This window comes from Molothrus aeneus, chromosome 10 (assembly GCF_037042795.1).
Source record: "Molothrus aeneus isolate 106 chromosome 10, BPBGC_Maene_1.0, whole genome shotgun sequence".
Taxonomy (NCBI): domain Eukaryota; kingdom Metazoa; phylum Chordata; class Aves; order Passeriformes; family Icteridae; genus Molothrus; species Molothrus aeneus.
Window position 1 is genome coordinate 18,568,623 of NC_089655.1, and position 72,089 is coordinate 18,640,711.

Consider the following 72,089-nt stretch of genomic DNA (forward strand, 5'->3'; position numbering starts at 1 on the left):
AGAAAAGTTGAAATCATTTCTATTATGGAACTTCCTCAAACTCCTCTCCCTATTAATTTTTGAACATACACATTTTTTTTACTTGTTTCTTTTGGTTTCATTATCTAATCAAGAGAACAGGTGGCTAACTGATTAAAGACCAGTTTTATCAATATCAAAAATATTTGAAAACTCATTACTCAGCTTCTCCATAATCATTCATTGTTTTATCTATAATTATTGCAAATAGCTACAAATACCTCAATTCTGTCTCTGATACTGAGATTTTTAGAGTGTATCTCCTTCATTTTTAGACTGTACCTCTTCCAGGGTTAGAGATTTACATTTATTTCTCTCCAGTTTTCAATGACATTTTCAATTATCATGGATCCCTGTGAATCCAGGAACATTCTTTGTCAGAAAGTATACATTGCAAAATTCGCGGTAAAATTGTAAAAATTAGCTAGCAGGGTATAATACTGTTTTTCACACACAGAAATGCTCATTGTAGGGTTGTATGCCTGGACAAATTGAAATGTGGTGTAGGAAGCATTACAGAACACTGCTGCTCACAGTATGTGACAGTTTCCTCTCCCTCCTGGCAATTCCATACCTGTGAATGACTTTGATAGAACTCACCCTGCACAGCCAAGGCCTGAGCTGCTCATGGAGAGGCCTCAATGGGGCACACAATGCAAAGATTTGAGACACACTGGTACAAAGCATGTGGGATGAGTGACTGGAGTTTATGGCTTATATTAGGGGTACACATAGGAATCCTGGTCAGGACCCCACTATGGTAGATGGCACACAGACAGAGAAAGAAAAGGTTGTTCTTCCTGTCAGAAATCTGCAACCCAAATAATTTAAGTTGTAGATGTATTCATGAGCATAATGCACTCTGCTACACAAATAGCTGGTGAGAAACCCATTCTCCTAAAACAATGACAGATGGCTTTGAACAATAATGACCAATTGCATTAAAAACATTTTAAAATTCTGTTTCCAAACTGCTCTTGAACACAATAAAGTACTCACTCTGTGTAACTTAGCCAGATGCAGCAGACAGCAATGAGTAAAAGCTCATCAAGAATTAAAAAATGTTTTGAACATAAAGTACACCAAAAACTATGACTTCTTTTTATACCCTCTCAAGTACAGAATGTCCTGTGAGCTAGTAGAGGACATCCTATACTATAAGTCTGTTGAAATGCTATAATTAAAGGTCTGTCAGAGTTTCCATTAAATCCCTGATTTTCAGGGTTTAATTAATAATAACAGTGAAAATTAATGTGAGTAGAATTAAAGCCACTGTCATAGCTCTGCTGCATATTAATTCCTGATTTTAAGTCTCTACAACATGTGGGACTGATCCGGCTTCCTCTCCTCAGTCAAAACTCCTATCACAATGTAAAATTCCTCACTGGAGACAGTGGGTATTTGTCTGAGCATAGAAAGTGTGCTCAGGCTCTGAAATACCTATGGCATTTATACAGTAAATTAAATGAACATTTCAGAAAGTCAAGAATTTCAAAATTGCATAAAGTTTTGGAATAAATGCCTTAAGTTCAGTTTAAGCTCATATACCTGAAAACCAATAAATATTCAAAATTTCTCAGAGAATTCCTTCCCAGCAATTGACTCAATGTAAGTTTATGCATCTATCTTTGGAATATTAATAACCATAATTACTTTTATTTTTTTCTAAGTAAGAATTAAGGCGTTAACTCCTTAATGGAAGATGGAGTAAATATTGGGGAATGGAACTGGAAATGGAACTTCCCTGGAACTGCAAGAGCAGATCAGATGTTCTATTACTGAAACAAAGGCTCCTGGCATTTTGGATTTGGGTGCAAATAATTTAGAACACAGAACATTCCATGAGATAATTCCCTGAAAATAAGCACTGGTATCTCACCATACAACGCAAGGAAATTTAATCTTTCACATAAAAGGATCAAATAAAACTACCTCAGTGTGGAAGTCTAGAGAGGGACCTGGCAGAATACTAGAGGATATTCAGTTCTCTTCAAAGTAAATAGTATTACAGCTAAAAAATGTGAAAGCATGAAATTTTCTCAACACTGCTGTGAGAAACAGACCCAGAAATCCCAGACGTATGTAAAACACTGTAGTGAAGGGTGGAGACAGTACATTCAGAAATTGCTAAAAATGTTAAGAACACCTTGTTTCACATAAAAGAACCTATTATAAAATACATTTTTTCCCAGATTCCAAAATAATAGGTGGCATTATTTCATCTTACATTAAAACCTATGTTGTAAGTCAATATCACATATTTCAGAGGTTAAAAATAAAGAGGATCAATGTTATTCACTGTTAGGACTGCCAAGTAGGTCAAGGAAGTTCACAAGTAAGAAACTTTCATGTAATAAAGAAAAGTGGGAATTTATATAGTTAATGAAATCCATGCTGTTGCACAAATGAAAAATAAAGCTGACTTAATTAAAAATTCACATTATATCGTATATAATGGTAAATATTAGGCTGGAAGCAAATGACAGAGAATGTAATCTGTTTTCAGTGAAGCTGGATATATTTGAAGCACAACACAAAAAGGGGAGGTAGAAGGTCAACAATCAAAAAGGCTCTGTGATGGTTTTGTACCTGCAATGTCTTGATATCTAAATGTGGGGATCCACTGTGGTTGTCACAGTGCAAGTCACTAAAAGACAGTCTTTGATCTGCAGAACTTAAAATCTAAAAAGAGAATTTGGTTAAAATGTTGGAAAAGGAAGAATTATCATTCAAAATGTTAGGAAAGAAAGAATTATTATACCTTTTCAATCTAGAATTGAGGCTGTAGTTCCAGAGCAAGCTAAACCAGAAGTGTAACTGCCAGGCTCTGCCTCTCAGCAAGGCTCAGCCTGGCTCCTCAGGCCATTGCTGAGCTGTCCTGGTTCACTATTCCAGCATAACAACATCCCTTCAAAACCAGGCACAGTAAGGTACTGTGATCAGTAAAGGAATTGGCAAATACCTGAGGCAGCAAGAGAAAAAAATGTGTGGCCAGGTGGGAGAGGATGAAGGGGAAAAAATTCCTGCTTTGGGATAAGTAAGTCATACATAGAAATTCAGTCATTTATCCAAATTCACTTAGAAAAAATTCTGTGGCATGCATCATGTAATTTTTCAATTATGAGAATAAGTGGCTATAAACAGACCCTGTATACGTTTAAAATGGATATTTCAAGACACTTTTTAATCTCTGAAGCACCCAAAATTTGCATCAGCCATACTCTGAGGTCAATAAGAGCAAAAATTGTAAAAAATATTTTAGATGGAGCTTTGCACTGTATGAGATGGTTGGCAAAGGTCATAAAGGGTTACAACTTGAAAACTCTTACTTGTTCTTTCAATTCTGTGCATTTTTAAATGCCTCAACTAATTCTTAACTAAGACAAGCTGAAAAATGTCCCTCAAGTACATTGTATTGGAGGCAGTTAAATCAAGTGACTGTTAGGAAAAAGATCCAAATCTAAATGGGAAACCCTTAGAGGTGGAGAATAATGCCCTTTATGATTTGCTAACATGACTAACCACTCTTCATAGAGACAAATTACCAACCAAGCCAGAGTAAACTGTACCATTAATCTGGAGTGTATCTTGCTCTGCTTCCACAGTCTTTCAGAACTTAAAGAATTGAAAAACCAAAGCAGAGCTTGGCATGAGAACATAGTTTGCTGTAATCAATATTAAAAGCAGGGAATTTCTCAAAAGATGGAAAAGGCCAATAACTGTTTGTGTATACCTATTGCTGAGCTATGAGCCCTTGTGCTGGATTTAGCTGAGTACCACAGCATCACATTCTCCTCTCTCGTGTTCCCAAAGTCACATGGCAAACATCTGGTGATCAAAGTGAAATTACGAACTGGATAATTTCTATTTGGATGTTACTTTTTGGCTCCTCTTATCCCTGCAGCTGGAGCATTTCCTTCCAGCAGCTCTATGCTGTTTTGTGAGCAACGCTGGAAAAATGCCACAAATTTATGAAAAACTTTGAAGGGGCTTAGCGTTAACGACTTCTGCTTTCCAATCAGGACAGCTTGAATCAATGGCACTGCTGCTCAATGTAAACAGGCATAATGGGAATTTTACAAAGCAAGACTATTTGTATGTAACATCAAAAACCAGCACAAAGTCCTTTCCATAAGAGTGCAAATCGCATTTAGAGTAAGACCAGAGAGAAAAGCAAGATTACTTTGTGATGATTTGCTGCAAAGTTCAGTACACTCTTTGCTTGATAATGAATTTCACTCATATTGTCATGTATTTCAGGTTTTATCAACAGAGTGCTCGACTGCCAAAATCCATGATTTTAGCACATCAGAACAAAGGTGAAAAAATGAAAAAGACTACACATTATTATTTGATTTTCTGCAAGTAATCATAAAAATATTATTATTTTACTACAAGTACTGCCTAACCACAAATTCCAAAAAAAAGAAAAGGAAGGGAGAAAAGATGGAGGATGCTGGTGGGAGGATGAACATGGATTCAGGTATGTGAAATATTGTCTTATTATTTGGTAAGATTTTGCTTCCATCAGAAATAATGAATGGGAAGTGATTGCTAAATGCATTTCCACTGCAAAGGGAAAAAAGCAGTTTCTAGTATGTTGCACTAACAACAATCTCAATTCAATCTCAATTTTTTTTGAGATTGCCATTATTTACAGTATCTGATGCACTTTAGGGATAAATACAAGACAAGCAGCATCTTTTGTTGCCTCTCAAGTCAAACTTCCTGGCTGCTCTATGTGTGCTTTCTAAGAGCTGTACACACTGAGAGCAGCTGGTGAGTGGGTCCAAGCAGCCTTCTCCTGCTCTTGGACATGAATAAAAGCATGGCCCAGTTGTAAATAATTGAAGGATTTACTGGTCAGGCCAGGCTCCAGAAGCTGTAGCACACACCAGGGAACAGCCAGGCTTGGTGCCTCAAGTTCCCATGTGATACAACAATTACAGAGGTACACAGACCTTGGTCCATTTCCCTCTGCTTACATTTAGCCTCTGGCTGCTTCTGCTCTTACAGCTGCTCCTCTCAAGCCCATGGATATGCTTTTGAGTTAGCAGGAGTCACTGGACAGGGAGGCAAAGAGCAGTTGCTTTTGTCAGAGCTTTTGTAAAGAACTTGCTGGGAGTCCTTCAAGAAATCAGTTCTCTGAATTGAAACTTTTCACTGGAGTTTATCCATTTCAGCAAAACTTTCAGAGAGGAAAGTATCTGAAGTCAGTATTTGTGACAAAGCAAAGAGATGCATGGCCAGCATACCGGGATAGAGGTACCAGCCTGGAATGTGAAAGACAAAGCATTCAAGTGAACCTGAGGCAGCATTTGTACAATTGTAAATCCAACACTGTGCTCACAGAACACCTGCATTTTCTATATTGTTGTCAGTACAGAAGTTGTTTGGGTGCCTGAGACTCCTGGCTGCTGACTCAGGTTATGTCCTGTACACCACTGAGCAATCCATCAGGAGCCATCTTTCCTGAGATGTGCGGTGCTGGGTGAGTGCCCAGCCTGCCCAGAACCCTCAGCCCCAGGGAAGATGTAAATAGGAGCTTGTAGTGTGTGTGTATTGAGGAGCAATGACTGGAAAGCTGCCTAAGGACTGTGAAAGTGCTCTCCCAACATCCATTTGATAATGAAGTTACTCCAATGGCTTCAGTGAAATTATCCTTACTTTACATAGGAGTCAGAGGAAAATGAAGCTGCCTCAAACTGTAAAACCTACCTTGTACATCTAATCATGCAAATTAAATTAAAACCCCCCATGGAAATAGTCCAAAGAACTTTCTCTGCATGTGGCTGTAAGTCACTTAAGCCATTCAGTGAGACAGGATAATGGCCATCACTTTTCACTTGGCCAGTTCATATTGTGGCATTGGGAGGAAGAGAGTCTGTCAAGTTTTTGTCTGCAGTGTCTGATTTTTCACCACACTGCTCCTGCCCTCCCTCCACTGTGTCAGGAGTGCATTAGTTGTTGGAAGGGCAACAAGAGGCTCAACCAGTGGGTGGGGAGGCTGGAGAAGGGGAATTGAATTGTAGGCAGCTGGCAGAGTCTGTTGGAAAGGCTGTGCTGGCTCCCTTTGTGGCTGATATGTATCTGTGTCCCTGTGCCACATTACATGGAAGGGCTTAGAAATAGGATTTCTGATATTTCAGCTGACATGACAGGAGTGATAATTTCATGCAACTATGTTGCAAGCTAAATTCAAATATTCCACCTTTTAAAGGGATTGTATATATTTTCATCTGTGCTCTTAGGCTCAGAACCTTTTCCTGAAATGACTGATACAGCAATAAAATGCACTTCAAAGAGGCTAATACATAGATAATGTCCTGTCTCTCTAAGTGTACCTTACTCACACCCTAATGACTTAAATGACTACAGGAAATGGCAATAAGTGTTAAAATAACCTCCAAAATCTCTGTGGATCACAGTTTGTAGAAGTTTGGGAGATCTTTTGAAAATCAAAAATCTAACAAAAATCTAAATGTTTTTGTTTAATTTTTGGGAGTGCTTTTCTTTTTTAACGAAGGCCAAGAAAATAAAGAAACAAAGTCATAAAAATATCTCAACTCTAAGTAGAAGGTATCAAGGTCACTGTCTATAAATATAAATAATGCTGCTTCATAAATCTTAAACAGCTTACTGCAACTACTAATATAACTTTAAAGTATTTACAAGATTAATCTTTTTAAAGTAAATTACAGGATCATAATATCAAACAAGATTATGCTATGTCCTATATAGCATTTTACTATGCACATAGCAGTAACATGACAGCAAATATGCACTTCAGAGGTATCAAGTAGCTGCTGCATGAAGGGGGTGACACTGCATGCCAAATACCAAGCACAGCAACAAGTCTTGGGGCCATCTGATCTCCCCATACAAAATACTCTGTGAAACCCTTGATAGCTTCATTGAATGTTTAATGGGCAATGCATAATTTTTCATGTCTCCAAAGAAATATGCATTGAGTATCCCAACATAATGTACAGGTGTAAGATTTTCTAACTGCTGGCTGAAGTAATTGAAGTAATACCAGGAATACTACAATGCAGACAGTATCTCTGGATCCTGTCCTTGGGACAGAATGATGGAACTTTATTCTGAACTCTAGAAATGCATAGAACATAGCTAGATTCTATGCATTTCTAGAGCTCTTGCAATGGCATTTTCTGTGTTGGAATCCTGCAGCTCACAGTGTGCACCAGGTAAATTTTAGCACAGGTCTGTTGGTTCAGGTGAGCCCTGAGCCTTATTCTAGCTAAGGATCTTGTTCACTGTAAGGTTTGGCCAGCATGAGAAGCAAATCTCCCAACAGAGGCAAGCAAGATCACCACAGGAATCCAGTTAGTAATTAGACCTATAGAAACCCTTCTAGAGCACTGAATAGTGATAAAATTTTTAAATAGAAAGTTTTGCTTGCTAAAAATTTTCGGTAGTAAAGAGAACCAAGCTCCCTTTCCCATCCAAAAGCCTAAACCCACTTGATTTATGCCACTATTTCAGTAGGGCCTTGCCCAGCAGAACAAACACACTGAAGAGAAGCTCAGAGTGTGCCTGTAATTCCAGACCAGAGTGCACATGAGGATGCTGCTCTCACAAGCTCCACCTCATTATGTTACTGTGAGTAACTTCTACTTTCCCCAAGCCACCCATAGATGGTGTTTGCAGTAAAGGACCACACGTGTTTCTGTGCCCTGCAACAAAAGCCCAAAGGATGCTCCTGTCTCTTTCTCTTCTGCAGCTCCCCAAGCAGAAGCTGTTGCCTTGACAACTCTGGGGTGTTCTCTGGCTCCACGGATGCTGGCAGGAGGAAGGCCAATTTCCTTCCATAAAATACAGACCTGCTAAAGAATAACCAACTAAAAGTGTTCTGATTCCTTCAGTAGTGACAAAACCAGAAAGCAAATGAAGAAACTTGTTACAGACACAGGATTTTATAAGCCAGAAGCAGCAGGATTCAAGCACTGAGAATTCACAAACACAAGTAGGGAACAGAAGAAATTGCAGTTTCTTGAGATTTCAGCAAAGAGCTGGGAATGGCTGTGGCTAAGGTCAGGCTAAGGCTCTTCTCTTTGATCTCCCTTCTCTAACTGGAAGACCTCTGGCCTTCCATGGCACCACCCTTGCTGTACCATTACACTCTTTGTAAAGAAGGTGATAAAAACAAGAATGAAAACAAAATTAAAACAACACTAAAAGAAATTTTAAAAGGTTTGCAGTTTTCACTGTTTTTGTGTATAACCTTTCATAATATTAAGTAGAACTAACTTCCTTTATTTCTAATTTTGAGCAGCATTTTTATTTTTTTACTTCAACTCGGCTTCAAATAAACATATTTTTGAAGCAAAAAAGAAGACACAAGAAAACTGATGGTCAGGAAAGAGATCACAGTAGCTGCACTCCACTAGAAAAGACAGCAGACAGAGTTGATGTATGTAACACAAAGGATACATGGTGCCTTGAAGCTCTGGTTTTGTGTGTCCTGTGACTGAGCTGAGGGCTACTCAGCTGTGTGGCCATTCTGTCACATCTCACTGCATCCATGAGGAACATCACATCCATTGAAGGACAGATATGCCGTTGTAATCTTTAAATTCCTCATTACCTTAAGCATATATAAGCACAAAAGCTTTTGGTTTTTCTCATTTATCAAACCTTCCCCTCCTTCAAGGGTTAGCCAAAGCACGAGCTGTGCTATGTCTACTGCCAGCAGATATCTAATGATAACAGATTATGTGCATCCTTTACCAGAAATAAATTATTTTTAAAAGTATCCATTAGTAATTAGAGCTGGATTTTCAGAGCCAATAAAAGCTAAAAGTACAGGAAAAGCTACTCACAACTTCATGATGCCAATAAAATCTGTAATAAAAAGCAATGCACTCTGTATTCCAAAAGGCTGCAGCATATCAATAGACACATCTGACAAAAGCATCTAACACCACTGAAGCTCCAGCATGTATTATTGTATTTTATTCAAGGAAAGCATAGACAAAAGCTGCTGGAGGAACATTTCTGCTAGCAGTTAAATTTAACATGTAACCAGGTAAGACCAGGCTTGATACACCAACCTGCTAGTCAAACTAATAGCACTTCTATTTTAAGCTAAATGAAAGGGGATTAGGGTAAGAAAACTCCCTCTATTGACCACTGACATTGTTTATTACATAAAAGGTAATTGCTTGGAGAAGATTCCATCTCTTTTTGCTGCAGAAAATGTCTTGGTTTGCTGTTAACCCTTCTCCCATTACAGTGCAGCCACACTCATGCCATTGCTCACAGAGGCATAGAGAGCCTTCTGCATGATTGAGGGCAAGAACTTTGTAATGCACTACCTTTATCTGTCATATTTTGGTCTACAGCAGTAAATTTTGTATGCTTCTACTGACTACTCCCTGGAAATATGGTAAAGATGTGGCCTTTTATACAAAGATAAGGTACACAGAAATGATATCCAGAGAAAATATGGTAATAGAAAAGAACAGGCTCAAACAACAATGAACAGCTCACAGTCAAATCCAAAAGCATTAGAAGATTTCAGGCTGTGTTGGTAGAGTACAAATCCATCTTGGATCAAATTATTCACCCATTTACTGTGGTCCCTCGCTTGGCCTGGCAATTAGTTCAACTGTGGAATGCTACTTAGGAGTACATTCACAATCCCTACATATTCTCTGCAGCACAAATGCACTTTGGGAAGGAAGAACTGGATCCAGGGCTGCCCATTGTAAACAAAACAGCCATTACTTCCCCAGAGGTGCTAAAGCTGTGCCTGGAAATAAAATAAATAAAAAATTAAAAATAATTACAAATAAAACATTTCTAATTTCCTACTTGGTATGCTGGGCAATATGAGTGAATGTACTTAACCTCGTCATGCCTCTGTTCTGTCATCTCTAAAACAAGGATCACACTACTGTCTTCACAGGACTCACTGCTACTTTTTGGCTCTGACAGGGCTGTGAATTTTTCTGATCTATGTAACATACATGTGGAGCTTGGAAACTCTGTGCATTTCTGTAAGACAATTCTCTCTTGTTAGGCCATAGACAAAGCTCATCTGTCAAGCAAAAAGTTTTGTTAGCAAAATTCATTCAGCAAAACAACATCAACAAATAAGGATCTTTAACACATTCTTGAGGAACTCACCTGCACAGACAGAAGGTAGAAATTAATGTCAGTGGATGGGCCTGATTTACAGAAAGAGATTTTTCCATTTTGTTTAAGAAACAAAGTGAAGGGAAAGGCTATTTTTAGAATTACAATTTGAAATGCCTGTTGGAAAAATTATGGAAAGCAAAAGTATATTTTGCCCTCTTTTTTCCTACCACTTCTGATTCATCATTGCATGACACAATTTTTGCAACAACTTACAGTAAAATATTGAAATTGCTTTAATCCCTTAGGGATGTAAGCTACTTTATACATGCGTAAATAAACTGCTTTATGCTAAGCACTGAGTCTCAGTCTCTTCCCTAAAACTGTTTAAAGTAATTTTGGATATAATTAGCAACCCCTGAGAACGCAATTAGTCTATGACTGGCAATTCTGCAGTAATGATTCCCCTCTTGTCAAATGGGTTTTAAATTGAAAGGTCATTTTGGATAATAATTTCTATGATTTTACCTCTCTTTCCGCTGAAAGTTCAAACTTGAGTTAACTCATGGTGTCTTAAGGGAAATGAACATGTTTTCTTGGAGTGTTTTCAAAAGGTATTATAACCTTGATCAACACAGAAATCTTTCAGAGCTGCAGTTTTGTTTCTCAGAGTAAGTCCTTAGCTTTACTCCAAAATTCCTCAGAAAGCTGCTACTCATAGCATCAAACAAAAGGGTGATTTTTAACAAGTTTTGTGCTTGAGTCTGTAGAATTTGCTCCCCTAATGCACAATGCTGCGTTTTCATTTGCATTTGTCTGCTTTCACTGAGTGTAAGCAGGCCCTCAGTTACCCTTCAGCTGACTGGTGTCAATGGTAATAACAATACATTTTTATTTTTCGACCACTCAAATCTAAAGGCAAGTCAGCTCTGAACATGTATGCACCCACACACAAATGTAAGTAATATGTGAGCATTTCCAAAGGACAACAAGTCCTTTTGGAATAGTAATGAATAGAGAAATCATCTTGTGCCCTGCATGAGATAGGTGCATTTCAAAATTTTCCTGTATAGCTTCCATGAAAATTGGCCCCTAAGCAAGGGTGTGAGTCATTGATGAATACAGCTCTGAGGCTTCACGCTGTGCAGCAAGAGCTGTAAAAGGCATTAGAGGAACAGAGGGGAGGAGGAGGAGAGAGAGAGAGGGTGAGGAGGTTATTAAATAAAACCTGGTAATGGTTTTACATGACCGTTTTCTGAGCAGTGTTTGGAGCAGGCACACCCCGCCCCGCCGGCAGAGCCTTTGCCGGGCGGGGCACGCAGGGGCTGCTCTGCCCTCCGCGAATCGCTCCCGCCTCGCCAAAGGCGCTGCTCCCACTGCCGCCCTCCCAGCGCTCGCTGAAACCCGGGACCTACGAGTAACACGAATTACCCTACGGCACATTGTCTTATAGTAACTTTTCAATTGAATATTGCAGCAAGACGGTGGGGGGTTTGTCCTCTTCACCCATCGCACAAAAGCCACTGCACTGTACCAGCAATATTGCAGCCTTTGCCAGCAGAACTATGCAAAAAGTGTAGAACAGGATAAAGAGAATAAATTTAGGCTTCCTCAAACTTCAAAAGTATTTGGTTTTAGCTCATATTTGTCCTTTTTTCCCCCCAATATCAATGTATTAAATTGCTGTTAATTTATATCATTCACTGGTTAGTGATAAGCATAACTGATAACACATCAGACCTGAATTATGAACAATTCTCCTTTTTCATGCAGTTGTGCTTCTCCTACCCAAGTCAGGAGGTCCAAGTTTCAATAAAGACATTGGGCTTTTGGTCAATACTTCAGTCATTATCATGCCACATCCTCCATCCTTCAGACTTCCTGCATGTCCTGATCTCACACTCACTTGTGGGGTCCCCTCAATCTCTCTTCCTATTTTCGCTTCTTCCATTTTGCAACAGCCTTAGTGCACCCATCTGAAAGAGAAGATACAGTGTGGGCCATTACATCCCATCATCAAACACCCTGCCACTTGCAGGTTCACATGGGAAATTGATTATCAACAATGATTAACTGACACCAACTGGCTACACTGGGCTAGTTATAAATAATCCAGCAAAACCTTAAATGAGTCTTTTTTCAGAAGATAGCTTAGATGTACAGTCAGGAAAAAATATTTCCCCATATTTTATATAGCAAAGATATCATGTATTAGGAAGAAATCCATAACTGAAATCTTTATTTTCACACAGATAACTGTTTAAGGAGATTTGGCATAAACAAAAATGATCATTTTAAACAGGTACAAGAGGAGCTTTAATTCTTTTGAAGGCCAGAAACAGTGGTATTAAATTTAAGTCTTTTGAACAAATGGGCACAGTGGTCTACATAAGTGAAAATTCAACCCAAAAGGAATATTAACAGAAAAACAGTTTCTCATGCTACAAGTACTCCTGTTCCTCTAATACCTTTAAGAGATATAATGTTAAAAATAAAACGAAACAAAACAACCTTCTGTGTATATGTATATATATATATATATATATATATATATATATATATATATATATAAGAACAGGAATGTTATATTCCCTTTTAACTGAAGAGTCGATAACTGACTGCTGGTATTTTAAAAAGAGACACCAACAAAACCCCCCTGAATCCACAGACACGCAGCACCATCTGGTGGATTAGCAGGTCTGGCAAACAGTTCTGCATTTCCTGCATTTACTGAACACATTTCCACAGGCAGGAGAAGAGAGAAACCAAAGAGATACAAACAAAAGCATCTCATGGAGATTTGTTTAGTCAGCATCAGGCAAGAGAAAGTGAGGAGGCTGGAATTTCCATGAAAATCGTGAAATAATACTCTTTACTCATATAACACTTTATACTTTTCAGACACTATGTATAAATCTGGACTCAAAAATATGTGAACAGTACACTTATGATGACAAAAATTCAAAAGTTTCGTATGCAATTTAACTAACTGCTTCAAGATTTATTTAATTTGATTTCCTTCATGCATGCATTAAGGCACATGTTTATAAAATACCATTTTTTTCACTGGAAGCCTTGCTTAGTGGACAGGACTGATTGCTCACCTAATAACAGTTTTCAAATAATTTGCTTTCTTCTTCTCAGGCACTATATGGTCTCATGTTCTTTCACACAAAAGCTCAGCTTGGAGAATACAAGATTATCAGGTGCTCATCACTGCAAAGCCACAATGAATTACAGGTGTCAGTTTAAAACCCCTGCAAGGCAAGTTGCATTTTTTCTTCTCATATAGTGAGTAAAAGGAGCTTCTCACTTAGGGTAGGAAAGGAAGGGGCCCTTATATGTACACAGGGATGTGCCATTGTAGTCTCTGCTGTCTCTCTAGTAGCTTGTAGTGTCTTTAGAATTCCACCTTCCCATTGAGCCAGGTCACTTCCCTGCACTCTGCAATAGGTGGCTCTTGGCACACAGCCCTTGAGGGGGTCAAAAGGTTCAGTCCTCTGCAGACACTCACCCAACACTGTCCAAGCAGCTGAGGCTCCCTCCTTGTCATCACACCCCTGCATCACCTCTGCACCGACCCCTCTGTGCTAATCCCCATTTCTGACACTGTGCTGCGAGCTGCTGGTCTTAAGATTTTGTTTTGAAAAGACACCTGGCTATACATGTCCAGCTTCTAGATGTCTGCTCCATGTATGCTAGAATCAGGAATATATATATATATCTCTTAAGTCTGAATTTTCTGCCTATAGAAGTTTCCCTTCTTCTTAATGGCCATATATCCCAGCTATCTTTCTGCACCATCTGCATCTTTGTCTTGCCCACATTGGTAATGAAGCTCTCATCATCCCATGTTCCTCAGGAAGACACTAACTGTACTCAGCACATCATTCTCACTGAGCTAAACATCATCACTGAGCTATGAAATGTACATACAGCAAGATCAAAACACAGGTCACTGGCCATCACAACTTCATACATCCCAGAGGGCAAGCAGGAAGGTGGCAGGGGGCTGCTTGCTGCCAATTACTGTCTCAAGACACTGTGTTACCCTTGATGCTTCAAAAATATTAATCAGCACTTCTTACAAACATCCACAGCCAACTATGCCAGGTAAGACAAGAGGCAAAAAAGATCTTCCTCACGACATCTATATTTTTTTCACAGGTAGCTGGAGGCACTGAACCCTGTACCATTTCTTTATTTTTAAGAAACTGTTGCCCTCATACATTGCTGTTCCTTTTTTTTTTTTTCAATACTTCAAGAATAATGCAGGACTGTTCTCAGGGGATGATCAGTGCAATAATCTGTACAATACTTCAAGTCATGCTTTTGGTGCATCCTCATCAGGCCTGACTTTCACCATCCTTCAGCAAACTTTTCTTCTCTAAAAATATCCCGTAATACATATATATAAAATATATAGATATGTAGCAAGACCAATGTCTTCTATGGTCTTTGTTAGTAGTCTGCCATAGGCCCACGTTTGTAAGAAATCTCACTGTAAACCCCTTTCTCCTCCAAACCACCTCCCAAACATTGTCAGTACTTATTGCTGTTTGGCTCAGTCACCTTTGAATCATGCTTTGAATGCTTCCTTTCATGTCTTTTCAGATGCTTTAGCCAGACAATTGTCACTGACAGAGGGTTTCTGCATCAAGGCTACCCTTCCTTTTTTTAGAGACTTTTTACAAGAGCATGTAAAACAGGACCAGGAGGAATGGGCCCAAACTAAAAGAGCATAGGTTTCAATCAGATATTAGGATGAAGTTCTTTTCTGTGAGGGTGGTGAGGCCCTGGCACATGTTGTCCAGAGCTACTGTGGCTGCCCCATCCCTGGAATCATTCAAGGCCGGGTTGGACAGGGCTTGGAGCAACCTGGGCTAGTGGAAGGTGTCCCTGCCCACGGCAGGGGCCAGGAGTGTTGCGTCTGTGGTCTGTGAATGGTGGAACTCAGGGGCACAGTGTAATTTACACCCCAGAAGCACAGATGGCTTCACAAGGTGACAGGCAAGTTCACAAGGACGGACATTAGTGTTTATGGTCACCCGAGCGCAGTGTGGCTCGGGAAACCCACCTGCTAGTTGTGGAGACAATGCCAAAGGCCTGCTCACAAACAGGACACGCGCAGGGAGCCCTCGCAGACGCCCGTCAGGCGGTGTCCCCAGGGCAGGTGCTGTCAGCCCCAGACCTCTTTGGTGTCCCCAGCGCCAGATGCGCCGCCCCTCTGCCGGCCCAGGCGCGGTGCAGCTGGCTCTGGCAGAGGAGCGGGGGGCTCTGAGGGGCGGCCGGCGGCTCTGGGGCTGACACCCTCCTCCGCAGCACGGCCCGTGCCTGGCTCGCTGACCCCCAACGAGCCCCGTCCATCCGCACCGGGCCCGGCTCGCCCCGGCCCGGCCCGCGGGCGCAGCGGGGGCGGCGCCGCCCGAGGCCCCTCCCGGCCGGAGCCGCCGTTGCCGCCGTTGCCGCCGTTGCCAAGCGCCCGGAGCCGCCTCAGCCCCGGCCCTGCCGCAGCCCCGGCCCTTGCGGGCCCCTCCGCGACCATGGAGAACCCCACCGCCGCCTTGGTGCTGGCCGATCTGCAGTGGGAGCCCGGCTATGCTGTGCCCGTGGCCAACGCCGAGAACAAGGCGCTGGAGGACGAAGTGAGCGCGGGAAGAGGAGCCCGGTCTTCCCCCGGGCCGGGGAGGGAGGGAGGGAGGGAGGGAGGGAGGGATGGATGGATGGATGGATGGATGGATGGATGGATGGATGGATGGATGGATGGATGGATGGATGGATGGAAGGAAACCTCACGGGTTCCGGGGAGCTGCCGGGGGATCGGGAGGGCGATGTCCGCATCCCCTGAGCCCCGCAGGAGCAGCGGTGCAAGTTGTGCCTTCCCTCAGCAAACTCCAGGTTTTCTCCTGAAATCCCTCATTTCACTGCTTTGGAGGGATGTAGCAGCTACTTCTTACATTATTTTTTCATTAATACTTGCAGTGACTGTATTTAGGTAATTGCAGGTAATAAGCAGGTATCCACAAACAGTAACTTGACGATTCTGACTCTTAAACAGCTGCACAAGTTGCAAAAGGAAAAAGAGGACCTGCAGAATGAGCTGACCAACTGTGAGGAGCGCATAGAGGCAATGACGTCTCATTTGAAAAACGTGAGACAAGAGATAAACTTTTCTCAGGTAAATCACCCACCCCCTCCAGCAGATCCGTTTAGTCAGACAGAGCTGTAACCTGAGTATCTCTCTGTGCCTGGTGTCCCTATCTATTTTGCCAGCTTTTTTAGAAATTTGTTAGGCCTTTATTCCAGGATTTCCACAGGAAACAAAAGTTAAACTACATACCTCAGTGATATTATTTGATGGTCATTAAGACCATCCAAATTCAAAGTACTGTACCTAGGAAAAAGCCAGAAAGGTGCATTTTAGAATTCTTCCTGAATGGGAACTTTTGTAGCTATTAATAAATAAAAAAATTGGTCAAGGAAAACACCAGTGTAAGGAAAAAAAGATTATAATCTTTATAATGGTGAAGAATTAGTTGTGAAATGCTGGTGAAGACTTAATTCACAGACATGAAAAATGAAGTGAGATGGTCAAGATCTAAGTCTTTACCTACACTCTGAATTAACTGACCAAAAGGGCTAGTTTAGATTTCTAAAGAGTCTTGAGACAAAGATTTACACCTTTCAAATAAAATATCCTGGTGAAAAAGTCTTAAGGAACTTCCCTGCAGCTGAAAAACTTCTTAATTTTTTTGGCCAGATTCAAGCATTAATTTGAATTAAAGGAAAGAAAAGTTAGGCAATATCCAGGTACTGCTGTAGGCCAGCAGGGGAGGTCTCTATCAGCACAGAACAATAAAATATTTTTTTGCTATGCCTCCTGGACCTGATCACCAGTAAAGTTACTGGTGATCAAAAGCATCAAGATTTTGATGTTGAAATGCTAAGTTTCTAAATCTTGGGTGAAAAATCTTAGAATTGAGTTTTTAGGGCTACAAAAGGTTGATTTGTGGATACTTGATACAATGTATACATATGTATATATAAGAATATGTGTATTTGAGATACTAAAATCAAACCAATAAATTTTTTCTGAAAATTCCTTCATTTACATGGTGAAACCACCTCTGACTTGGGATTCAATTATATATAAAAGAAAAGATTGCTGATGTATGCCATTTGTTTATTGTAAAATACTGAACTTTATTATTCTGCAGTCTCTTTACAAAGCCAAAGAGAATGAAATTGAAACTGAACATCACTTTAAAGCCCTTGCTGAGAGAGAATATGGACGTCTCAAAAACGACATTAAACGACTGAAAGATGAGATAGCTTCCTTGAGAGAAAAGAAAACCACTCAAGAAGTAAGGTTTGAAATTTTGGAAGGGAGCACCTATATTGCAGAATTTTATGGCTTGTCCTCAATTGCACATGGTAGTATAAGTAATGAATAGTTAATTATAATAAAGCTTATAAACTGTAGTAGATGATCTGGATGGGCTTTTCCCTGTGTAGGCAAGTAGAGTGACACTGAGAGTGTTACTGCATAGACTGGTCAAGACTTAGCAAATATTAATTAGATATTGAAAGAATTCTGTTTGTAATGCCAGATACACAGCCACACATCCATCTCACTGTATTTCTAATTCTCACAGGTATTTTCCAAATGGATTAAAAATCAAATGGTTGTTGGCAAGTCTTCTCTACATAAAATAAACTTGGAACATAATTTCAAGATCAAAGATTTGGTTTAAGTTACAAAGTAGTGTAATGCTACTCAATTACAGGTGGTCTTCTGGGTTTGGAACTGTCTCTTTTTCTTTCTATTCATTATTTAATTATATTTTTTAAAATTTGCTCTTTTTCTTCTTTAAGTCTGTTTGTAATTTCCAGTCTCTCAGAATGGGTAGCAGGATGAGTATATTCACACTGTTCATCTGGATCTAGATTCTCTCATTTTTGTGTCAGGATGTCTCTTCACAGTCATGTGAAGAGGTCCCATTTGAAAATTGATATGTCGGATAAGGGTCTAACAACTGGGCCTCAATGAGTGAGGGAGAAACTTTACCTTTGGATGCCTCAGATCAGTTTATTATATGAAACAAATATGGGTATATTTTGCCAGAGGTTGACTTTTCTGTTTAAAATTATTTGCATTTTAAATTTGTGGCAACCTACTGGCTTGTTTCTTCTTTAAGACCAGGATGTCCAATAGCATTCCTCAAGTATAATTAATAAAAAGGAAAACTATCAATTCTGTGGACAAGATGTGGGCAGACTTGTTAGCAGTAGCTTGAACTGGTTTCTTCAATTACTATTCAATGGGTATTAGACATTTGATATTGAACCTTTCATTTTCTCTTCTTTTATTAGAATACTATAAAAAAGAACACTAAGAAGCTGGAAAACTTAAAACAGCAGATGGACTGGGATGAGGAACTTCTGGAGAGCTGGCTAAAGGAATTAAACCGCACAGATAATGATGCCAGTGCAATCCAGAAGTATGCACTGCAAGATGAAGGGAAACTAGGAGTAAGTAGAAATGACAGCAATTTTCAGAAACCAAAGGAAGAACTATTTTATCACTTAAAGACCTTGTTATGTTATCAAGTCAGATAAAATGAAGACAAGATTTTGTGCAACACTGCTTTGAACCTGGTTTCCATTTGGCACAACAGTGCAATTCCATATTAGGCTCATTTTGAAGTTGAGAGAGCAGGTTTTACAATAATGAGAGACATAATTGTAGACATTAATTTACTTATTCATCTGCATAAGATTTAAATTTTTTGAGAGGGTGCACAAATAGATAATAAAGTCTAGAAAACAGGGCTACTGAATTAAGAGGAGTTAGTTCAAAAATTCATACCAAGTATGAGTGAATAGTGTAGGATTTCCCTTTAGAACTGAATTTATTGATATTGCTGAGAACAAATTACAGCTGCTTCAGTAAAGCTTCCTGGAATAGTGGAAGACATAAACATATATGTCTGTATAAAGAGGAAACCAGTCAAAAGTTCAGAGTTTATAAGGGTGAGTTCCCAAGTATATTATTAATATAGAGATAAGTAACCCTGGTTATTACTCTTTTTAAATATTCTATATTCTTTATTAATATTATTATTCTTAAGTATTATTTAAATACAGTAAGGAAAAATTTGATTTTTAGTCATTAAATACTTAACCCAAAAACCTTGGTTTACACAAACACTCTCACTGCTGTATGCCAAGGACACCACACACACATTTACACACATCACTTGAGGGTTACTTAGGCATTCCTGAAATTTGGTTCTTATGGCCACTTGTATTGACTGAAAATTTGGGAGGCTACACTGTCAATTTTTTGTTTTCTAAAACACAATGGAATTGATGCCTCAATAATTTAAGCCCTGATTGTAGCAGGGCTTTAAGAATTTATAAAATGTGATCTATTTATTTTCAAATACTTAATTTTCAAATATTTTCATATCCTTTCATTTTAGGCATTAAACCTTCAGATAGAAAAGTTGACCATGGAAGCAAACCAGAAGCGCAGAGCTCTGGATAATGAGCTTACAGAAACCATCACAGCCCAGGTTTGTGCTTAAGGTTCTCAAAGATCCCTTGTTTATATGTGGTATTTTTAACTTCTGAAATCATGGAGGTGCTTTCTTTTAAACAGATGGAGCTTGACAGAGCAGCTGAGGATTTTCGCAGGGTTCATCAAGAAAGGCAAGAAGTCATCAGGCAGTGGGAGAATGCAATTCATCAGATGCAGAAAAGAGATCAGGAGATAGATCAATGTGCTTTGGTAAAACTGCTGTAACTGAACCATTTCTGGGGTTTGGGTTTGACTTGGGGTGGTTTTTTGTTTCTTATTTAACATCAAAACTACAGTATCATTTTCTGGGTAGCTAATGTTTTACTTAACCTTTCAAAATGCGCAATTTTCACTGAGTAGCTATAAATCTGTCAGGTAAAGCAAGCATCATTAATGCTGGTAATTTTCCTGTTTAATTTCATCTGTTTCAAGTCTACCTGAAGTTCTGCTTAGCTTCTCTTTTCCCCAATTCAATCAATAAAGAATTATTTTATTTTCATAAGAGTTTACAGTGTCTTTTTGTTTTTAAATTATTGGAATATTTTGGAAGTTTCCTGTCCAAAACCACTGTAGTGTTTGGTGTGATGTATCCATGGAATAAAGTAATTTTAAGAATGATAACTGGGCTGTCTCAGGAAAATAGTTATCATAATAGGAATTGATCTTCTGGTTGTACCCTTTATTAATCTTTATTAATATTAAAACAACTAATGCAGGCAAATCTAAAAAGTTTTTATCCTGACAGCTAATTGCAGAGATAAAACAGGAGATCAGAAACAAAGAAATTTTGCTGAGAGAGAAGACTGCCTTTTTGGTGAATGAAACTGTTAATAACATGGAATATGAAAAGAAAATCCTCACTGCTGAGCGGGAAGCAAACAACCTCCGAAAGGAGTTCCAGGCTCAGGATACTCGAAGGACTCAGCTGCAGGATGAGGTAAGGAGTGACCAAACAGTTCAGGAAAACAGACTGAAACTAGAACTGAGCACCAGATGGAGGAAATACAGGAATAGCATCTCCTTTTCTCTGGTTTTATACTAGGTTCTTAATAATTCAGCAAAATGTTGCTTTTCTCAGCCAAGTCTTGTTTATTGGGATCTGAACCCTCAACTTAATCCTGTCATTGAGTGTGGTGAAAAGATTGGAATGTATCCTCTGTTGTGTGGGTGTAAAATGGATGAGTTCTCTCTTAAATGGTCTAACACTGTTAGATGCCTCAGGAGGCTTCTTTCCTTTAGCAGACATAGACTGCAGTATTGTATAAAGATGAGAGAAATCTCTTCCAGATTCCAAACAATTCCTGTCCTGTGCTCTCAGGGGTGTGAGTTGATGGCCTGGTAGTGAGGTTACAGTTCCTGGGGAAAACACCCACTGCTTTCACGTGGCTTTCTAATCAAGAGGCAGTGGGACAGGGCTGCCCCGTGAACAAGCCATGCTTGATGCTGTCCATACTGAATTTGCACTTAAACTTGGGAATGAGCTGCACTGCTTAATTACTTAAATGCCTGTAGAAGTATTTCTAAGAAGTAATCCAAGTTTCATGGCTCTGCTGAGAAGGTACACACTTGTATTACCTAAGTTTTTTCTTAACAAGGAAATGCTAACACTGGGGTACTCAGCAAGCTTAGTGATTTTTAAAAACGCTGCATCTGCTGTTGCCTTAACTTTGGGATAGCTTTTCTGTAGCAGGTGGTTTATAGACTGATTTCCTAATTAAACTGTAGGTAGCTCAAACAAGGTGTAGGCTATTAGATTACCCTATAATTCATGCAAGCTTGAGGGTTTGTAGAATTGCTCGGTTTTCATCTCAAGCTGTGAGATTCTTGCTTGAAGTTTTTCACAATTAATGCTCCATGATGGGATAATAGAACAGTCTCCCCTGATTAGAATATCCGTGGGATGCATGTGAGAAACAAGGAGGGAAGGAGACAGTTCAGCCAACAACTTGTGACCTCTAAGAAACCTGCTATACATGCTCCTGATCAGTTTTCTTCATCTGTGAAAGTGAAAACAATTAAACTTATGCTGCTAAGTGATACTGTGAAGATGAAAGAGCTACTGATTGTATTCCTATCCTATTTAATAAGTGAATGCTGTCATGTATTTTTTACCAAATTAAATGTCTGTGTATTTTTGTCACAGTGATATCTGAATCAAAATAATTTTATGCATCCAGCAAAGTTTGACATAGAAATGTTTATTAGATATATAAGGTTATCCATGTTCACAAAGAACCTCAGCCAAGTCAACTGTGCAATATAAAACCATGGTTCCACTTATAGAGATGCTGTTGGACAAGAATTGCATCCATAGCACCTCCATAATTCATGTTCTTAATTATTATATTTTTTCCTAGTACTCATACTGTGTAATTAGTCTATTGAATTTACTAGCTGGGCCAATTTAAAGTAGCTCAGAATTTGCAGCACTCCTCATTTGGAGAGCACTGGTTAAAAGCAATGGAATACTTTCCAATAAATAGGAAAATAAAATTTTAAGTATCTTACCATGTACCAAAGAAAGTAAGAGCTTTCTTGCTCAATTTTGTCATTTATTAGCTGCGGAATTTGAAATCTATTGTGAACAGAACTGCTTCTGATCTAGAGTCTTTGAGAACACAAATTACCAATCTGAAGAAAGAAATTCAGGGAAAACAAGCCAGGTAAGAAACAGACCTTTAAAGATAACATTTGTAAGGATTAATAATACAACCAAATCCTTGAGATAGAAAAGAACCTTAAATAATGTTGATGACTGAAACTTCCAACTTTCTGGTTATTTATGCATAGATTTGGCACTGGGTAATTTAGGCAAAATACTCTTGGTAATCCTTGTTTTTAAAGGGTGGGGGAAAAATAATCAGGGCCTTGCTTATCATAGATTGAAGTTTAGACTGAGGCTCAGTCAGATTTGCTGCTTCCTTTTGGCAGCATTGTCTAGGGAACCTACATTTAACCTCTGTTATTTTGTTTAGCTTAAAACTTCTTAATGAAAAAAATGCAAGTCTTTCTGATAAACTAAAGCTTGCAATTGAGGAGACACTCACAGCAGAAGAGAAAGCTTTGAGGTTGGAAGAAATATTGAAAGAAGAAGAAAAAAGTGTTGAGGTAAAATGTTTTTCATGCTTTCTAGAAATGAAGATTTGTTTGTATTTGCAAGCTTTATATTTTAAAATTATCTCTTTAATTTAAGAATTTTCTGTTAAAATGAAATTAAAGTATTGATAGGATGTGTAGCTATTTCATCAAATATTGAAGTGTGCATGTAGATATGTCTGTGCTGAGAAAACTCTTAAAGAAAATAAATGCTCCTAGTAATTCCAACTATATTAGTTCAGGATACTGATACCCATCAATAAGTTTTTTAAAGAGTGAGAATCTTGTCAGGATGACTTTTCAGTATCACTGCCACCAAAAACTTCTTGGCTCTAGTAAAACACCACCAAAATTTATAAACCTGCAAAGAGCTGCGATTTTGGCAAACAGTTTAAAAATATTTAGAAATCTTTTAATCAGATTTGGCTGGCCTGGTCTGCTCTTCGTTATTTTAATTCTACAACATGATACTCTGATACATCCAACTTGTGGACTGTTAAATAATTACTGGCTCACTTTAAATTCATTTTTGTGATTAAAGATTTGATCTGGGAAGTGGCATATACAAGCTATAATAAGGTGACTATTTTTTTAACATGCCTAATAATACTTTTAAAAAATTGAAAACCCAGTTCTTAGGTTGCAAATTAAGTAAAATTAAGTATAGGGAAAAAAAATTCATTATCATCTGCTTAGCTGTAAGGAGCTTTTGAATAAATGCAGTGATGTAATGCAATGTTCTCAACTTTCCTGCATTTCAGGAAATCCTTTTACTGTTTTGTCATTTTGCTACTAATTCTCTTAAAAGTATTTTCACTACTTAGCTTCTGACTGAACATGACAGAAATATTCTTTTGCATTTTGCTGGACAACTGAGCATTGGATAAGCTGAAGCTTTCATTGCTCCAGAATGACCAGGTTAAATTAATGTGACAGCGGGTGTCCCACACGACTGACAACAAAGCTGTACCTCTGCATGCTCTCTCATACCACTGTATGCTCTCTTTTTCTTCTCCATTTTGTGTTTCCTAGAGCATGCATGTGAAATGATGCCTTGCAGTAGAGTGAATATCATTTTTCAAACTTTTTAACTCCACAGGCATTAATCACACATTTTAAATACACTTTCAGAAACTAGAGATGGGATGTCTTTCCTTTATAGAGAGTTTCTTAAATTACACGCCTTGCTGTTTTGGCTTTTCAGATAATTTGAAAACAAGTAATGATGTAGCATTTCATCAAAATGAAAACCTTCTTTTCTTCCCCTTTAGACAGTTTCCAGGGTGGCAAAATCCTTAGCAGGGTTTCTTTACCCATGTCTGTGGCAGATAACCTAAGATGACATTGAGCTTGGCAGCTCCACAGCTGCAGGGGAATATTTTAGCTAGGATGAACTGTTCTTGAACAATGTCTGTAATGTATTAGTCAGAAGCCTCCCTTCCATCACCATTAGACACACATGGCTATTTGCTGCATCTGTTAATTTGCTGTGAAGAGATATTTACAGGAACAATGTGGATGAAATGTCACTGTTTTGTTCTCTAGTTCTGTGGTACTTCTCCCTGTTCAGTTTCTGGCAAAACACTGTTGAACAGTGAGGCTTATTGAATGTCTTATCTCTTTTAACAACCTCACTTCAAGGGAGAGCAACAATTTCTGTTCAAGAAATTAATTCAGATATGGAGTAAGGACCATGAAGTGAAGGTCAAATCATGATCCAGTGTCAGTGGATGAATTTATAATTGTTATTAGCATCAGAAATACAGCTCAGTATTTGGCACATGCTTAAAAATCAGTTTGCTTCCAGAAGAAAGTTCCTTTGTTCAAGCATGATGCAAAGCCTACTGACATGTCCTACAGTCCATAATAATTTCTTATTAAACTTACACTTGCCTTCCACATCTGGAGTTTTGAATTTGGAATTGCACTTACAGCAAGTTCAACTACAAAAAAAATCTGTTGGATAGAATGGGCAATGTGATTATTAACCCCTTAGAGAAGGCATTAAATTATCTTTCACCATTATTTAAGCTAGCAAGATGGTTAAGTACATATTAAATCCAGAATAAACACATTGTTACTCAGTGTAGAAAAGTGATTTCTCAGGTGTTTTGCCTATTAATTTAAATGTACATCTTCAAATTCTGTACCAGACTTGAGCTGAATGTGAGTCATTTGGAACAGGAAGGGGAAACCACATCCCTTGTTTTGGGATGGAAACTGGCATGCTCAATGGCCTGAGCTTTGGAAGGTCTTTGGCTACTTGTGTGGGAGAGGTGGAAGTAGGGAGGGAAAGAATAAAATTGTTTTTCTTATTAGGGTTATAAAAAGAAAATAATCTCAATTTTCATTGTTTTCAGTCCATTTCAGGTTACCTGAAATATTCAGCATTATTTTTTATCCTGCTAAAAGCTCATTTCCTGAACTGATTTAGGTGTTAATGGCAACTTACCTCTGAGAAAGAGGGAGTGATTTTAGAAAGTGTTATTTTTCAGAATTATTCCATCTTAGATAAACACACACGTACATATGTGTGCACACACAGAGTTACAACATTTAATAAACCATTGAAAAGCTTTGTATTATATTCCTCAAAGATTCACAGATGCTGGAGGCAGTAAGGAGATTTTTTTTGAAAAGAATGACAGGAATTTAGTTTTCTGAAAGGCTGAAAAGAAGAACACTCCTATAACTGGGAAAAAAAGTCATGTAATTGTAGGGTAGGATTAGATTTTTAAAAAATGAATAAAAAATATTACTTCAAGTCAAATAGTTTTTTTGCCAACCATTTTGAAGACTTACAAAATTCCATGTTCATATTAATGGATATTTTAATAATATTTTTCTATCTATGATTAATAAAAACAATTTCTCAGAAATGAATTGATGTGATGAATTACTTATTTCTTCTACTTAATGATCAATTTGTCACCAGGAAAAAGAAAATGAAATGAGACAGTTAAAGGACCTACTTTTCAAGAAGACCCAGGAGTTAAAAGCACAGAGTGATAAGGAGAAGATTATTCTGGCAGAAATTGAGGGAGGTCAAAAAACACTTAAAAGTCTCAAGAGTCGACTGTGCAAACTTGACACAGATCTGTTAAAACAACAAGAATTAATATATAACCAGGTAAAATAATAATGTCTTTTCATGCTATGATTGTTTCTTGAGTCTACTGATAGCACATTGCTTGAATTCTGTAATCTTGAGCAGTTTTCCATTTTGGAAATGTTATGCAGTGTCATTTGAAGTCTGCATTTATTTCTGTTTCTAGATGTACAGATAAAATTGAAATTACTGAAACTTGACAAAGTATATCACCTACATTTTGCACTTGTATGTTTCATTATTTTTTGGATCTGCTGCTTTTACAACTAATTCCTAAAATCCATTCTTTACTTTGATCCCTCTGAACCACAGACACCTCAGGGTATATTTTTAAAGCAATACAAGAGGTACATGCCAAAATCCTGTTATTTACTAATTGGATTATGTGCATATTTCCTATGCACTTTGAAAATTTGCTTTTATATCAGCATCCACTGGTAGCAACAAGATGGCAACTCCATTTTAAGCCTCCCTACAGCAGCCTGTGCTGAGTGTGCTTTGTTACTCTTCTAGAAGATTACCCCAAACCATCACTGCTCATCAGTCATCTGAGATATTTTGCTAATGAGGTCTAAAAGCCAGAAAACAATAGCTTAATTGGGTGACTGTCTTAAAGCCAACATTTAGATCCAAGTTTATTGCTTATCTCAGACTATTAATTCTCTTCAAATTTATTTTAACAGGATTTTTATATTCAGCAAATACAGAGACGGCTGTCACGGTTAGAAGGGGAGATTAATTCAGATGAAAAAGAAGTTTTGGAAGGAAAAGTTGCTGAACTGAAGAAAACTTTAGAAGAAAAGAAAAAGGCATATGATGTTCTACAGTCACTGTACAGGAAACTTCAGGTAACTTCCTTAGAACATATTTTGACTGTGTTTCATTTAGAACCCTCAGCAAATTAAGTAGATTGGGTCTTAGTAATTAAGAAGTTGGTAGTAGACTAAAGGGTATCAGAACTTTGTGTAACCCATGTGGAAAACTTCATAAATTCCCTGTAACTTCCAAAAAAATAGATTATTACTGCCCAGGTGAGACACCTTACCATGGAGACAAGCATTGAATGTTGGAAAGACAAACTGAGCTTTCATCAACATGTGACTGACTGCTTGCAAATGTCTGAGTTTATCATTAGGCCTCTGCAGAAATAGGAGAATTCTGTTTTGTAAAGCTATTACTTTTATAGTTTTCATAAATTTGTAAGTACAGTTGCATTTAAGGTTGTCCAAAGTCCCCGTGCAGCACTCGGCATGAGGTCATGCCATGCAGTTGGCAGAGCAATATATTGGGCACATCATGGTGATGGTTCCTGGTTCCAGGACTTAAATACTTCTCATCTCATTTAAAATTAACTGTAGCTTTTGCTGCAATTTACATTAACTGAAATAAACTCAATATAACTTATTTTGAAACAGAATGATGTCCAAATCACCAAGAGAACAATTGATAAGACAAGAGAAGAAACAAGTGGTTTGATAGAGAAGATAGAAGAACTAACTCTTTTCAATGAGAGATCACTTCAGGAGTTAAAAAAAGCAAAACACATTAAGCAGGTACAGTATTATTTTGCAACTTTACTAACACAGGACACTCTTAGTTTGGGGTGTCATCTGCCTTCCACAGTGCTACATCATTACAAACATTAATACACCTTCTGGAGTTTTCTAATTTACACTTCTTTCCCAGACTTTGTCGTCATCTTCATCACTATCATCTTACTAGGCAAACTGTTGCTTCTCCTCCCTCCACAGCAAGAAGTTTGATGAAATATCAGTTTAATCCCACATTAGTTATACTACAATATCCACTCCCTGGTGGATATTGTAGTATAACTAATGTGGGATTAAACTGATATTTAGTTGTTTTTTCCCGTGAGAACCAATAGCTTTAAAATAGAAAATATATTTACTGCTCAAGGATGTCTTTACATAACACTGAGTTTTTACTCTCAAGCTGTGATGTCTATTAATAAGTTTAGCACAGTATTGTTATTAAACTGTAAGCAGGTTTTTTCTAACAGATGATTTGAATCAGTTTGTATTCCAATTTAAGGAATTAGAAACAATGTGTAAATCCTTTCCTCACATTTTGATAAGCAGAAGAATACAGTTCTCACTCCTCCACTTACTGCACAATTTGTTTTTCTGCAGTAGCCTTCCTAAAGGAAGCACTGACATAGTAGCAAAAAGCAGAGTAAGTAGCAGGTGAAAGAGTTTTGCCTTTTACTTCACTGGTGCACTTCCTCATCAATGAAAGCTCTTTCCCTAAACATGGAACTTTTTTGAGTTTTACAGTTGGGTATATATTAAAGGTAAAATAATGAATAAATATTAACTTACTGAATTATAAATAATCTTAATTAAAACAATGATTTCTTATTTTGATACCATTTGGCACTGATTAGGAGATGATGGTGGAAGATAATCTCTTAAAACTAGAACTGAAGCGCCTTCGAAATACTCTGTGTAATAAAGCAGAGAAAGTCCTAACACTGGAAAAACAACAATTGGAGTTAAAGAAAGTCATAGCAGAAAGAACTGAGGAAATCAGGATCCATAAGGCAATGCTGGATTCCCAGATAAGGCTGCTGGATCAGGAACGGCATCACCTGAGGTAACTGTTCTTACAGAAATTCAACCTGTAACTTTGATCAAGTGCATTTTTTATGGGGACTTACTAAAAAGAGAAGCATTTTACCCAGCTTCACCATTAGAGAAATTGAAGATTAAATAAATCTTGCTCAAAGTTATCTACCACGACAGCTGAGGCCAGCAAGAGGTCCCATCTGTTGTGACCCCCCAGGCTGCAGCTTTGACCCTTTAGTGAACAGGAGGTCAGTGGCCTTGCTGTGTGTGAGTGAGGAGCAGAAGTGAGAGGAAGCCTCAGTCACAGACATATTTTTACAGTAAACACTATGTGTGTGACTCTGCCTTTTTCAAAATAATCTGGACATGTGAAACCATGTGTCTGGAGATATGCCAAAGTATATGAAACAGAAAAGTTGCTGTTAAAGAGGGCTTACTCCCAGCTGCTTGATAAAACTGTAATTTCTTTGATTCAAACAGTAAGACTGGTTTGGTTTGTGGTGTATTTCATTTGGTTGGGCTTTTTCTTCTTTTTAACTAATAAAGTTTCCATTATGTGTCCTATACAACAAATAAAATCTTATTAATTTCATATGCACCCTCTTATAAAGCAATGACATAGAAATAATGTTTCCCTCCTGTAATAATTAGTCCAAAGTATGTGGGATGGTTTTAGCCCTGAAATCCCAGTATCTAGATTCAGCCAAAAATGAACACTCAGCAGCTGAGCTTCCCTGCTGCCCACACCCCTCACAATGGGAATTAGAGTGATTTAGTGTGACTGAGAGCACAGCCTGTGGTCCTCTTCCTTTGGTGTCACCCAGCTCTTGGATACTCCCACAGAATCTGATCAGGGGCTGTTCCTGGCTGCTCTCACACTCATCCTGCAGTGGGAATATTAAGGTACCATCAGCTGGGGCAGCTCTGGGAGTGCATTGCCAAACCTGTAAATCTGGGCAAGGACTGTGGCACAGCCTCCTGGGATGCAGTGATCTGGGATGTGAAAACAGATTTGACTCAGTTTAGAACTAAAAAAGGGACATAGGTAACCAGAACAAGGGATGTTTGGGGCTGGAAGAGCACAGAAAACCACCAAGACCTGTAGCAGCACAATTCCTGGTACAGGCTGCTGGAATAACATCAGGAATTTAAACTGCTGCAGCAAGAACTGCCTACAAAACACTACCAGACAAACATTTTCTCAACCCATTTACTTTCTCCCCAAACAAATCAGTGCTGAATTTCAAGATCGCCTATGGAAAATTGATAAACTGAAACGCAAATATGAAATTTTTACTCTTTCCATGATGCCACCTGAAGGAGAGGAGATGAAAAGTCAGGCCTACTATGTAATTAAGGTATTTTATCAACATCATTCATTATAATTTAATTATTTAAGCTATAGATTTCCCCGGGCTCTTAGACAACCTCTTTGCCTATTGCCTACTTTGAGTCTAATTGTTTTGTTATCTGACACCACTGGTTATTTAAATGATACAGTAATTAAACAAGAATTTATGTGGAGCTTTAATTCTGAGCACTTTGAAAACTTCACTTCAGTGCTCACTTCTGTATTCTGCACTTCTGTATTCTGCACTTCTGTATTAATTTACAAATACAGAAGAATTAGTGGTCAAGTTATAATCCACTAAGAACTAGAAAGAACTTTATTGGAATCTCACAGGACCTTAAGTTCTTTCTACCTTTCATTTTACCATATGGGATTTATAGCTTGAAAAATGTCTCCTTTCCTCTTTCACTTACCAATCACCTATGTATACTTCAGCTTTTCCCTGGAAAAAAGAGAAAATCAGTCTTTATCCATAATGCAATACGCTGATTCTTGAATAAGAATCTATTTGTTTTGATCTCCACAAAATGTAGATGCTGCTGGCAGGACTAAGTGAGCTCAGGCAGAGAGGCAGGTATCCATAATGAAACACCTTGAAGAACTTCAATACTGTAAATAACTCCTCCTTCCAGTTCCCTAGGCACCCAAATCTCAGTTCAAGTGGTTTTAACCCCTATATATTGCTGTATAATAAATATTTTCTGTATAATTATCTTAATATTTTCAGTATGTCTGCAGTCACCTAAAATAGTGGGTTTGCTTTCAGGCTGCACAGGAAAAGGAAGCACTTCAGCAAGAAGGTGATGATTTGGATGCAAAGATCTGCAAAGCTGAAAAAGAAATCATGGCTATGGAAAACAGTTTGTGTGTACTTAAAAACTGGAACAGACACTACAAAAACTCTTTAAAGGCAGTCCCTGAGACAAGTATGTGAAATAGAAATTAGATAGAAAAGACAATTCTAAATAATACTTATTATTTAACTTTTGTGCCCTCTGCTGGCTCTGGAACCAGTAGCTCTAAAATCATTCTCCCTCATGAAGTCAGTTACTTTTTCACAGTGAGTTGGAATTAGTAGGAGAGTACTTAAAAACCCCTCAAACCCTGAGGCACTGAAATACTGCCAACACCAATATAGTAATATTCTGAGATGCAGTTATTTTCAAGTGAAAATTGAGTTGTATGCACAGCAATAATGCTGCTTCATTGTTTGGGATCACAGGTGAGGATCTTGAGGAAAAATTGAAACTAGAAAAGGACAAAAAGGATGCTGAGGAAAAATACAAATACAAAAAAAGAAAGATCAAGGAACTTCAAGAAAATATCCAGGTAAAATACAAGTAAGGTTCAGTCAGACAAGACTGCAGCATGTACCTAAATCCATGCAAGTCATCCTAGAGGAAGAATAGGAAATTGTGGAACAATTTTTTTTTTCTGCTCTTTTATTAAGATACGATTTTTAAAAAGGTTCTACATCCCATTTGAAAAAGTGATTATTTGAATTTTCTTGAATCACACCAGAACTTCAGGGGTTTAGTCACATTCAGCTAGAAGTTTCACAATCCCACACTGACAGCACTGACAGCTGCTGTTCTGGCAGCCACTAAAGCAGCCACGTGTGCAGCACACAGCACCATGGCACCATCCTGCCCAGCACCACAGAGAAAAATCTACAATTTGGGACTCTGGCATCTACACCCCAGGATTTTTTTGGAACAGATTCAATTTTATTAGCACTGAGGGTGCCTCAGTTAAACAGGATTAAATTAGCTGACTTGCAATTTAGCAGGCTGAGCACTGAATGCAGGCTAACAAGAGCATGTGGTCTCAGGCTCCATAGCAAGGAATCACTCATGGTTCCCCTGGTTATCAAAAAGTCACTTGGACCTTAGGAAAGAGCAACACTTAATTCTGGTGTGTGACATTTCAGTTATACTTTTATTAGGCAGAAAAAGCAAAGGCACATGGTCATACTCCACATGATTGTTCTAAGCCCTGAGTCACTGCCTACAGTCAATAATCATTCCCTTTGCTTATTCTACCACCACAGGACACAGCTCTTATTTCAGAGATGTTATTTCTTAAGGTAAAGAAAAGGGACACAGATCTTCATCAGGGACTAAGTCCTAGTATATAATGAGGTGTTACAGCAAACCCATTCCTGCCTTTTAATTTTTTAAAGTTGCTTTTATTTATTTATTAAAAAAACCCAGTTGCCCTTTTGGAACTGATTTTATTCATTCCAGTCAAAGGTATCCCTCTTCTCCTACAGGAAACAATGTTGGGGTTTTTTTCAGGATAGCTTGCACTGGTAAATTGATAGGGTGCCAAGTAAATAGTTTTTGGCCACTATGAGATATATCTGAAAAGACATACCTGTAACTTCATTACCAGTGAATTTAAAAGGGATGTCAATTACCTGGGAGTTTCTTTGTCCAGGTCTCTATCCACCAAACAGTTGGACTGGCAGAAAGTTTCAAATTAACATTAGCACTAATTGCTTGAACTACATTTAGAAAGAAGTAGTAATGACAACAGACTCTTCCACAAATACAAAAAGTGAAAAGATACCAAACTACTTTATAAAGTAATATTACTGTTCAAATGAATTTGCAGAGCATGCAACAACACTTTGATGTAATACAGACACAGCAAGCCCTCCTCAAAGAGCAAAAGAAGGAAAAACAAGCTCTTATTTTCCAGTTGAAGAAAGACATTGAAGAACAGAAGCCAAAACTAAACAGGGTTCTAAAACAGGTTTGTGTGTTTATTGATAAGAACTTTTAACTTTATAGACAGTAGTGTGGGTTAAGTTCTGTGGGTTAAACTGTGATTTTAACTTAGCAGGTTTCTGAAAAAGTGTTGTATTTTCATAAGAATAATGCTTTAAAAATATTTGTGTTAAGTGTTCCAAACTATCCAGAGAAATTGAGTCTCAGAGGGAAGGTGGAACAGAAACACTGGAAGAGAGAGACATTCATCTTCGGGAACTGAAAGCCTTCAACAAAACTGTCAACCAAGTGATAGCTGATGTTCTAGAAGCAAATCCTGATTTACTTGCAGCCTTTCAAATGTACTTTGACAAGGTGAGCTTTCCACTTAACTGCCACCAAAATCCTGAGTGAGAGCTCCAGCCTAGAACTGAGTGTCTTTCAAGGACAACTCACAATATGGGAAAGCAGGGAAGTGTTCACCTGCTTCCAGCATCTCTGCAAATGCCAAGCACTAGAAATGCTCCTGATATCCCAATCCTTTTATACAACCAACAGGTCAACTTGTTTTTTCTTTCCAAATTTTCTAGTACAATTTAGAGCTTCCTGTGGCCCTTTCTCCCAGTGGTAGTCAGACTTCTCAGTCCCCACAGAGCTCACTACCTTCTACCAGGTAAGTTCTAACACTCTTGGGTTGCTTTCAAGGTTTTTGTAAGATCAAGTTTAAACCAGCAAAATGAGTCCATAACTGAAAGAATTCTTTACTCTTGAAGGTCATCTCAATTTTCTTTTTGCTGAAGACTCTGTAAAAACTTTCTCCTTACCCTGTCCTTCAAATTTACTACATTCTTCTAGCACATGAGGAAGTTTACTTCAGCATCCATCACAGTTTAGAAAACCCAATAATTACAGAATAATTACATTTACTTTTATTTACTGTGCTCTAACTAAAAAAAAAAAAGTGGTTTGATGTTATAAGAGGACAATTTTGTGCCACATTTTACACTTGGTAGTGTGAACATTCCTTCCTAATTAACTAGAGAAGATATTGATGCTTTTACTGGTACCTTTTTCCCCTGTTCAATGTATGCTCAAATAGAACCTGTGTCATGCTGACCTAGTTATGATCCAAAATTGTCAGGGGTTCCTGAAGCCATTTAGTGGTGGTGGCTACAGAGATCTTTTAGGGGGTCTCTGGAATGAAGATGGCACTGGGTGGCTTCATTGTGAGCCACCCTTGGCAGCACTGCTTTAGATGCAGGGATTTCTGTACCCTAATTAGTAAATTTTTGTCTTTCAGAGCTCCTAGTAGAAGAACTTCAGCCTCTAGTGAGGTTTCTCCACCCAAAGTGGTGGAGCTGACCCTGCCCATCCCCACCCCTGAGGAAGCAGCAGCAGCACAGCCAGCCAGCAGGGGCAGCACCTCTGGCATTTCTGAACGCAGGAAGAGTTAAGTCATTTTTTACAGGCCGCTGTAGTTGAGATTTCTTACTTTCTGCAACAAACTAATATCCATGGAGTTACCTGGAAGACTTGCAGCTGAAGTACAATTGTCGTTGTGTGGTTCTGCCACTCACCTTTGCAGATCTCCCTGGAAACCATGTAACCTTTTCTTCAGCAACACAACTGCTGCCTCCAAGCACTTGTAAGCAAATCCCCCCCACAGCTCAAACCAAGGGTTCACACTTGAGCTTACCAAGACAATAAATGGTGTTGCAAAACTTGCTCTTCTGCTTCAAGTTGGGGTTTTGGGTTTTTTTCACATTACTCTCAGAGAACATGCAATACACTTGCCTTCAGACACAGCACCATTCCATGGAGTAGACAGCAAATGTAACAGTGCACGAGGATGAAACATCCCAGCAACATTCACAAAAACCCAGACACAAAAAATTAAGAAAAATTAAGAAAATTTAATGATCAAATGGGCTATATACATTGATGGCACATGACTTCATTCTGTTATCCCTTTTCTATAGCTGGAAGTTAAGTTTGATAGAAGAATATCAACAGTCAATAGTACCCCAAGGACAAGGAAAACCAAGCCCAGCTGTTGTTAAAGTGCATATTTGATGTGAGCACAGCTAACTACACCCAGGGGTATCAAGGGATTTCAGCCCATCAGACAGAATATTGTACAGGAACACCTCAAATTAAGAGCGCAGGAAACTTGTATTTTAAATAACTGATATTTTAGGTAAGATATTCTTCCATCTCTTTCCACCATATGATCTTTTAGAATTCTTTGACATTCTGAAATGCAGAAAAAAATCTGCCTTTCATCTCACTTTGTGTGTGTTTCCTCACACGATACTAAGTTAAAAGTTGACACAACTACACTCATCCAAGTAGTGTACTCTCAGGTACTTCACTGTTTCTTCTGCTTACTTCCTTTTTCCCTCTCAAACTCAGCTATCTGATTAAAAATGTTAACTAAGTTCTGAGGCAGGTTTCTTTTAGTACCACTTTCTGCTTCTTCTGTACCATTTAATGACACTTCTTCATCTGGTTCCTTTGTTTTATCAGTCTCTTCATAATTTATTTTTCTATTCTTAGACTCACTTTCACTTCTATGCTGCCTGTCACTATCATAACCTTTGTCACCTTCATGTGAGCAGCTGCTAGAATATGACCTGTACTTCCCCCCTGACCTGCCATAATAGTCAGACCCTGGGGATGTGTAATACCTGTCTTGACCTGAGCCATGTCTCTTAAACTGCTCCCTTCTCCACTCTCCATCCCTTTCAAATCTCCTGTGATAATGCATCCTGGGTTTATAATCCGATTTATGATACGAACCTGAAGGACCCCTCCAACTGGAGAAAAATCTCTCTGGTTTACTGTATTTTTCAGTTTTGCTATGACTTGGCTGACTTCTGGAGCTACTGTAAGAATCTCTTGAATCTTCAGACCTACCTCCAAAAGTGTCTTCATCATCACCTGAAGTCCTCGAAAAAGAACAGTGTCTGTCTTTCTCTTTTCCCTCCATTTTTGGGCACGCTATGCTGTCCTGCCTTTCCAGCAGCTTTTCCACTTCAAAACTTTGGTTAAGAAAGGAAGCAGAGGTATCAGCTGGAGGGGAATACCACTCCTCTTTCCTATTCTGATCTTTGTAATGGGAAGAAGCTCTAGATGAGCTTTTTTTGGAGCTGCGAGCAGACTCAGATCTATGCCGACGCTTTTTCCTACATTTCTTGTGAACAGAGGAAGAGGAGGAGGAAGAAGCTGATACATCTGATGATGAATCGCTTGATGATGATGAGGAGGAGGAGGAGGATGAAGAAGAAGAAGAGGAGGAGGAAGTTGATACTTTCCTTTTTTTCTTCAACCTAAAAAAAATAATTAACCTGTGAGATAACCTTCAGTGTCAGGCAAAAACTACACACAGAAAGCAAGTCTGCATACCCCAGATTGGACTGTAAGGTGGGAACAGAAACTGAGCCTGACTGACATGACAATTTTAAATGTCATTTCTTCATCAACAAATTAAATCCACTGAACATTGTGTTATAAAAGACCTCTTTCCCAATTTCACGTGGCATTACGCTTTGCAAATATGTCACGTTGCAAAGTATTCCTTAAACAACTTCTCCTTCACACACATCTCCATTAAAGGTTCTATGCACTAAAAGACACTATCCACAAAAACATTCTGAGGGGAAAGCAGCTTACCCAGGGAGAAGTTCTCCCCAGCTTGCTGTTTGTTGAGATGGGTTGCTCACAGTCCCATCTGCACTTATTGCCACATAACCAGTACACTGAATGTAACAGTTACCTCTTTTCTTCTTTTAAGAGCTTACGCAATTTTTCTGCACTTGTTTCTATTTTCTTTGCTTTCTGTCTCTCTTCTTTGGCAGCTTGTTTCTCCCTCATTTCCAAAGATTTCTTTTTTGAACCCAAGCATCATAAAAAAGATTACATTAGTAGTGTTAATAAGGGTAATAACCCCCATTCAACCCCATCCAAATGTATACACCAGGAATTTTTTACCAGGATTCCCAGACCAAAAATGAATATTGTTCAGGAATTTGGTATTGGCCATTGTGACAGGTTTATATTTAAGGACCATATTGCAGTTTTTATTCCATTAAAAAAAATAAATTTGACCAGTCATTGCAGTGGTACCCATGATCCAGCACACCAGGAAGCATAGAACCCAAAAGTTATAGATAGAATATGCAAAAAATCCCCAATATTACCAACATGTAGAAAAATAAGGACAAAACCCCCAAACAACCAAAACAGAGAGAAGAGTTTGAGGGACAGTGTCATCATTATTGCAGTTTACAAGAGGAACACGGCAGAACCCAGTTGGATATGAATTCAAGTTGGCCATGTTTGAATACAAACCGTTTGGTAACAATTTCACAGAGCAGTTTGATGCATAGTTTACGTAAGAAATCAAGTTCCAGGGGTTGGGTGGTGATGAGCAGCACCAGACGCAGGCACAGCAACAACAGTTCCGTTCAGAGGGAAATGCATTGGAGAAAAACACATAATCAGAATTACAGGAAAACACACTGCAGTTATTTCAGCCATTCTACACAGCAAGGACAGTATCAGACTTATGTACTAAGTTACAGGTAAATGCAGGAGGGCATCTAAGTAGATAAAAATCTTTAAACTACTCAAGTCCATAAGAGATCAGCCTTCTGCCACTTACAGCCCTACAGAGTCACTCTGTTCAGACTGAGCAGGAAGTCTGATTTATAGTTTTCAAAGCTCAGCAACTGTCTTAACAGCTATAATAAAGGAAACCCTTCACTGCAGCCAAGGCCATGCATAGCAACAAATAAGAGCTGTCATATTCTTTATCTGCTGCATCAGTGACCACAGGAGAATGTCTAAGGAGTAACATTTATCTTCTACTTGCTGAGAATATTCTTCATCATTTTACTGACACCTCTTTCTAAAGCAGCCAAATGCAGGTACTGCTCAAATTACACCTCTTTATCTCTGGTGTAGCTCAGTTTTATCAGATTGTCCTATCTCCTCTTCCCCCTTGTTTCCACACATCCTGTCAGCATTATGGCTCCACCAACTGAAGAACTGCTGACTAAGGCCATCTACCCCAGCCTGTGTACATCCTCACATGCAGAAGCACAGAACAACACAAGCCTGTTCCTCAGTGCTCTATTTTACTCTTTGACCCACTCTGGAAGACAACACAAGCAAAGGACGTAAATAAAAAGGAAAAGATGACAACTCAGATTAGCACAGAGACCCAGCAGGCTCACCTGGGAAACATGCTGCGTGCAAGGGAAGAGAGAAAAAACCCACCAGACAACAGAGGAGAAAGCTGAGATATTCAAACTGTCTGCCCGCCCACCCTCCACCTCCTGCTGTTTTCCTTTAAATTACCTGTAATTTCCCTGTCATGTGAGCTCCCTGTGCCTCAGCTTTGCCTGGTGTTACTCTCTCTAATTACCCCTGGACCAAGGGTCTGGCCAGACTATAGTAACAATGTTTATTTGGCTTGTGGAAGTGTTTTACACTTTGAGCATTTGTATTCAGAGAACGTTTTAAATCAACATCATTCATCACCCTGTGTGATGGGATATTCTTTCCCTGTCTCCACTGTCTGGCATTTCTTTACTATCCCAACACAGTGGGGTCACCAGGAGGTACCTTTCTTCTGGTAGGTACAGCCATAATGCTCACTAGAAAACATCTACTGTGGAGTAGGGAAGCAGAGAATAAGACAAACCATCAATTTCACCCCTCTCCCTGTTCAAACGATTTAATATGATTTTTGATGTTCATTTATTGTCACTGAGCACCATATGAAAAGAAAGTAAAGAATCACCTGCATGTGCTTACGGAGTTTTGTTAAAGCCTCTTCTGCTTCCTGAAAAGTCTCATCCAAGCTCAAGGCTTTTTTATAATAACTTTCAGCATTTAGCAGTTTCTCTTCCTCTTCCAACCTAAAATTCAAGTTAAAATTTTTATACAGTTAGGACACAGATTTTGACAGCTATTTCTTATTTGGGGGCTTTCTCATCTGCAAGTATTTTTTATCATTACGACACTACCACTGCATCCCTCTGAGACCCCCTCTGTCACCTCAGCTCACCTCACTAACAACACAAAATGGTATTTCTGACCTTATCACTCCTAATTCTGACCTGTAACACTATTCTTTGAAGTACAAATTCCAGTTTTAAAAATACTCTGTCTTCTTATCACAGGGCTTAAAAGAAACCTATTCCCTGAATATTCAAAACTAAAATTTTGCATTCGAGTGGGTCACCAATATTTCAGCAGAGTAACAGAATGTAATTTTGTTACAAAACTTTTTTAAAAAAATAACCAAACAATCCTCAACCTTTTGGAATATATTCAAACAATTCACAGGACTTTATGCAAGCTTGGTATCAAGGATTAAAAAGGATATCGAGGATTAAACCTCAAATATTTTGCCAGGATTTTAACTGGGACAGAGAACAAAGTGTAAACCAATTACACAAGGACAGATATTTCCAAGGACTTTTATTTTTCTTTAAACACATAGCCAGGAAGGAAAGATGCCATTTTGTGTCCTCATTAGAATGGTATTAAAAAAAATATGAGAAAACTTGCTAACAACCAACCAAACTCATAACCCCAACACTTACTGCCCGCCTCTTTCCACAAGGGTCTGACACAGATATTTCCTTGCATTTCTATGGGTAGGACAATTTTCTAAAGCAACTTCAAAATCCCCTATGGCTTTGTTCAGACTTCCTTTGGTTGCATACCTAGAACAACAAAGTTGCATATGAAACAGAGATGCTTCTCTTTCACAAAAGTGGAAAAAAGTGAAACAAGCAGACTTACAGAGCTCCACGTGCTACCAAAGCTTCAACATTTTGGGGATCAATTTCCAGAGCCTTGTTGTACTCATTCATGGCTTCCACGTGGCGCCCAACCTTAAAATAATCCACCCCAGCCTTTACACTGGAGAAAAAATAGTTAGAAAATAGTATGTACAATTAGTCTATGCAGATTGTTCTGTTATGCATAAATTATGATTCCAAACAAAAGACAGGTTAAAACCTGACCTTGTAATTGTGTACTTTACACTGGCATTTCAGTTAGGTGATACTGACCTAATTCCACAATAATGTATTGTCTTTAATCCCATATCTTAAGGCATTCGAGATCATTTCTGCAGACAGGGCTGCTACAGTACATTGGTTTTTATTTACGGAATTACTGTTTAAGCAATTTTCTGCACAAAACTATGTGTGACCTACCATCATTAACCTTGAACAGGCTTAATTATATCCAAAGCTAAAAATCCCCATTAGTGCAATGGCACAAGGTGGCATGGGCAGATGGTACATGCTCAAACCAGCTCACCTCACACAAATATCCTCAGGCTTTACATTTCATATTCCCCGAACATTTCTTGCACATTTTCCAAGAGATTAACTTATTAGAAGAGAATTTATATAAATTGATTTTTAAAACAATTCATTACAGACTTTTCTTAAAAATTAAAATTTAATTTAACATTATATGCAACCTTTTCTGCAATTAACATTGCAAATGCACTGGACAGTGTAAAAGCAAAAATAAATATCCAAGGCTGCTGCTCCATTTAACTTTCCAAAGACAGCAAGTGCACTTGTTACATCTGCAGTCTGAGGCTTAAATGACTAGGCAAGTATGAGGTCATTCAACACTCAATTATAAAACAAAATTATGTGCTTGGTGTTATCACAAATCTTGCTCTTAACTCTAGAATGGGTCAGGATATTAAAAGTATTCTAAGAACAACTCCCTTAAACCTGACACACATTTTGGAATTGAATCTCAGGACTTTATCTGTCACACTCCCACTTGGCAGATAAGTTTATTTTCAATAAGATCCTGGTTACACTGCTATACATGCAGTGGAAAAATTGTTTCAATGTGTGTTTTCTTTGCAGAAATATAATCTGCAACCCAATCTAACAAGCTTTGACAAGAAGTATCACATACCATTTCAAGGCCCAAGATGCAGACTGCTTTTTCCTCAAGGCAGGGGCAAAATCTTCTTCACTGAAATTTTTACTTTAAGGAACAAACAAATAAAAATGTCAAGTTGGCTGTCTGAGTCTACAAAGTTAAGCTTACAATATGCAGTGGAGTGCAAATAAGCTGAAATATTATTTGTCCATGTCTTGCTGCTCTCCCTCAGTCAGGTCTGTTCTTTCATATTTCTGAAACCAGTTTTTCCAAAACCATTCTAGAAGTGCTAAACTGAACCAGTACAACTGCAGTACATTTAACAAAAACAAAGTCTACACCTGCTTTGAGCCTAATATATATAGGGGTCACAGCATCAATCATTGCATATATTTGACTCCTATTTTAAAAAAGGGGTCAAATCTATTAGTAAAATAAACATCTGTCACAAGACATTAAAACCTAAACATCCTGCATATCAATCCACAGATGCTGACAGCAGCTACACAATAAATTCTGTAAGTACCTGATATCAAACATTGTGTGTGGTAAGGTGTCTTGCTTATTCAGAGCAATAGGATTTCAAATGCAAATTTCTTACTCTAGAGGAGTTTGCTTTTAAATATTTAAGGACGTGTATGCTGCAGTCATGCAAGTCAAAATGTAAAAGGTTTAAGTGGTCTAGGACTCCCACTCACGAGTCTGTTTCAATGGATTAAAATAATCTCCACAGAGCTACAGAAGAGGAACAATGTAAAAATCACTTACATTTGAAGACTTCTCAGCAAAGACGGTGGATTTGACTCACTTAGTCCCAGTTTTTCTGCTAAATATTCAACTAATGATGGATTAGCAAATCCTGGGGAACGATGCAAAACCTCTTCAAATGTCTCTCCTGTGTTGGCAACTTCCAGGCTTCGCCTTCAAAACAGCACCAATGTACACAAATGAGACCTCAGGCTCTGTGCCCTATTTCATCACACTTATGTTTAGAATAAAAATGCCCATATGGTACCTGTATTACTGCTCAAAAACTGCTCTCTTCTCCAGGCACGTGTTTTCCTGCTATTTACTGACCCTTGTGTCCTTTACCCCAAGTGAGCTTCTGAAACCTATTTGGGCACCCACCCCCTGTTGCCAGGACATACAAAAACATGACAAATATCACAGACAGCTGTGTCCCCATCTTCTAATGGGAATTTTAAAATGCTAAGAATTAACATTCCAGTCTCCCAAGACTTTGGGGTTTCTGTATTCATTTGTTAACACAGTCCAAAAGCAACAGATATCTCACCCTGCCTTTTGCTTTCCTTATATTTTTGGAAAGAAGCCAAAAAGCCAACCACACCTACATATCCAGACACAAGTATGCTAAAGAGAGGAACAACAAGGAGGATGTGATCAGCCAATTAAATCAGAAAGCCCACTGAGGAGTTCAAGGGACAGCCAGCCTGTCAGAGATGCTCTTCAGACACCCTGAGTGCACCCAGCCAGTGCAGCCAAACGGCACATCCTTACTTATAATGCAGTGGAAAGTCATCAGAGGTGATCACACCCAGCTTTGTACTGGAGAGCTTGGGTGGAAGAGCTGAGCTGTAAAGCGACACCGCCAGCTTCTCGTGGTAACGGTCAACGTCCTTGAGCACAGCTGCAGAAACAATACAGGGAGGGATAAATTCACAGAAATGGCTCAAACCTCAGGCAAACCCATTCCTGACAACTTCTGCAGCTACTCACCTCGGATAAGGTCTCCAGTTTGATAATATGACAGAGGATCTCCATGGTTGCTTTGAGGAGGCACATCCCTCACAGGACACAGGGCCTGCAACAGAACAGAGCAGGAATGCCATAAATGAAGACATTTATGTTGGGCATAGAGGTGGGTTTTTTGGTTTTTTTCCTCCCCAAGAACAAGCCAAAAAAGATTACTTTAAGCTTAATGCACATCAGAACTACAATTCTTAAAATATGGCTTGGCTCAAGTAAAAATTCGTGCATCCACAAATGACCTTTTCAACCCAATAATGTGGGTCACTGCTGTGAAAGCTGTGTTCACTAGCTGAGCAAAGTATCACAAGCTGCTCACAAAGTCAGGCACTACCCATCATCCCAAAGCTGTTTCACTTTTCCACATTCCACTCCATTAAGAGGTGCAAGAGGCAACAAATAAATGTCAAAAATGAACTATTGACCAAAGCTGTATCTTACAGTGATTTCCAAATCTGCAATTTCCCGTATGACACCACTTCCCAGACAAATCAACACCATGAAAAAGCCAAATTCACGGATAGATGTAATCCTCCCAATGACGATATCGCCCCGCTCGATGTCGCGGAAGAACAGCTCCCTCCTCTCCTCCCTGGGCACCTCCAGGAACCTCTCCAGGGGTGGCATGACAGCGTAACACTCTGCAACAAGGCACAGCCAGTTACAAACGGCCGAGCTGCACCCCCACATCACAAAACATTTGACGACAGCAAAACACGTGAAAATATTATTTCCTGTGCTAACAGGAAGCTTACACATAGCCTATAAAAATCAACAGGAAAAATTTCCAGCCTCTTTTTAAAGGTACCGCAAATTCAAGTGCTGTCCTTACAGAGTGACCGCTCCCAACTCACACACCCTCATTCTCCTCGATGCTGTCCTCGATCGGCCCGTTGGGTTTCCACGAGTGCGCGAACAGCAGATCCGCCTTCTTGGCGATGAAGCGCTTTATCTCGGTGTCGATGCTCGCCCTCTCTTTCCTGGGGGAAGGAGAACGCGGTGAGTCGCGCCCCACGGCCCCTCACGGCCCGCCCGGCCGCTGCCCCGGCGCCCCTCACCAGGCGGCCGGCGGGGCCCCGCGAGGCGGCTCCGGGGCGGCCCCGGGCGGCGGCAGCAGCCCGCGGAAGTCGGGGTTGTCGTGCTGCTCGGCGCGGAGCAGCGACAGCAGCGCCGGGCCGTGGTGGTTCAGCGCCTGCCGGAGCAGCTCCCGATCCATCCCGGCGCCAACGCCGCCGCCGCCTCGCCCGGAACGGGAACCGCAGCTCGGGCAACGGCGACGAGGCGGGACCGGGCGGCCGCAGCGCCCCCGGCGGGCCGGAGGATCGCGCTGAGCGGCGCCGGCGCTGCCCGCCCTGTTGGTGGGCCTGTCTCTAGTTTATAAACAGACAGTAATGAAAGAGGGAACAGTTAAAACACATGGCGCAAATTACACAGTTTCCTCATGGGAATCCTGCCAGCTTCGGCAGCAGCTGCCCGTTCAGGAAGCGCCCGCGGCGGCGCTGCCGGGAGGGGGCGCTGCGCCCCTGCCCGCCCCGGCCCGGAGTGCCCAGAGCGGGTGACACCGGCGGTGTCAGGGGCCCGAACCGGCAGTGTCACATACCCGAACCGGCGGTGTCACATACCCGAACCGGGGGTGTCACGGCCCGAACCGGGGGTGTCGCGGCGCCGCTCGAGGAGGCGCAGTCGCGGCACCGCCGCGTTCTCCGGGCGCTGCCTGGAGCGTGTTCGCTTCCGAGGGAGCGGCCCTGGAGCAGCACGGGCGGCTCTCGGTCAGGGCTCGGCCGGCGCTGCCGTGTCGGCCCCGAGTAACAGCTGTGGAGTCCAGGGAAAGCCAACGGAGCTGGGGAAGGGGCTGGGGCACAGTGCAGTGAGGAGCTGCTGAGGCAGCTGCAGGAGCTCAGCTGAGGAAAGGAGGCTCAGGGGGGACATTGTCACTCTCTGCAGCTCTCTGACAGGAGGGTGCGGCCGGCGCGGTCAGGCTCTGCTCCCTGGGAACCAGCCACAGGACAAGGGGAAACGGCCTCAAACTGCTCCAGGGGAGGTGTAGGTTGGACACTGGACAGAATTTTTTCATTCAAATGATGATGAGACATCGAAACGAGCTGTCCAGGGAGGTACTGGAGTTGCTGTTCCTGGTGGTGTTTGCAGAAAGTTTGGATGTGGCACTTGGTTCCGTGATCTAATTGACAAGCTGGTGTTGGGCCACAGGTTGGGCTCGATAATCCCAGAAATCTTTTCCAGCCCAGTTGGTTCCGTGATTCTGTGACTAAAGGAGAGAGCGGGAGCCAGCCCAGCAGTGCAGGGCTGGGGCTCAGCTCCGCAGTGTTCCTAATCCCCGTTCCTTGCCCTGTCCCTGCCCAGGGTCCCCTGGCACAGCCCACAGGTGACACATCCTGGCCCTCCTGGAACAGGGAATACGGGCGATTCCCTCGGCAGAAGGCAGTGGGCTGAGGGCACAGCCAAGCTGCTGCCATGGGCCTGGCGCCAGGGCAGCCGCCCTGCTCCCCAGAGCTAACTTTGGATGCTAAAAAGACACTTCACTCAGGAGGCTCTTCATGCTAATCACCTCTCCAGCTAATGGAGAAAGGTGCTTAAAACCAGCTGGAAATAATCCAAGCCTATTAGAAGGATCGCAGTTTTTCAGTTCCCAAGAATAATTTGTCCCTGGCATCGCATTTAATAATTAATTTTAAAAGGGGAGGTGGGTGTGGGAGAAAACCCACTGCAAACAGCATAATGTCACTTCTCCCCTCAGTACAGAGCTGAAGAAAAAATAGCAATCTGGCTGTCAGCAGATCAGGGACACGGACTCCTCTAGGAAGCAGCATGACTGAGAGGGCAAGGATCATATCAAAGACTCTGGTCTCAGAAGCCCAGTTCAAAGCCAGCAGGGATATCACTGGTGTAGCAGACTTGGGGAAGACACTGGAAGGGCAAATTTATATTTTAGTTTCATTTCACGTCCCCCTGTTTTACTATAAAAGAAGATAAAGAAGGTACAACACTTACTATGTACCAAACAGCTGCCAAGATTTTGATTTAGAGTCTTCCTGATCTGTATGAGACCAGGTGTGCTCTTAGGTTGCTGGCTACCATGGTGGGGAAACACCATTAACACCAGATGGAAATTTCTAGACATTAAGAGTGATTAGACACAGGTTGACATGGAATATGCACCTGAATGGATGCAGTGCAAACAGGAGCCTTTCAGGATGAGTTTTGTGGCAAGAGCAGTGTCCTGAGCAGTGTGGCACAACTGCAAATAGCGGCAGTTTTATTTGAGGGAATGGTATTTTGAGTAAGAGTTAATTGGTGTTGCTTAGCAAATACAAGAGCTAAAAAAAAGTTGTTTGAAGCATGAACTCTGCTTGTGTAAGCATTTCCCCAGCCTCATATGCAGATACACACACACACACAGTGTACAAGAAATTAGGCATTATGAGTAGACTTCCATTGTGTTATAACTTCTGGACTTAAAACAGCAGCCAAAAATCACTGTGAAAGCACAACCACCTACAACAGCAGATTCTTCTTACAGACATTTTCTTATTTGAATAAAATCAATTGCATTTTCAGTGGTGGAAGTTTTCTGCTTTTCTTTTCATTCTTTGCTTGCTTTGCTTCAGTTGCCCAATAGGAAATGCTTTTGATAAAAGAGAATAGCAGCCACCATAGTTCAGACGGGAATAATGATAAATGGAAGAGTTTGGAATAAAGCCAGGTATACACACTGCTCAGGAGATGCCAGGCCTGAGGATGGGGCATGCTCCATATGCTGTTAATCCTCTGTTCCATTGATTTAGGAACTGCCTGGATGAGTAGTGCCTGATCCCATCTGCTGAGTAAACACAGGGTGGGCAGGAGTGTCCTGATCCTGCAGGAGAAAGCGATACAAGGCAACATCTCACCCTGCTGGAGGAGGAACACTCCGGATACTCTGAAACCAGACGTGTCTGAGCACGCTCGGTGTACATCTTCTGACAGCTCAGGTCCCTGCATGCTAAAAGGCAGCTCACAAAATCCATCCTGCAGCCTTTAGCTCCCACAGTAAAAAGATGATGAATTTACACCACACCAGCTTTGGACCAGGGTCAAACTCGCAGTGATATTGCCCCTGAACAACCCCAAACAGGCATGACAGAACTTCAAAGGGGGTATATGAAACACTAAGCAGATTTCCATCCAAATCCAGTGAGCACAGCTTGAATGCAACAAGGTCAAGCTGCTTCTCAAATGTTTCCAAGTATGCAATATCACTGGTGAAGCTTACAAGAAAATCTCATTGCAAGAAAGAATTTTGTGCCCAGAGCCCCAAGCCACATTTTATCACTGACAAAAAGATTAGAGTCTCCAAGATCATACATGTCAAAGTATTATTCTCTGTAAATTTTGGGCATCTTTGAAGATAAATTTTAGCCTGTTGCAAAGAGGAGTGAAATATTCAACTAAATATGTCCTTTAGGCTAAGAAGAGGAAGCTAATAGTAGTAATGAGAATGAACATGAAGAGTTGTACTTCCAGCCTGTGTGATACTTATGGAAAATTCTGCCAAAAGCAGTCCTGCTGCCTAGACTTGCTAATTTATGAAGCAGCAAAGAGACTGTCCAATATCCAAGATATTATTTTAGCTCAAGACTGATGAAGGGACCTTCAGCACAGAATAACTGCTAGCCAGTTAATAGCCCTACTGTGAGGAAAGCTGCAGATATAATCATAAATATGATGGAGAAAATGTGGAGACAACCCCAAACTCTGAGTGATGGAGCAACCCAAGCCATGGCCATTCAAGCATTTCCCTTTGTAATGAGTTCATTGTTCAGCCCAGCTTTGGCATGGTCTGTAAGAGAGTACACTTTCAGTGGTGTAGACTTACCTGGAGTGTGCTCAGCACCTGGTTTTGGTGTCAAGGACCTTTGCACTTCTCAGATTTCTAGAAACATGTAGACAAAGAATAGTCAGTTGCATGTTATAAATATACAAAGACAGACTTTGGAAACTGCCTGGGCTCTGAATCGACGGTTAGAGCCTGCTGGAGTCCAACAGGAATAATGGTTCAGAAATGTCAGTGGAGACCCCCCTGTGGATTTCTGTCAGGCTCAGGCAGTGGCACTGCTGAGCCTTTGTACGCTGGGAGTTCAGCTTGTGCACCCAGCCCAGCGTTCTGTGCCTGCACAGTAGTGACAAGAGCTTAGAGGTTCCAGGTGAAACTGAAAAGGTTACTGGAGGAAACATTGCCCTTGACATTTTTTTACCCTAAATATGAAAACCAGACTGTGTTGAATGAAATTTGCTTATTTGGCAGGAGCCCCATTCAGGCAACTTAGCAGCAATCATGACACAGACAATATGTACACACCCACCTGTACAGCTTGCAATACAACTAGAAATCCTGCCTGCAGAGCAAATTCCTGTGGTACATGGGGGCTCAGCAGCAGCTATGCTGAGCAGACAGGTTTTTGTGAGGTTTTCATGGATTTTACAGCTTCTATCACTCCACAGACTGGCAGTATCTCCTGCTTTATAGCAAAGGAGAATCATCCTGGTTTTCCAGTTTTAGAGTGATTGCACCTTAAAGCAGCATCAAAACTTTCCTGTCAGCAGAGTAGATCACTACTTAGAGCTCAAAATTACATTTCCAGGGTGTAGCAAAATGCAGTGTGGATGTTTGACCTCAAGGATGCAAGCACTAAAAGGAGATCTTTAAGCATGCAACTTCTCTCAGTTATTGAGCCTCTCATTTGTAGTAGAGCAATATTCACGTTTTCAGTATAAAATTATTTTTCAGAAATTTGCATCTTTATAACTGTCATATAACATGCATGCACTTTCAAAAGTTGTTCAAAGGAGTCTCTAAAAATATTTTTAAGATCTAAACCAGTTGGAGTTCTTCTATTTCTGATAAAACAACCTACTTATATTTATATATCTCATGGTCACTTGCTCTAAGATTCTATTTATGCAACATGTGCAATAAATACTGCCTAAATAGCAACGTACAAAAATCAGAAGTTGTTTTCTCAATGGCTTGCAATGAACCAGGCATGTAACCATGGTCACAAACTAATTAGCATCCTCCTAATTTTTTTAAAATTTGCCACTATTTAAACTACACTAAAACTAGAAAGTTGAAACTGCTTTAATTAACTTATGAAGAGCTAAACAGTTGGCAATACAAATTCACAATACAGATTAATTATCTTCATGTTTGCTCCAATTTAATGCATGAGCATACCTTGAAAAAAATAAAATGTATCAAAATTATTTTTGTCTTTAGCAGGTGTATCTCTCATTAAAAATGATAAGCTGAATGGGTGTGATATGATTTCCAATTAATTTTTATCTCAAGAATTTTTTTGAGATACAGTGATTAAGGAATACTTTTAGAAACAGAAAGAGAAGTTAATTACAGAATTATCAGTTTGATATAATTCCAGTAAGTAACAGCCATAAGTAGATATTCATTAGTCTCTCAACAAATCAGGTTTGTTTTTCCTATCAACCAAAAGCAGAGGCCAGATGGAACAGTGGAATGCCAAACAGATGTATGGATATGATATTTGTTTAAACATTTGGTGAAATCCTCACAGTGTTAAATCCAGAAAGCTGAAATTATTTGCAAGTAAATTAACAAGACATGGAAAAAAAATCTGCTCTGAATTTAATAATTATCTTTAGGTTTGTAATTTATTATTAGAAGCCTCCTCTTTCTATCATAAAACTTTTTAAAACTGTAAGTAAAACCTGTTGCCTGGCATTCCAGTCTGCCTTTTGGCTCAGTGAAGAAACTACAAAGGCTGAGACAAAACAACTGCCACTGGTATCATGGGCAGTTTTGTGCCTCTGAGGGATTTTGGAAGGAGACTTTGTGGACTCCCACTGACTTCAGCAGGTTTCAGGTCAAGCATGAAAGACAGAAATTGGTAACTAAACTTTCTATTCTTTCCCTGCTGTCTATAATTATGATTTAATCAGAGCAATCAAGTGTCAAAGTCCAGACATGGTTTGGCTGGAGCTTCTGGAATATAGGAAATACACACCTGTTGATTTCCTCTTGATTCTTGTCTTATTAAGGCAGTTGAACAAAATGCACAGGGAATAGAGGTTCTGAAACAGATGAAAATCTAAAGCAGAAATGGGAGGAGGTAGCTTGAAATGTGAAAAAAAGAAATACCACAGTGAAATAAAGGTGTGTATGTGTGCAGGTAATGACCATGACTTAGAGCAGGAGAAAGGGACCTCTGCCAAAGGTACAGCAAAGGCCAGAACTGCTCTTACAAAAAACCCCAAACCAAACCAAAAACCCCAACCTTCAATTCTGTGTCCCAAATCAAATGCAGAGACAACTGAAATACAAGTTATGCATTCCATGCATCTTCCTTTTGTAGTACATTTTACAATACTGATACCAAATTGTGTTTTTAAAGATATTGGCAGCTAAAATCACAGAATGTACCTAAGAAGAAGTCAAAAAAACAAGTTGGGCATCTAAATACCTTTGTGATTCTGGCCTAAGAATGGATGATAATTAGTATAGCACAAATTAAGTTTTTACATATGCAAATGGAATTGTTTGCTGTCGCAACTAATTACAGATGTAGCTCTGTGCTGATTTGATTGGGAGTGAGAAATAAACATACAAATCTAAACCACTGGTGTCTAAAACTCCCCTCTTGTAATTGTGATGATCTGATCCTCCTACAGCTGGTAAATATATACATGGGAGACTGTGCGTACGTGCGTAGGAGAGCAGTAAGTGGGAGAAAGAAATCCAGATTTTTCCATCTGTACAAAATGTCAACATACTCTCTATAAAAAGGCATCAACAAAACCCTTGTAAGCGCAATTCAGGCTACTCGAGTTCCAATCTGTATCTTCACTGACAGTGAGGGTTAATCAAAGCTCCAATACAATGTTTCCTTAAGTTGAGAAGCTGCAAGGAAATGATGTAGCACTTTCAAAAATGCTGTAAAGCTTGGGTAGTGCCAGATAGCATATGTGCAATTTAAAGTTTAAACAGAAGGTTAATAGCCCAGGAAAAGGTTGGTCCTGAAAAGTAACACTTCAGGCTGATGTGGTTGAAGTGCCTGGCTGCCTACCCCCCCTCCCACCCCCCACCAGAATGTGCCTCTGAGAAATTCTAGTGGCAGGAAAACTGATAATTGTCAGGTCCTCAATGCAGCGTGCTATTTTTTTTTTCACCTCTCTAACCTGGTTTGTAATCTCATAATGCAAATTTAGCACTGCACTTCTTTAAAGATGGAAAAACCTGCCTTGTGTTAGGAGTGATCACAAAGTGCATCTGAAAAAGATGAAGAACAGTTTTTCTTCAAAACTGGTGAATTTAAATGAATTTCAGCATCCAAAGAGAGTTCTGGCTCCTGCAATCCAGAAGGGGTTTGGAAATTTCAAAAGGGGGAAGGGATTTTCCCCAGACTGCCAGAGTTATTTTGGCATTGAGTGCCAAGATAAAAGGAAAAGCCTTCCCTACCCAGAGCTAGAAGTGCCTTCTTGTAAGGATAATTTACAGGGTCAGGTGGTCAGAAACTGTAGAGAGTCTTTGACAAACCAGTCATGGCAAAGTGCTGCCAAAAAAAGCCCACTCTACCAGCAGCATGTCAAGGGAAGATACATGACAGGGAAAGGATGGGGGAAGGTAGAGGAGGATACACAATATTTTTTAATAAGACCAAATGAATGTATCAAAACATAACAAGAGCTGCTGTGGAACTTTGAGATGTAATGGCAGGCTCTGAGCAATAGTTCCTGCTGATACCTAAAATGGACCATAACCCTCTGTATTCAACTTCAGAAATTGCACTCACACAGCTGAGAGATGAAACAGTCATTTTGGTCTCTAATAGCTGTGTTAGAAGCCAGAAAGAGCAGGGGAAAGCAGCAGCCTGGCTAGTCTGATATACCAATCCTTTGGGGTTTTTTTCCCCACCAAAGTAAACATATTATTGCTTTGTACTTTAAAATAATGATCACTGGAAAAAAACCCTATATTTTAAAGTAAGATAAGAGTACAAGAGCTCTTTAGCTTCACTGATACCAGAATGGAAATACAGAAACTTTTTTCGTAATTGCAAATAATGCAGACACTGCTTTGTACCAGGAAAAAAAGAAAGCCATTATTAGCAAAAATCTGTAGATTCTTTAGGTGGAAAAATACACAGCATAAATTGTTTACATTTTCAGTGAGGAGCATCCCTCGGTGCATCAAGCTGTCACACAGTTTAGCAGCATGTCACATCTTAGTGATTAAATGCTGGCTTCCTGGCAAAACCCAAAAAACAAAACAAATGAAGTTTTCAGTGGAGAAAGCTACTGTTCTTTAGTACAGTGGCTCTCACAGCTGAAAAGAGGCAGCAGGAGGGTGGTAGAAATCAAAGTCACTCAGCAGGTGAGCTGTAGTTTGAATGTACCTCTTCACAGGGTATCTTTGTCTTCCTTTGGTCTCACTCTGTTGGGGTAAAATACACAATCACTCACAAGTTTCATTTCAGTTGTTGACCATGCAACGTGATGGACCTTGGAAAGCAATTATTACATCCCTTCACTTGTTTTATTTGGAGGCTCCAAACCAAGCAGAGTTAACCCAGTTACTCAGATGCATAAAGGCAGATCAGTGACAAAGCAAGAGCGGCAAAGGCCACCTGTGAGTGGAAGAGCAGGTGAGCAGGACGGGAGTGTCAGGATCAGGGCTGGGAACAGGGACCAGGGTCAGACACAGCCCAGAGGTTGCCCAGTGGGCCCTCAGTGATGACACAGCTCCAGCTGGACAAGCAGCCAGTGGGTTTGGGTCTAGGCTCAAGTCTGGAGGCCAGAGCTCAGTGCAGACACAACTGCAACAGGGCTGCAGAGTAACATGGGGAAAATGATATTAAACCCTCAACAGCAACTACCTAGGGAGAGCAGGGGCAGGCCCTCACTTCTAGTTTTCTTCATGGTACTTCTTGGCAGTGAAGAAGCTGATCTTGAGCTCAGCCCATAAACTCATCCAACTCAACTCCATTAGGACACGTACTCAAGGCCCTGGCATAAACTTGGGCTTAGCTCTTTGGCCAATGCAAAAGCACTTGTAGCAGATGGCACAGGTCCATTTCATCATGCAGGTGCTTGTATGTGACTCATCAGCCAGTCTGAAAAGCAGAATTATCTGTATTTCTTGCAAAGTTCACACTTCTTATGCCCCAGCTGTTCACTGGTACCAGTCCCACCCATACGTTGCCACATGAGGAGCCAGCTTAGGCTTACTTCAACTGGTATAAAAACAGTATTATTTTTTGGAGTGACATAGTATTGTTTACCCACTTTTGTTTTCTTTATGCTGTTTGCAGTTCCACAGGGGTCACATTCAGCAGCTGATCATGAAAAATACTCTCGTTAGATCAAAGAAAGCAATGAGCAGTCCAGCACTGTCACATGGGGCTGATGAAATGCACGAGCTGACACTTGACAGGACAGCGATTATCCCAGAGTTTAATAACATGTTAATCATCTTAAGAGTCATTATTTTCTCCCAGGCACACACTGTACTCCCACAGTGACAATAAAAAAATCCCCAACAAAACACACCAGAGAGTATTTCTGCAGGGCAAAACATTGGAAAACTAAAAAGATGCTATCTATGAAAATGGTCTCTTCCACTGTCCTAGAACACAAAACCACCAGAAAGGTTGTGCTCTTTTTGTGCAGCTCTGTGCTACTCATCCCAAATGATTTTGAATATAATTGCATAGACTTTCATTTACTAAATTTAATAATAATGTGAATGTGAACATGCAATGTAGTCTTGGCATATGAGCACAAACATCAAAAACCTCCCCCCACATGCATTATATTTCTTCCTAGGTTGCAAAGGTTCCTGTGGAAAATCTGTATTTGATTCATCTTTAGGTGACACACATAACTGTGACTTCCAACAGAGTTGTCAGTGCCAGGTGCAGCTTTTAGTATTTTTTATCTGCATTATCTGTGATTTGAGGTCACAGCTGCTTTCACATATGATACCAGCCTGGAGTCTTAATTTTATCTGAACCTGCCTGAACTAGAGGTGGGATATGAATACTATGGGAGGTTGCAATGAACAGTAAATGTTTGATTTGGGCATCTTCAGTCTGAGAATATTCCTTAAAAGAGTGTCCAAGTTCAACAGACCCATCTAGCCCACAGGGAGACTGCTCCTTCCCGAGGAAGCAACTGAGCCTGTTTGGTGAAGATGGTCCCACTGGCACACATGGCAAAAGAGGAGTGAGAAAATGACAGTCAGGAGCTTTGTCTGAAGCCCAGGAAAAGACAGTGAGACACTTGGTGTTCCCATGAGGAAAATCCCTAAGGACCAGAACAGAAAGTCATTGAGTTATCAAAAAGTCAATCCAGAAGGAAAGCCAAAATCTGCAAACTCCCAAACAGGAAAGACAGACATTATTTTTTAAATCTCATTTCACTTTGGAGTTATTATAGATAAAGAAGTTAATTACTGTAGATCCTATTCTAATACAAATGACTTACGAGTTTCAAGGTCTTTGGGGGATACTCACTTAACGTAGATCTATATGGACTCATCTGGGAGGTGGGACTGGTCCCAGGCCCTGCCATGGGTTTGAGCTGCACTTGTTTGGAGTTTATTGTCCCCCAGCCAAGCATTAACAGCCAACCCAGTCCCTGCTGCTGCCTCATAAGGCACTTACACAATGTAGATTAATAGGAGTTGGTGAGAAGGTCATGTCCTGATACTAATGGAAATAAATTATTCCCAGAAATATTTTTAGTCTAGACTGTGTCCAAGTCTTCAAGCAGTGAGGTTCAAATACTTCCTTATGAGATTTTCACAAGTTCATTTCTGTATCAGAGTTTTTATCTTGGTGTTCAGCTTAAATTTTAATTTCTTCATCCTTTCTGCCTTAGAACAGTCTAAAGAACTCCTCTTATTTCTTGCTGCTTATCCCATTTGTAGACTGTTGGCAAGTTCTTTGTTCTCAGCCACTTAACCTTCTTTTCACCAGCCTATAAATATTGATCCATTCCAATCTTCCCTTTTTGTCTATACAAAAGTCCTTCTGTGCTTATTTCTGCCCTATACTAAATAACCTTCAATTTGTTTGTTGTAATGAGCTACCTAAAAACACATGTACTCTTCTGCCAGTGTTAAATGGAGATGAACAATGCCTCCTTATTCATGCTGCATGGGCACAGGACAAATTCCATCCAATTTCTGTCCTTCATGTTACTCCTTCCCAGATGTGCCCATCACAGTATGTACAACAGGAACGTCTTTCCTTGAGATGAATTGACATTTTTCCAGGTTGAATTCAATTTTCTTGCATTTCATCAAGATTCTAAGACCTCCAAGAAAGAGACTATTTGCTTCCCAGTTTCTTTCTATACTTTTCCCCTAACTCATCCAGAGTGCATCCAAAGCACATGTGGGAGGTTTCATTAACATGGGATTTACTCCTTTGTCTTTGCTCTTAGTGACTTTATTTTCCCAGGAGCTACAAGTGATCTCTGCTGTACAATTAATCACCTTATTCTAACCCAGGATTCACCATTTACCAAACTGCATCTTGATCTTGACTCACCATTAGCTTCAGGAAACAAACAACTCTTTGGCAACACTAAAAGGTATCACAGTAGTTGAATCTTATTTCAGGAATGGAAACATCTGCAATTCTGATGTCTATATGAACAGATGTATTTATGAAAACTAGTATGATTCACTGCACAGATGACAATTTTATGTTTCATAGTCATCATTTCATAGTTCATATTTCAATCAGTTTTTAGTAATGGAGTAGATACGGCAGCAACTGCTGCTTGCAGCAATAGGTCTGGCAAACTTGGAGCTGTAGTCAATGATATAATGCACTGTGAAGCCATAACATAAACTGCCCTGGATGGTGACCTGAAATCAAGAAGTTAAAATTCAAAATGAGAATTAAAAATAGAGGAAAGTAATTCAGAGGGAATTTTTCCCAGTTGAATTCAACTTAAAATGCAAATTCCTATTTAAAAAATCTGTCTTAGTAGTCATAACCACTTCCGCTTAATATCGACATACAAAATAAGCCTGAAAATCTGTTTAAGGGAGTTGTTTTTGGATGAGTTGTCTGTTGAGAAGAAATTTTCCTTCCATATTCCCAGCAGAGCAAATGAGATGCCACTGAGCTTTGGAAGCAGTGCCATGGCCACCTGCACCCATCTGGCCTTAGTCTATGTCCTTTCTTGGATTTAGACAAATAATGCCCCATGTAGCAAAATCCCACTGTTTAGGGCTTACAGCACCTGCTAAAAACATCTGGTTACTGCTACTTATCTAGAGCTCAGAATCTCCTCTCTTCATTCTTGTGTTTTTCCTCCAAATTGTCCTCACAAAAGGTCACAGAATAGAAGAAAGTCCTCCGTTTTTTGTGAACCTGGTATAATCCTATTGATTTACCTTGTGTTCAACCCAGTTAATTTCAATTTACCCTTTTGTGATTTGTTCCCCTCAAAGGTAATAAACCTTTGCTAACCATTTTATTTCTAGCTATTATTTGTTTTTGCCAAACACTGGGGAAGAAAAATGAATGGTGATTTCCTGTGCTGATGACTCTCTTCTATGTCAGATGTAACAACAGAACCTACAGAATTCATCACACACAAGACAAAAGACATCAGGAGAGATCAGGACATATGATAATGTAATTTGTAAGCCTCTGGATCAAGGATGTATTGAAATTATGTTGAACACTGATGTTTTGTTAAGGAATGGCCTCTGCATTCTCCTGTGATCTTTCTCTGAACGTGTTTTGCAGTGTACTGGTACCTCCTCAAAACATGCTGAAATCCCCATGGATTCCAAAAGCTACATCAATTTCCACAACTTTTCTGATAATACTGATATAGGAAGGTCAGAATTTGATGATAGCAAACACTACTGAAGTCACAGCAATTGGGATAGACAGCAGTGATTTCAGCCCAAATGCATTAGCTCACAATCATATTTTTTTCAAAACATTGACATGAAACTGAACCCATGACTAACGAGGTGTAATTTGGTGTTCCTTTCTGTATAAACTGAATGTTCTCTCTAAAATCCAGTTTCAGTGGATATCTGTATCAGTTATAAATTTTGCAGCCAGCAGCCATTTCAGCTCGTTGCTGAATTTGAGGCGTGTGGCTTAGAGCAAAAGAATCATTTGAGAAAAGCTAATCTCAGGAGTCTGGTATTAGGTGGCACAGTAGGGCTGAAATGTACCACACTGTGGCCTCCACATTACCCCTGTTTCATCTCAGGCAAACACTTTTCCAAGGAAAAAACATAACTTGATCCTGTACCAGTATTATTTTAATTAGATCTGTAGAAAATAGCCCAATATTTGATTGCTGACTGACTCAAAAATAGCTTCCAGTACAAGTAATAGGAAAGAGGTTAGAGCAGAGCATAGAGCCTGGAGATTTTACCAGGCAGCAGATCAAACAGCTGAACTCTTGGACAGGCTCTGCTGCTTCCCTTTGCCTGCTGTTCCCTGGAGCAGCAAATTCAGGAGCCATTTGTCACTTACTGACCAGTTCATCCTCACAAACCATTAATGGCATACCTGAACTTCCAAATCTCACAATGGAAACAGAAAAAAAAATCCAACTCAGAAGATTCCTGTGTCTCAAAAAATTGTTTTCTTGTACTTTGTGGACATGCTTTTGTAATGTGTATTTCAGGTGGCTGACAGGCTTCTGTTTGACATAAGTTTGGGTGGGAAAATGAAAAAGAAAAGCTCTTAAAATGTTCTCTTACAGTTATTCTGCTGAATAAATATTTTTATTGTGGCCAAGCATCAAATGCAAAGTGCCATTTCCTGAGTTCTCGCTGAGGGCTTTCAAATTTTCTTTTCTTGGGAAAATTAGTGTGATTCCCACAGTTCCCCAGGGAACTAATGCATTTTACTCTGGCAAGAACCACAGGGACATAAAGCTCTATGGGCTCATATTTTTTAAACCATTTTACTCATTGATTTTATGCCCTAAGGAATCCAGAGTTCAGAATAGCCTTTTGTGTGCCACAACAATGAGGCCACCAGCCGGTGGCATTTGTAAATCTGCTATTAATTGCTCGTATGCCTGGGCTCCAACGCTTCAATGCTTTGAGTCACGTATCTAATGAGGTCAGAACTAAAACTGGCCAGCCCTGAGGCAGGGGGGAAATCATCAGAGAGGGCTGAAGAGCCGAACTCTCCTGGCTGCTGGCCCCCAGGCGCTCGCTGATTGATCAGCGCAGCCTCAGGCTGGGCAGGGTTACCTGGGACACCCCTGCTGCTGCTCCTGCTCCCTCTCGTGTCACCAGGGCACTGCTCACCTCCACAACATCTTGTTAGTGCCGGGCCCCAGCTGGGAAGAGCAAAGATGCCAACAACAAGAACTCACCCTTCTTGCTGATGAGCAAACTCTTTACAGGAGTCCAGCTCCTCGGATCTAATTGCAGGCAAAAACTTCCTCCCTACTGACTGTGAAGAGAAACAGAGGAAATCTTGCCTGACTCAGGGCTACAATTGGACTGGGGTTATTGTCTGCTGGAGGCATAAAATGTATTTTTTTCTTTAGGTACCGTAATATCTGGCTTTTTGATAGTTTGCATCTTTAAAATATTAGAAATATCATCAACACTCTGAAAATATCAAAACAGGCTTCTGAGAATGCTATTAGATGTCCAAGGTCCAACCTGTTGCACAGAGAAATAAAAAGATATTACAGCCAGAGGGAGGTTAAAGCCCTGAACTTTTCAGGAAGATTTTCTATTTAGGAAATCCACAAAGAGAATTATAAATCCATACAAAAAATAATTACATAACAAAAACGTGGACCTCGTACATCCACAAACTGCCCTGTTCTGTTTGTCTCTTATCACTTTGAAATAAAACCAAGGTGGAGGTGTTGTAGTAAAATAAAAATATTACTGATGAAAATAATACTGTCTTTGTACAGCACTTGCAATCATTAGGTCTCAAAGTAATATACAGAAGTATGATAATCCTTAATATCTAGATAAGGAAATTAAGGTACACAGAAATTAAGGTTGTACTAGCCTACAACCCTCCAGTGGGTCAGAAATATCAGTGAAAAGAGCAGATTTCAAAACCTTTGCATCACCTTGATGTGTTAGAGAATTAAAAAAAAAGTTACCGATGTTCAGATCAATTCATAACCTGAAAATGAAGTTCAGGCTCCCAAAATGAGCATCTGGCATTGCCACAGAAGTTTATCCTCCTGAACTAGGTAGAACTTAATGTGCCAGGTATGTTATATAAAACTGGTAAATATCAATGTTTGTCTTGAAGAGATGAAGGTATAGTTCTTTTTGTTATCAAAAATTCTTTCTTACATATTCAGAGTTTCACAGTTTTGGCTCCCTTGCTATTAACTACACATCTATTTCTTCAAGTTTTCATGTAACAGCTGCCTCAGAGATCAAAACCAGTCAAAATATCAGGGGGTGCTGGGAAAGAGTTGTATTTTTCTTTGGTGGTTTCCTGTGGTTTTGATCTAAGTACACAGAGATTCCCACTAAGCAGAAACTGAATTTAGTGGGATTCAGCTCTATTCAGCTGAGAAATAGGAAAATAAGCTCCTCTAGTTCCTTGGATGTATAAGTCTGTGTTTATCCTCTTTCTGTCTCCCATCTCCATTTTTCCTACAAAGTGCTCATTCTGGGTGAGCAGACTGAATGGGTTCAGGGGTGTCCATAAACCACAACTGCTCCCACTTTACTTCTCCTGCATGTTCTCAATTGCCAAACTCCAAGGCTGTAGGAGCACAAGGAGGAGCTGCATCAGAGGCCCACAGCAAAGGCTGGAGAGTGACTGCTAATGCAGATGCTTTGCTTTTGTGAGCAGAAGTGTTCCCTCTTTGTAAAAACACACATTTCAAGGGCAGAATACAATGCCTAGGCACACATCTTGTATTATTTAGGAAAAGGTCCAGAAGGCCACTGTTGTATGTATTTGAAATTGAACAAACCATCCTTTACATGACTGCTCAGGTTCACCTTAACAGAAAATTGGCAGCCAAGCAGATAAAATAGATTTTTTACAGCTGTTTTATTTTCCATTGCCAAGTGTTCTCAAATGGATCATTAGAAGCAAGAGAATCTGTAAGTTTCTTTACAATTTTGGAGTACAAAGGATGATTATGTGAGAAAGCAGCATTGATATAAGATAAACAGATTCCCAACCAGTGTAATTACAGCAAAGCAAAAGATTTAATACCCTATTATTTACTGAGAAGAGTAGCTTGTTGTCAACTAGATTAAAATACTTCTAACAATTTCAAATAAAATTAAACAAAATAAACCACTCAAATTGAACTAAAAGAAAACCTGAGTTTTTCTGCAATGGTTTAACCATCTTAGATGAAACTCATTATTAAATTAGACCAGTGCAATTCTGTGATAAAAATAGGGCCATAAATGATACGTTCATTAAAGCCATGAGAAAATGAATGGAATACTAATGAAATTAAACATGAGGGCAAGGGCCAAGTATATGCATCAATCAGGCTTCATAAAACCCATAATCTGCTCCTGAAGCTAAATAAAACACACACGTGGTCAAGGCCCCTGAATTTCTGGAAAGACTAAAATTCTGAAGATTTGATTGTTAGAGAAACAGAGGCTCAATTTTGTGGTATTAGACCAAAGAAATAAATCTTGCAGAAAATAATAATTTATTCTTTTTAAATAAACAAAGAAACAAGCAAAGAACTAATTCTTAGTGGAATTAATTCTGTGGAAATATACATTTCGACATTTCCTGTGAAGGTAAACATTAATATTATTATTACTAAATTGGGAGAAAATTCTCTTAACTTCTCAATAACTGAGAAACAGCTTTTTGGCCCATCTCTATGAAACTCTCCAGGCCAGAAGCTCTGCAGAGTCAGGCCAATTCTGTTTGTTCTCAAGAACACAGAACTCCTTGGAGCACATGGCACAGGGTGGGAATCATGTGGATGTGCCCACATGGCACAGGATAACGTGGTGCTGAGCTGAGATAGGGGATGTGAGTACCCAAGCTGGTTTTTTAACAGTGGCCTGAAAAAGGGAGGTGTGAATAATTCTGTGTTCTGGCATGCAGAATGGATCTTTGTTCTATGCCTGAAATTCAGGGAAAAAACCACAGCTGGGCAAGGGGTGAGCTCTGGCCTGGGCAATGCAGGATGTGGCAGAACTCCCTGCCTTGTCTCATTTCTGGGGAGGGCAGTGCATAGAACACAGTCCAGCCAAAGGTTTTGATGTTGACATTATCAGCATTTTCCAAAGAAAAAAATTCTTCCTGAGAATTTTCAGTGAGCTCTTATTACGTGCTGATATTGAAATGTCAGCATAGCCAACATTTTTCTTATTTCATTTTATCTGTGCCCCTAAATTCTCCCTTTTCCATCTGGGATCTCCTCTTCTTCTCCTGAGCTCAGCTGTGACAGTCATTATACAACACTGCAGTGATCTTTTGCCCTCTTAAAGGCTTTTTTTTAAGTGCTAGATTATTACTCATTTATAGTTAGATTGCTACTCAGGGCCTAATTCTGCTTTTGCAGTGCCCGTAATTGTGAGACATGGCACAGAAAATATCTAAGTGGTGAACAAATAGGGAGAAAGAGAAGGTCAAGCCCAAACTGATGAGGTTCTCTAGAATAAAAAAGGAGTTATATAAATAGACAATTATATTTTCTCATTAACAAGAAAGTTTTTTCATTTTCTTTCTGGGTCTTTGAATGTACTGTAACAGTCAGTGGGAACTTTTGTTTTCACTGCCTAACTCTGGTTATTCTCAGAAACTTCTAATAGGGAGTTTAGCTTGCAATTTCCTTGTGCTATCAGATGGAGAGCTCTGTGATTATCTTAGTGGGCAGGAGACAAAAACATTCCTCAGGCTGAGAGCTGTCTGAAGATGAGCATTTCACCCTTAATGCTGAGTGGCCAAATTTTGCTTGCTGGTTCCTCAGCATAAATCAAAGGCAACATTATCACAATCATGGGAAGGAGAAAGCTAGAAGAATCCTTATAAACGAGAGGAAAAACAAAGCCTCAGGGGGTTTTAAGAATGTGGATTAGTTTAGGTAATTTTGAGCAACTATTCTCAAGAAAGCACCTGGGGACAGTTAAGTTTAATTAGGCTGCAGCTCATCCTCGCTGCAGGTGGTTTTGTTTCTGCCACAAAGCTCTTTCCTCCTCTCAGGTGGAGGGAGCACCAACAAACCCCTGGAATGCTCCTGCTTGGTAAGGAAGGAAGGGAGAGCTGACTGGGCCCACCTATTAAAAGAGGTATCAGCAATGCTGATTTTGGATTGCCAAGAGCTAAATCTCACTGCAGGAGGCTGGGCTGGGTGGGAAGGGGTCCTGGAGAGGTTGAGCTGGGCTGGGGACACACCTGGGCTGCTGCAGGAGGAGCTGGCCTGACACTGCTCCTTCCAGCCCATCGTTATTCCTGCCTGGACATCCCCCGAGTGTTTGGTGCTTTACCAGGAGCACAAAATCTCTCCCTATATTCTCCACCTTTTCCTACTCACAGCTTCACAAAAATGCCACATTTATCTATTGGAAAATTTACAGCTCTGATCTATTTGAAGTCAACACAACTACAGGAAGAAAACTTCAGCCAGTGCGCAAAGCTTAGGAAGAGGTTTCGGATTGCTGGACAATTTTTCCCCAGTATTTTCAATTTATTTCAGTTAAATTTTAATCAAGCAAAAAAAAAAAAAAAAGTGAGTCTAAAAGCAGTTGGAATTGATTATACTTTGTGTTTTCTATATTCATCCACAATTTTTCTTACCATGGTGTCCTTGACATGTTGCGTTTGTGACAACAACGTGGTGAAATGGCTCCATTTGATACATAATTTATTGAAAAATTTTAAACTCTACAGTCCTTGAGTCATTTTCATGTATAATTGAGCTTAAATTGCATTTGGGTTATTTTGAATTAGGAAATCTCATACTGGATCAAGTCACATTAATATGTGCTTATCATCTAATAAGAAGCCATTTCTAGGTCCTTACTGATTTTTAAAATATCCTGGATTCCCATTAAAATGAAATCAAAATGCTGTGAAATTAAAATCTAAACTTGGAGTTTGAATATATGAAAATAGGGATTTTTAAACTTCCTGAGCATTTTCTTACTTTCTGTTGAATTATGAAGCTGTCCCAAAAATATTTCTGACTGTACTGTCTGGTTTTATTGATCCTAGTTTTAGAGAAACATCAGAGAAACAATGAGATTCTGGCAAAACAGACAAAATAAATTGCAGGCCAGACTATAACCCTAATGCTCTTAGACACCCTGAAGCTCTTGTGAGGAGCTGTTTAGACCCTACAACATGTCACACTCATGTCACGCTGGCTACACTCAGCTGCCACCCTCTTTGTACCCTCACAGGGGCAGCTGGTCTGGTGCAAAATGGGACAAAGAGCAGGAAAATGGGTGCATGGAGGCTGCTAATTTGGGAAGATGTGAATTTTCCCTTCCTTATCACACAAACTCTCACAGTAGTCGCTGAAGTGTCCAAAAATAGGAGCTTGCAGCCCTAACTATAGCCCTGTGAAACAAGGAGGAGCTCGTAGCATCTCTCCATCCCCCCTGCTAGGGAGGCTTGTGCTTTGGGAAGCAGATGGATGAAATGGTGCAGCACATTTCAGCCACTCTCCGTAAGTTGGCAGAATGTATCAAAGCACAGCACAGTTCAGCAATATCATTTTAATTATGACACAGCTCAGGTTTTAGCATCAAAATCGTTTTGGCCTGATTTTGATTCATATTGACATGCTAACAGGAAGAAGGGATGATGGGAAAAGAGAAGGAACTCTTAAAAGACATTAATATTCATGCCAGCAAAAAATTCGTCATGCATGACCTCAAAAAGTGTAAAAAAGAACATTATTAAGAAAGGCAGCACTTGGGAACATGGCTGGGTTTGTGCTGGTGTCAGCATTTCTGTAGGACATAATTAGCTTTCTTTTTTCATTGTAATTGGATCTTAAAACACTTCCTCGGTTCTGCAACTTGGAATTTCAGTGCCAGCTCAGCAGAAAGATCTCTTAGAAAAATATTTGGAAATTCAAATCTCTTCTGAATATTGAATAAAACACAGTTATTTCCACTCTTTAAGATAGGCTGGTTCTGATGAGCTCTCATGGCACCTCCTTGTTCAACACGGCTGCTGTCTGACATTGCTGCTCACTAAGATGCTGCAAGTAAACTTTTGCTCTCCCATTCCTCCTGTAACTGATGCTTCTAAGGAGATGAAAATGTGTTTATATTACTGCTTTGTACAACAGAAGAATCACTACATTTTCATTGCCTCCCTTTGAGGGTCTCCCTGAAGGCACAGGGGTGGCATAGGTCTAGAAATCTGAAGACTCCAACCTTCAGAAGTTTTGTTCTTGACAATAACATATGAAAATGTGCTTGATTTTTTTCCCTGAAAATTCTGTCTTCATAAAAGATATTTTAAAATGTAAAGAGAGTGTATTTGATATAGAAAATTAGTAGACTAAGCAAACAAAGCACCAAAAAGATTTATTTAGAGCAGAATTTCACTTTAGAGGGTTTTTTTTCTGCATCACTGTAACAGTAAAAAAATCTTCATTTAATTGTAAATACTGGTATTAGAATGTTTATATTCTGGGATTGCAGATTTCTATGCAATATGGCTTGACTTCTTTCAGATTACAAATACAAAATTTGTGAAAAAGTAGTCATCAAATTATGACAGCAAATGGGTAGAATTTGCAAGAGCTCAGGATGCTGAGAAAAGAGCATTTTAAATTTCTGGCCTTTGATGTCACATGAGATGTGAGATTTTGAAAATCAGGCCTCAAATGTTTTTTTCAGCTTTCCAAAGCACTTGCTTGCCTAGAGATCAAGACAAATGGCCAGGGAGATTCATAAAGCACCTAAACATTGGCTTCAGTCAATGTAAATTAAGCCTGCAAGCCTGTCAGATGCTTCTGTAGATCATACTGGATGTCCAGCCACGTATTTAAAAATAGAAAACAATTATAAATCAATTCCTTTGAAGCTATAAGCTCTCATAAACCTTATCAGCTATTGGCACCTCAGTATCCAGGGATAGATTGCTCACAGCTGGGATCCTTATTTTAAAGATGCTCTTTACCTGTGAGAAGCAGCCACCAAACACAGATGGACAAATCACAGCTGAAGCATCAGGGTGTTTCTGCTGAGGGACAGTATCAGAGCTACAATAGCCCTGCACATGTCATGGAACCATGGGGAAGTATTTTGTGACATTTACTCCTCTGAGATTTTATGTTCATGCCAAGCCAGGCCAAAATGACAGTGACTTGTGATTAATTTTCCCATAATACCAAAAGGAATTTTTCCTGTTTCAGCTTACTCCTGTGTTGTCTAATATAGACTTGCTAGGAATATACAGGGAGATGGCACATGTTTTGCTTGGAACAGATGCAAACTTGGATCTAAAACGAGAGGTGTGTTTTGTAGGTTGGTACTGATGACATATGGGCAGGATAAATTCAGAGCAGATTGTCATTTAACACCACCAAGAGCCTTACCCTTCAAATGAGGCTGGATATGATCCTAACAGGTTCCATCCTGCCTGCACTCATCTCTTTGTATGCCAGAGGAATTGTTTCAGCTCCCCTGGCACTGTGGCAAATTCACAAGATCACATGCCACTTAAAAGGAGGGCTTTGCTGGCCTGTACTGCTGCAATGCCCCTGCTCTCGTGGTGCCCTGCGTCTCTTTGTGCTCCTTTCAATCCACACATGCACAGCACGAGCTCCTCGGGCCTCCTGTAAGCTACTGAGGCTCACAGCAGGAGTTCCAGCATGGAACACCCTCATGGGACATCAGATTCCCCAGGATTTCAGCTGCAGGTCTCTGTGGTGCAAAGCAAGTGAGAGCCACTCTGCCTTGAGACTGCCAAGGGTGGAAGGAAGCCTCCCCCAGGCAAGGCTCACACTCACTGGCAGCCTGGAAATGCTGATTAGCAGAGAGGCATTAGGTATTAGCTGTAAATCTGAAACTTTTGGCTTGCTAGACAGTCACCTATGCGTGACTATGGATTAATGATGGGAGAGATGGCTGCTGTCCATGGAGCTGCCTTCTGGCTTGTGATCAGCTCCTCAGTACCTCACCGGTCCAAGAAAATTTCCAGAGAACTGTGCTGGCCTTTTCTCCAGTGACATGAGAAAGAGTGATCAAAAGAAAGGGGGGAAGTAAAAAAGAGATCAGAAATAAGTCACTTAGTGTTCTGCTCCTGTGACAGGAGCTCAGAGTGGGGTGAGAAAAGAGCTGTGTGAGTTGTGCAGCTGCCAGAGGAGACTGAGGAATCCTGGGTGCCCAAATGAGCAGCTGGCTCCATGGGACTGCACGTTGTGCCTGCATGTGAGACTAGTCCTAAGTGATGTTCTCAATTTCCATATTAATTCAAGGACTGCAGCCAAAGGTAGAAACCCAAAGTCTCCAGGGAAGAAAAACAAATTGGTTTGAGTTCTGAAGGAAATCAATATTAGACAGTGCATTGGTTAAAGTGTTGAAACCCATGGATCCGTTCCAGATCCTGTGTAAAGAGATCCCTCAGGAATTCTTAGAATAGATCTTCATTATATTCAGCTTAGAAGCACTTCAAGAAGGAGACAAAGTAAAGCTGGACAATTCTGCAAGTAGCTTGTCTTTTGTCTTGGAACCCAAAATATATTTCAGTGAAGTTTCAAACAGACTGAAAACCCTCTGAGCTCTGGCAGCAGAAACACCACTCTGCCTCCACAATCTCCTACCTGGGACAGCAAAGAGCAAAAGAACAAACACCTCATGTTAGAAGGAAGAAAAATTTACGTTAAAGAGAGGCAGCACAACCACCTTCAAGTACATTAACTTACAAAGCTGCATGCTAGAAGACCACTCTGTTGCCTTAAGAAATAATGTGAAATTAGGAGTAAATGTACAGGTGAGTTACAGGAATATGAGTTTTAAGAAGAGAGGAGACACTGTATTGGTTGAACCACTCCTAGGCAGTAAAAGGACATGCTCTTCTGTTCCAGCTGTGCCAGTGCAATATCCTGCCACTCTCAGCCTAATCCTCATGGTAAATCCTCAGATTCCCTGTGGTAGAAATTATACTGCCTCAGATCTGCTGATGCTCAGGCTGCTGAGGTGACTTTTGCTTAACCTTTATCAGTCTAAAAAAAGACACATTAGTTGAAATGGTCCAACAGTACATGTTTTCACTAACCCATCTAATTTTTGACTAAAATGGGTTAGGGAGCACACACACAAGCAGTGCTGCTGGCATGTTTGAGGGGGCTGTTTGCTCCAGCACAGGAATGGTAAGTAGGTGCTGGGGACTGTAGAACTTTTGACAGCTTGAGAGAGCTGTTTGCAGAGTGAACCTCACACCTCACCCTCCTTCAGTCACCTCTTTCAGGTTCATTGCCACCTTAATGCTCTGGGCAATAAGGACAATTAAGCCAAATGGTGAAGAACCAAAACAAGAAACAAAAAATAATTCATGGCTGTTATAAAATATTGCTTTGCCCAGTCCCACAATCCCAGTCAAGGATTGTAGCTATTCTCATTTAATTAAAAATCAGAACCAAACCACCTCTTTGGCAAACACAGTGTTGTTTTCATAAATCAGTGAAACAACCCACATTTTCAAGAACTTCCTGAGTCTTTAAAAAGCCAGTAAAACCCATATCATCATGATGATACATAGTTTCATAACTAAACACTTATTAAAGACCAAAAGCACACATACACACTCTCAAAGTCAAAAAGCATACAGAGATCCATGCCACACTCCATTTACACAAAAGCCTGGTTAAAAAAGGAGCAAGTCACCATCTGCTGAACCATCTGTGCCATCCAAGTCCTGTTCTTCATTTATGGTCACTGGGATAGGAGCTTCCACAAGGAAAAAAAAATAATGCTCAGCATCATCAGAATTCCCAAATAAATATTTGGTACCTTCTCATGCCACCCTCAGCTTAGTCCAAATAGTGATTTCAGGACAAAATTTTGGCTGTGGATAGATTTTTCTGAGCTTGCTATATACTTAAGGATTGAGGACATGTTTTTAAACAGCAGTTCAAGTGCTGAGTGAGTTATCTGAGGGGTTCTGCTGTTTCTGCTTCACTGCTTGCCATGGCAGTAGCCCATCACCTTGGCAGAGAGCCACTGTGGGAAAAGGCTGCACTGTTTGAGCTTGTGGGACTGGGGCCATGTGCAGAAACATGGCTGCTCATCCTGTGTGCTTTCAGTTCAGAAGGGAAAAGCAGTGAGACTCACAAGCCCTGTATTTCTTTCCATACAACCTGGCAATTACATCATTTTTGCTACATGATAACTGTTTCAATGTTTAGCCTACCAAAGCATTTGGGCATTCAGAAATTACTTTCCTCCTCCAAAACCAAGTGTTCTATGGAAGAAATGTCTCTCTGAATGTGATATGAGCAATGAAGGATGGAAGTTTCCTTATACATCAAAATATTTCCTCAATCAGTTCACTTCTCTGTGTCTCAGAACCCCAGGCTTTGTACTTTCCTGCACTGAAAGCACCTGTGTGTGTAGGGGACAGCTGCATGCCTGGGTTATTTACTGTGCAAACAGCAGGGGATGGAGCAGACAGCTCTTCCAGTCCCTTTGCCTGCAAACCCTTTGGTAAATATTTAATCCAAATCAGGCCTCTTTGGTGCTGACCAATTTGGTGCCTTCCCTGGGTCCCAGCTGCAGCTGTTACTGCAGAGGTCACAGCTCAGTGAGATGGGCACAGGTACCATGAAGGGCAGGTGACAGAGATGTGACAGAGATGTGACAGAGATGTGTTCTGGACAGTGTTCCTGAAGCAGTGATCACTCCTGGCTCTGAGCTTCTCCCACTACTGCTCCAGGCTGTAGAAAAGTCACCTTCAGATGGACTCCACTGCAGTGAAATAACAAAATGGGTCAGATGAGCACTGCTTATCTGCTCCAGTGCAAAACAGATGAGTTGCTCTAAAAATCCCAGCCCAAGCCTTGCTGCTCTGCCATCTCATGTTCCCTGAGCTGTCACAGGGCACCTCTGCACAGCTTCCCACTGCTCGTGGCCTGGATGTCCTGCACTGCCTTTCTTTTCCTGTCCAAACCTCTTCTTCACTTTACAATTCTTCAATTATTTTGCCTTCAATCACTGTAAACATGCATTAAAAAAAACCCTAAAAAATAAAAAAGTGTCCCTTTCCCCCTCAAACTCTTATTCTTCCTTTTGACCCTTCCTTTCCTGAATCCATTTCAGTGGATTCTCCCTGAAGGGATTAATTGCAGCAGCCCATCAGCACATTTCCCATTTCCCATGTACATGACTGTGTCCAAATTGCATTTTCAGTCCCATAACAAAGCCAATTCATGGCTGCTGTCACCAGGTTTCTGTAGCAGCTCTGTGCTCCAAACTGCCCTGAGCAGGCACAGCTTTGGGTAAGGTAAAGTGACCTTAAATCTTCTGCCCTCTCTCTTGTCTTCAGCTGGAGATTGGCTTGGTTTCATGGCACAGAGCCATCTAATAGAGGCTGCTCTGGTGCATCATGGGCTGGCACAGCCCCAGAGGGATATTCTTGCAGAAAAGGATGTGCTGGGGCTGAGGGCATTTCCCAGATCGTGGTCCAAGGACAGCAGGCAGAAAGCAGCCAATAATGTGCTGCCACTTTGTCACTTTCCCACCTTGAAGGCCCATTTGCTAACAAGACATTCCCAGACATTCCCAGGATTTTGGTAAATTTAGTCCCTAGAATGGGACTAATGAATGACCCTGGAATGGGTCATTATGTGTCTCAATGGGTTTTATCTTCACATGTTTCATAAGCTGATCCCTAGAACTGCACAAGGCAAAGGGAATATAACTGGAAGGCTTTTACAGTCATCTCTCATATACATAAATGATAATTCAATGTGTAAAGCATCAACTAAGAGATTTTCAGTTCATGCTAATGATCCATTCTTTAGTACAAAGGGAAATAATTTGCACAACTGTTATACAATGTTACCCATTGTTTATATAAATACTGTACAAACTCCTCATAAACTCCCAGTCTTAAGAAATGATGAGCTCTGATAGCTGAGGAGTTCTCCAGATACCTGTTTATTAGAAAGGGAAGCAAGACCTAAAATGAGCAAAATGTTGTGTTTGAGGGGGATCCCAGAGCACAGTGCTCATTTAAAGCAGGAAAGTGAATGCTAATCACAGCTAATAGACAAAGCAGACTCACTTCCCACAGAAAAATGATTTAGTGCTTCCATTAGAATTCCCACACAGCTTGAAAGCAAGACTGAGAAAACTGGCATGGAACTGAGCACTGGTGTAGGAAAAACACAGCTCTGCCTTGAGTGTAGGAACCTGCAAGGGTAGTGATAAGTGGGTAATGGACAGGATTGGCACAAAGCCTGTCTGCCCCACTGGGACAGTACAGAGGCAGGGCTTATTCCTCTCCTGAGAAGAGGGAAGGCATCCAGGGCAGTAAACCTGGGCTGGGGAAGGTAAAAAAGGAGATTCTGGATTTTTCCCTGACTGCTCTTTGTTAAGGATGAAATTCTCCAGCAGCAGAACTGTGGGACTGGCTCCTTTGGGATCCTTCCATGAAGCATGAATTGGACTGGAAATGGGATATTTATCCTTCTTAAACAACATTCATATATTTTTGTGTCACAGTGCATAGACTTGCCTGACTCAGCACCATTTTAACAAGAAAGAGGTAGGACTCCCTCATAATGAGGAATATTCAGGCCATAAAAATAGACTGTATTCCTATCCCTCTCTGGCTCTTTCAAGCCCTGACAGAAAAAGCAAAGAGGATCCATATTACCTGATCATCTCATAACTGTCCCTCTCAGCCTTGGCTTTTTGTGACAGCAGATTGCAGTGTCCAGCCAACAGGGCTGCACATATCCTGCTTCCTGCACTTCATTTATATGGAGGATAAGGATTTAAGAATATCTGGAGACAGTAATTTAGGGGAGAACACCTCTAAAAGCCGAGGATTTGGCAATATTTTTAGGAGAGTGTGGCTCTGCCTCCCTTGTGTGTTTCCAGATACACCAATAGAGCCCCAGCCTTTTCACAAGCTTGTTGGATACATCACTGAGCACCCTCATATTTAGAAGTCACACAAATAAATTAATGCCTTTCTATTTTACAGTTAGATATTTAAGAATATTAACTTTGTGCACCAAAGATTTCTTACTGCTACATTTCCAGACCACACCTTGTTTGTGCTACTCAAACAACCACAGTTTTACCGAAGAGCCACAGCTGAAGGATGAGGAGTTGAATGCCGTTCCAATTTTTGCTTTTCCACCAGATTTTCTTGCTGGATTTAGGCCATTTGTTTTTCATTGGCAATAAATAATTCCAAAGGCATCAGAAGTGGCACTGTCTGGCCTGCAGCATTGCTGTTAGCTACACAATATTGAAGAAATCTGAGCCAGGTTCACTGGCAACCCCTAAATGCTGCAGCGTACCCACATTTGGCAGGGAAAAATCCCATTTAGATGAAGTTCAAATTTTATTCCTTCTGCAAAGTAAGAGAAGGTTAAATCTGTTCCTCTAAGGCTTCATCACTCTGTTAGGAATGTAAAAACAATTTCTTATTTTAATCAATCCCATTCCATAGCTGGTTTCTCCATGAGGAACCTAATTTTGAAAAGCAAGGTCCCTTGTGGAGGTTAAAACAAATATTTTAGCTAAGCCATTAGGAAATAATTTGTGCATCCTTTTCACCCTTATTCATCTGCTACATTCATTAATTTTAGGGAATTCTGGTTGTAGAGATTGTAAGTCTTGGTGGAATTAAAGGCTAAAGAACTTCATAGTGTGCTGCACTCCACCATAAATCATGCCAGGCTACATGGCCAACCCCATTTTCTATCATTAGCAGAAGTGATACTGCTCCCTCTAGGGTGAAACTATTTTAGGGAATTCAAAATCCTGGACCACCAGTCCTGCAAACCTGTCAGCATTTGAATCAGGAGGATCCTCAAGTAAAAGTCTTGCATTATTTACTTTTCAATTACACCCCATCAGAGGGATTGAAGTGGGGGGCTCAGTAGGGTGTTACCATCTCCAACAGCAGTGATTCCATTTGGGGTAAATGCAGCCTTGTAGAAAGATTTCAAACTTGCAGTGCAGAAGGGAGCAAGCCCATGATTTTTAAAATTTGAAAATTAAACTTTATGGGACTGATTTTGGAGATTTTTCTCAAGAGCAAATGACTGAATAATACAGGATGTAAATAAGAGGCTTTAGTGCTTTTTCTCAACATGTGAACAGCTCTAACTAACTGCAGTCTTCTGCAGTGAAAAATCAGGACAAGCTCAGTATTAGAGATAATAAAATTGTTCTAATTATTTTTTTGTTGAAAAATACCAGTTCATCAAAGGAGAGATGAATTGAAACCTACTGGAAGCTGCTGTGCTTCCCAAAATTTTTTCTGGGTGGCTTCTTGCAAAGTCCCATCTTCCCAGAAGGTGCTGGTGATGCCCTGACTGCCTTTGCACTGTGTTTAAGTCAAACAGTGCTTTGGTGTATGGTGGGCATGCTCAGCTTCTTGAGGCATCAGAATCCTTTACCTGTAACCTTTCAGGAAGTTTCTTGGTGTCCCTGCTGATGATAAACTCTCCAGGTCTTGTCTGGGAAAGAAAAATTCGTCCTGCATTGACTCAGGCTGTATCTTTCTTATTCAACTCCAGAGCTACAATTCAATTTGAGCCCAGGATTGCTGGTCTGTAAAAGCTGTAATGTAGTGATGAATTGAGTGTTTTTGCATCCTGCTGTCTCACTCTTTTCACATTGCAA

The 72,089-nt window shown here is 40.2% G+C and overlaps 2 protein-coding genes across 2 annotated transcripts; one reads left to right on the forward strand and one right to left on the reverse strand.

Moving 5' to 3' along the window:
* Positions 1–15,574: 15,574 nt before the first annotated feature.
* Positions 15,575–34,293, forward strand: CCDC39 (coiled-coil domain 39 molecular ruler complex subunit). Its single transcript, XM_066556959.1, has 20 exons — positions 15,575–15,764; positions 16,178–16,297; positions 17,337–17,483; positions 18,493–18,651; positions 19,605–19,697; positions 19,784–19,912; positions 20,448–20,639; positions 22,262–22,365; positions 22,678–22,810; positions 25,734–25,928; positions 26,591–26,755; positions 27,323–27,460; positions 28,312–28,520; positions 29,727–29,850; positions 30,610–30,769; positions 31,066–31,172; positions 32,460–32,600; positions 32,750–32,929; positions 33,145–33,227; positions 33,855–34,293. Exons 1-20 carry the CDS (start codon positions 15,663–15,665, stop codon positions 34,006–34,008), a joined length of 2,835 nt encoding a protein of 944 aa, XP_066413056.1. The 5' UTR covers positions 15,575–15,662; the 3' UTR covers positions 34,009–34,293.
* Positions 34,294–34,447: 154 nt separating this feature from the next.
* TTC14 (tetratricopeptide repeat domain 14) lies at positions 34,448–43,469 on the reverse strand. Its single transcript, XM_066556960.1, has 12 exons — positions 43,312–43,469; positions 43,112–43,233; positions 42,695–42,894; positions 42,224–42,308; positions 42,005–42,134; positions 41,255–41,407; positions 40,520–40,591; positions 39,371–39,490; positions 39,169–39,291; positions 38,361–38,478; positions 36,330–36,439; positions 34,448–35,883 (listed from the first exon to the last, which is right to left on the reverse strand). The coding sequence occupies exons 1-12, from the start codon at positions 43,467–43,469 to the stop codon at positions 34,923–34,925; spliced, it is 2,352 nt and encodes a 783-aa protein (XP_066413057.1). The 3' UTR covers positions 34,448–34,922.
* Positions 43,470–72,089: the final 28,620 nt, after the last annotated feature.

What these genes read in the sequence shown, in the direction of transcription:
- TTC14 (XM_066556960.1), bottom strand. Translation starts at nt 43,469, where the DNA reads ATGGATCGGGAGCTGCTCCGGCAGGCGCTGAACCACCACGGCCCGGCG. An exon ending in TTGCAGATTTGGAAATCACT is followed by an intron (nt 42,309 to 42,694) that starts GTAAGATACAGC and finishes GTTCTGTTGCAG; the next exon opens with GCCCTGTGTCCTGTGAGGGA. An exon ending in AACTCCGTAAGCACATGCAG is followed by an intron (nt 36,440 to 38,360) that starts GTGATTCTTTAC and finishes GGTTCAAAAAAG; the next exon opens with AAATCTTTGGAAATGAGGGA.
- CCDC39 (XM_066556959.1), top strand. Translation starts at nt 15,663, where the DNA reads ATGGAGAACCCCACCGCCGCCTTGGTGCTGGCCGATCTGCAGTGGGAG. An exon ending in ATTCAGGGAAAACAAGCCAG is followed by an intron (nt 22,366 to 22,677) that starts GTAAGAAACAGA and finishes TATTTTGTTTAG; the next exon opens with CTTAAAACTTCTTAATGAAA. An exon ending in AAAGGCAGTCCCTGAGACAA is followed by an intron (nt 30,770 to 31,065) that starts GTATGTGAAATA and finishes TTGGGATCACAG; the next exon opens with GTGAGGATCTTGAGGAAAAA.